We start from the raw sequence: 60,948 nt of genomic DNA on the forward strand, positions 1-60,948 counted from the left end.
CTCCTAAACGGCTGGACTGATTTTGATGACTTTTTTGTTTGTTTCAGTGAATTTGAGATTGGTTTAGATTCTCAATTCCACCCATATAATATAATTCTCCTGCTCATGTGTATGTTAGTGAACTGCTCCTAACGGCTGGACCGATTTTTCAAATTTAAAACATGTGTACAGGACAACGTCTGTTGGGTCCACTAGTATTATTATAAAATCATTCAGAAATACGATTTTTTCTCATTTTTAACTTCGATTACATATTTCCGATGGCGTCTACAGCCATCGGAAATATGTAATGTATGATGTAGTCTACTACATCATTCAGAAATACTTACATTATATTTTTTTCCTATTGACAGAACAGTGTCTGTCGGGTCAGCTTAGTACAATTATAATAGCATAATTTTTATTTTTTACTAGCTGACCCGACAGACGTTGTTCTGTATATAATAAAAAAAATAATGTTTTTATATGAATTTGTCAATAATATATCATAACATCAAAAATTACTTCGTAAAATATGCACCCTGCTGTCGTAATGAAATTGCTTCACAGCAGAACTGTCAAACCGTGCGTCAATAAATTCTCTCGTAGAAATTATGTATGGACACATCAAAGGAAAAACAAATTTGTTGTTTTTATTTAATTTAGCAGCATTTTCCTATTTATTCACCTTTTAAACCTTCCCTGGCCTTCCACAAATAATTCAAGACCTAAATTGGCCAAATCGGTCCAGCCGTTCTCGAGTTTTAGCGAGGCTAACGAACAGCAATTCATTTTTATATATATAGATGAAAATAAGGGACGAGACGAGCAGGACGTTCAGCTGATGGTAATTGATACCAATAACAATGCAGTGCCGCTCAGGATAATTGAAGAACACAAAAATTCTGAGCGGCACTACAATTAGCGCTCGTCACCTTGAGACATAACATAATAATTACACACAATCTTATAAAATTAACATGAAATAGATATAATGTAATTGAAGTACACAATTTGATTCTATATGCAAATTTGTAACAATCCATTAATAAATGAAGACACGTTTATACATAAACCATTCACTTTGATAGCAAAGATAACATGACTACTGTCTCAGCTTCAGCAATAAAACGCGACACAAGCTAAAATAATCTCTATGTCTTCTCGATACGACAGAGTATCGTTAAGCCAACCAATATTCGAAAATCGCAACCAGTATAAGAATTGGGTTGTAACTGCCAACTGGCATTGGCTTGAGGCAAACCGACCCTAAATTAAGTATCCAGTTTGGTATTCAGTAGTTATATAACTGCTTGTTTTATTCCGATAAGGTGAAAACTGGGAACTTTGGCTCACTCACTTGGTTTGTTTTCGAATTGGAAAATCGTATTGCATAAGATGCTTTGGGTATTTTTAAACAGCGTTTTTTATGGAGGTTTTTTTATGTTAATAAGGGACGAGACGAGCAGGACGTTCAGCTGATGGTAATTGATACGCCCTGCCGATTTAATACAAAATATGTCCAATGAAGATACAGAAAAATTACTAATAGTGCTAAAATAAACATTATCTATATTTTAAACCGACTTAAAAAAGGATGATGGAAAACTGGATGAAACGATTGTGATAATTATTATTTATATATATTTATATAAGTATATATTTATATATTTTAATACTTTTTTATTTGAATGCTGGTGCTTCCCGTGTGGTCCCATTGTAATTTGGTCCAGATCTGACAAAGGCTTCCATGAGAAAACCATAAAATTCTTCAATTTGATATAGGTACGTATGTGGATGATAAATTTACATTTATTTTTAGATTTTTCATTGCTGGATTGAAAAATTTAGTATATCTACACATATTCAGACAAATTGTTAGTTAGTGTACTTTAAAGTCATTAAAAATCAAAAAAATTTTAACAAAAAAAACAACCGACTTCAAAACCGCTATTCCAAAGCAATAGATATAATATGCACTAAAAAGTGTAAAAATAATTGCGTATTTTTATACAATGTAATTAATTAATCTAATTCTAGTTATGATTATTGTAATTTTTAGAGGCGGTGTCATCCAAGTGGGTTTGTAACTACATACATAGTTACAGGTGAGATGTGCTTGAGTCGTGAGGAGTCCAGAGGCGAGGCAGCGGAAGGACACCGATTCCAAAAATAACAATAATCGTAACTAGAATTAGATTAATTAATTAGATTTTACAAAAATACGCAATTATTTTTATACTTTTAGTGCATATTATATTTATTGTTTTGGAATAGTGGTTTTGAAGTCGATTGTTTTTTTTTTGTTATATTTATTATGCACAGAACAACTTGCGCCCGTTCTTCTTATGCCTGAGGCATGTTTTTTAGAATGAATGCAAAATCTATTTTGACATTCAATAAGTGATTTAAAATTATATTTTTGAGCAAAAATATATGAATGAATGAATGTTTGAATCAATATTTAATTTATCTATGGTAACACAGAAATAATATGGTAACACAGTAGTATATACCACAGTGTCGGAAGACAAAGGGTTGTTAACCAGTGTATATTGCCAGTGATGACGGACGGAACGCAGACGTGGTTGCTATGGGCCTTATGAGGAAGCTCAGAGGGCAATATGGAGAGGGCTATACTTTATATAGGAAAGTTCGACCGACGATCTGGTCGAGATAGCCAGAATACGTTGGATGAGGGCAGCGCAGGATGGATCGTCATGGCGATCTTGGGGGAGGCTCTTGCCCAGCAGTGGACGACTTCCGGCTGAATTGATGATGGCGTAGATTCGATAGTGTTCATCACACAGTAATAGCTCACCAGGTGGCGTTCGTTTATTAACTAGATCTCTTACAATACTAGATGACTCAAAATGTCATTGGTAAGGACATTGCTATTTCGTGTGTATAGGTACCTAATAGAACCAAGTATCCAACCATACTCTGTGATGCCCAACTCGGCTCGAGTACGCGTAACTCGCCGAGTCTCGAACAATGTATGACTTATAATTTTAAATTTTGGTTATAATTAACCTAATATCGGTTCGCATGATTGCTTACGTATACCTATATTCGTCCTTTTTTTGGAGTTTTTATCAGCCCTCCTTATTTGAACCATCATGAAAGATTTTCTCGTCCGAATTAAGTAAAAAGATATTTAGCACTCAGAAACCAAATACCATTACAAATACCCTGCAATTTTAAGTATTTTAATGTCACTAGCGGGGAAGAACCCGCAATCTGATTCTCAATACTTTAACCACTCGACCAGTGGGCTGGTCATAATAACATAACACTTGGTATTTCAAGCGAAGTAATCGAAGTAATAGGATCATTCTGGGTAACGTGACCCTAAAAATGTACCCAACATCTTAAGACGGCCAAAGTTGATGGTCAAATATTTACACAATGATATAACAAACGGAAAGCTGTTAGTTTGTTCTGTATTATATTACAAAATTGATTTCGGACGTTTTCTGAGAAGGAACACATAATATAAAGCCTGCTCGAGTTGATTAACGTTTTTGCTATTCACAAACAATTCTAAAGCGAATCACTACGCAGATACGGTAAGATACCTGTATCTGAGCATACATCTTTCAATATCGCTCTCTGTATAATTTGTATGGACCAAAACACACAGCACAGTTAATTAATATTTTATCGTAAAGTATCTATGCGCACCGACATAAATAGAAAGATGGTGAGATTATTATCTGCGTATGCAAATATAACTGCATATAACATCTGCCAAAACAAATTTTATTATTTATTCATTCGTGCATCAAATTCAAATTCACCTTCTGCCGAGATGACTAATAATTCCAGAGACAAGAAAACGCGTTTTATCAGCGTAGAGTGTGATTCGCTTAAGAAGGTCATTTCACAACCACACAGCAGAATCAATAAATAAAAAGTTTAAGGCAAGTTTGTTAAGGCAAATTCATTATATTTATTGCTTGATTTAAGCAGTAGAGATTTAAACAAATTAAAGCCTTGAACTTATTCATAGATCATTTAACACTAACGTGGTTTATCTAAGGATAAATACAATAATATTCGAATATTGTTATAGAGTTCTTCCATTTTTGTAATCAAATTGTGTTTCGCTGTACAAGCGATTAAATGTCCCATACTTACCTTGGTTACTTGTACTATTACATATTCTTTGCCTTGGTAAAAGTTTATATTTCGTTACATTCATAAGACAAATAACTCACGTCTACAATATATTAACTTCATTATTCTCCTATATCAAACTGAATCAACATGCATAAATATATTTTCGAAATAAATATTATATAAAACATGTGCGACTATCTTGGATTTCAAAAATGATTCCAAATTCGTTCACTGCACCATCGAGAACCTCGGATACGATATCCATATTGTTGAAATCATAATTTTACGCAGTGGCCATCTTGGATTTAAAAAATGATCCCAAATTCGTTCTCTGCACCCTCAAGAAACTCTGATACGATATCCATATTGTTGAAATCTAAACTTTCCTCGTCGGCCATCTTGGATTTCAAAAATGATCCCAAATTTGTTCTCTGCACTCTCGAGAACCTCGGATACGATATCCATATGTTGAAATCATAATTTTGCTCGGCGGTCATGTTGGATTTCAAAAGTAATCACAAATTTGTTCTCTGCACCGTCGAGAACCTCGGATACGAATTCATAATCCGCGCGGCGGCCAAAATGACCAAAATGCCAAAATAGCTGGCAACGGCTCCACTATCCTCTCGCTTTTTCGTTTCGTCGAGTTTCAAATCACAACGTTTCTAAATAAGTTTCACTTCAATATTACAGAAAAATTAAATCGTAATTTATTTATCAATAATAATATTAGTATATTATTTAGTGATGCTTGTTTTACATACCGTAACAAAGCGACAGTGTATAACATCTTCGAAGTTCCAGTGATAATGTAACCGGGTAATATATGTTTGCTCTTTATTAACTATCAAACAATATTTAGATTGGTCAAACAGTCACAAATAGGCCGCTTACATATGCCCTCATCGCAAAATGAAAAAGAGAAAGATACTTACATAAATATAAGTGAAGTTCATTTATTAAAAATGTTAATAGACATGTGGATATTCTTTTTTATTTGTATTTCGCACTCATTTTACATTACATTACTCATTTTACACTCAAAAAAATTGTCTTGAAAACATACCTTATAATAATAAACTAGCAAAACTATCTATTATTATTTATATCCTAACTAAAAAATATCCGTGGTAAACGTCTAAATTGCGAATGAATGACAAAAGGCATAAAAGGCAACAAAGGAATTATTTTTAATGTCATTTCTAATATACTACATACTACTGCCGCTTCGGCACTCTGAGAGAGAAGAAGCGGCGCACGAAACTCTCCCAGCATTCTTTTTTTGCGCTCTTTTTAATTAAATATACAATATGTACTGGCTTTTCTATTGCTATAAAATAATCATAATCTTGTCCCAGGCTGGCCGAACACTTAGACATTCAATGAAGACTATACTAACATATCAAGTCAAGATGTTGGATTGCCCGCAGCTATTGAGCAAGATGAATATTCACATGCCAACTAGAGCGCCTCAACTGGCAAAATATAAACCGTTTTTACCTGATCGAGCAAACTCTAATCTCGGATTTAACTCCCCACTGAATAGGCTATTGCGTCAATACAACACTAGTATTTCAAACAAGCGATCTATAGATGTTTTTGGAGATACACTAGCACAATTTAAGAGAAACCTGACACTCTGATTAATAAAATGTAATGACCTAATTTATAATAAAAAACGCATTGACAAAAATATATTGTACCTATAGTATTTTAGTTATTATATTGAAGTGACTGTATTGTGGCTTGTAATGATTAGTGGAATTAATTTATCTTTTTATATTGTTTTAACATGTTAGCGTTATAGGATTTCAATTTACTTTTATATAATTAACAACTAAATTGTTTGTATGTTAATGTGCATGATGTGTTCACCTGTAATTGCAGGAACACGATTTTTGAAATTTATGTTACAATCTTATGAATTGTCTTGTGTATTCTGTGTTGGTGGACCTTGAATAAATAAATAAATGAAAGTCAATCGGGTAAATTGCTTTAGAGGTGTGATCAGTAGATCTTTACATATTATGAAAGTATACACAGTAATCTATAAACTGTTTATCTTTCTGTTCGTTTCTTTGACTAAACAACAGATTGTTTAGTCAAAGAAACGGCTAGATCGATTTTCAATGGCGGAGCAACTGAAAGAGCAATAATTAATAATATTTATTGAATATTATTATATTTTAATTAATAAAATAACATGTTAATAACCATAAAATAGTAACCAATTTGTTATGTTTTTAAAAGTGATAACTCTCACTTCTTCTTAATACACAAATAAAATTATAAAACAAAACTTTTTTACGAACGATGCGCGTCTCGAATTTACGACCTCTCGCGTAACGTGTGAGTGCTCTTCTAACTGAGCTTACAGTTCAAGTGACGTATCGTCATTAAATCTTATATGCTTTGTTCATCTCTCAGGTTGTGGCTTCACCTACAAGATCTACTTTACATTTGATAACTGCTCAATCATAATATTTGCACAATAGAAAATTGAATTGAGTTACTACGAGTTACGTCACTCGAACGGGCAGTAATTAGGCTAGCGAAACTCTCTACCGGCCGTTCAATAAGCTATCTATCCTTAGTTTAACTTATTAGGCGTAGGCAAATCTATCCTTTTACGCTTACTTACATTTCAATAACGTATTGACAGATAGCATTGGACTATAACTATATTGGGCTTAACTATGGATAGATAAGATCTTGACATTAAACGGTGACAGCAATTTATCCGTATGTTTAATGCTAAGGGTAGATATTAATTGAAAACGCTCATAAGAAAAAAGCGACAAACTCGATTGTATGAAACGTCATTGACAGATTGACAGATAACGGGTATAATCATGTAAAAAAAAAGATAGCCGAAATCCACTACGTTATAAGTAACTGTTCGCTTTCAAACTTTGCCGAATTATGCGTCGTGGCCAATCGCGATACTGTAATTACTATTTAAACTTATATCAAATGACTACACGTTTCATACTAAACTAAATTTTTTTACTTAGTCAGTCCGGTATTTACATTAAGTAGAACATTTCTTCAGTTCAGATTTGAATCGGACAGTGATAGTTGACAGACGACTAAAGAGAAATGTGTGCTTACATTGTTTTTAAACACACTTTTGCCGTTCCAATATGTCTATAGAACGTCATTGTTACTACATTAAGAAATTTTTGCGGGCGGGTCCTTGTTCCTTAAGTTATTACCTAGTTTTGATTTGGCGCAAATCGGGGTGGACTATATATACTATGCATTTTCCCAGAGGAAGGCTCCTTTGCACTGGATGCCAGCTAAATTATGGGTATTACAATGTCGCCTCTTTCGGCCGAGAAGCAGTCATGTGTAAACGTTAGTGTTTCAAACTGAAGTGCGCCTTTACTGGGCAAATGAGACTTGACAACTTATGTCTCAAGTTGACGAGCGCAGTTGTAGTGCCGCTCAGAATGTTTTGGGTTTTTCAATATTCCTGAGCGGCAACCCAGTGGTAGGGGTAGGTAAAACGGTCAGGGCGTATCAATTACCATGTAAAATGTTATGCTCTTTAGGTACTGAAGCATACATATAATTATATAAGTTCCCTTTTTGTTATTTATAATAATGAAGTACCTATATAATATAATTTAATATTTATTAAATTTATTTATTATTTTTTGTTTCAGTTTATTTTCGCTGCAAATCAGCGCTTGCTGTTCCATCCCAGTCTCAGAAAGTGGTGCTGCACCGACACACCTTGTAGTGTTGGTGTGTCGGTGTGGCTACCCATCACAATGTTTTAGGATAGTATATTTCCTAAGTATTTTTGTCCTGTTAATATAGTTGCTAAGGTATTTATTGTTTTCAGATTTGTCTTCTGCACATAGCAACGCGCAGTTCGTGTCATGTTGCCATATTCAACTTTACATGCAAAAAAAGATGACCACCGTTCACTCACACAGAAAATAAAATCAAATTGTTCTGACCCAAATATCTTTGGCAATATTTTAAATAGTAACCAAAATTCCAAATTCAACATTTTTCGAAAAGTAGAACAGAAAGTTAATGACGGTGACGTGAAAGGTGCTGCATCTATACTTTTTTCAAATGATATCCTGGCACCCGACTCAAATGAAACACTTTTGGCTTTACAAAGTAAACACCCATCACCAGATGCTAATTGTGTTATTCCGGAACCATCTTTTTCCGATAATCATCTACGGGCTAATGATGGTGATGTACTAAAAGCAATAATGTCCTTTAAGACTGGTTCTGCCGGCGGCCCCGATGGTCTGACACCCCAGCATCTGAAAGATCTGGTATGTCCTTCCACAGGGGATGCGGGTAGAGCGTTGTTTGAGGACATTGTTCTCTTAGTAAATCTCATGCTTTCTGGAAAAGTTAATACCGAAATTACCGAAATTTTATATGGTGCGAATATATGTGCTCTTAAGAAAAAAGATGGTGGTATTCGTCCTATAGCCGTGGGCTGCACATTTCGACGCCTTGTTTCTAAAATTTGTTGTAAACATATTTCTCCTTTCCTATCAACTAAATTCATTCCAACTCAGTTGGGTTTCGGCTGCAAAAGTGGTTGCAAAGCTGCAGTCCACGCTGCGCGAACTTTTTTGGAGAGGAACTCTGGTGATGTCTTTTTAAAAATAGATGTGAAAAATGCTTTTAACTCTGTAGATAGGGGAGCTCTGCTGAGAGAAGTTAAAAATTCAATTCCTTCAATATATCATTATATTTGGCAATGTTATAGTAAACCATCCAAATTATTATTCAAAAATCATAATATTTGGTCTTCTGTTGGCTGTCAGCAAGGCGACCCTCTTGGTCCAGCAATATTTAGCCTTGCCATTCATTCCGCCATAACAAAACTAAAATCAAAATTTAATGTTTGGTACTTGGATGATGGTACTTTGGGTGGTGAAGTGGACTCTGTTTTAGATGATTTGAAAGTTGTAATAGAAAGTTTTAGCTCAATCGGCCTTGAGTTAAATTTTTCAAAATGCGAGCTTTTTATCGGCGAAAATTTCCAAATTTCAGACCGGGTTGATATTACCAATAAATTTAATGTTCTGGCCCCCAATATTAAAGTTTTGGATAAGAATTCACTTGACCTTCTTGGAGCTCCATTATTTCCTGTTTCAATTCCAACGATCTTAAACGATCACATTAAAAAATTTAATAATGTTTCGGACAGATTATTAAAAATTAATTCTCATATGGCCTTAACTATTATTCGGTCTTGTTTATTTGTTCCAAAATTTACGTACCTCTTAAGGTCTAGCCCGTTATGGAAATTTCCAAATTTGCTTGATGTGATTGATATTTCACTTAAAAATATTTTAGAAACCGTTTTGAATTGCGCGTTTACAGATCGTGCATGGTCTCAAGCCTCTTTACCGATACGGTCTGGTGGTTTGGGTACTCGCAAAGTTTCGGGCGTTGCCTTACCAGCATTTCTATCTTCAGTTCATAGTGCGCAGCCTTTGGTTACTAGAATTGTAAATCATGTACCAGGTAACTCAGAGATTGTGTATTTGAACGAAGCTAACAATGCTTGGCTAAATATTGCAAACATTCAAAATTTTCCAGACGATTTAAAGTGTCAAAAAGCATGGGACGCACTTCTTTGTAAGTCAGCCTTTGATGATCTATTGATCTCATCTACTGACATAGCAGAGCGTGCTCGTCTTTTGGCCGTGACACAAAATGAGTCGGGCTTTTGGTTACAAGCCTTGCCTTCTGCGCCGATTGGAACGCTACTTGACAATATGACATTGTCAATATGCGTATCACTCCGGCTAGGTATAAAACTGAATGAACCACATCAATGTAGATGTGGCGTTATCCTGCCTAAAATCGGCAGGCCGTATCAGTCGTCACGCCAGCATTAATGAAGTCATCCGCAGGGCATTTGCCACTCTTAATATACCAGCTATTTTAGAGCCAAATGGTATTACCCGCCGCGATGGCAAGCGTCCTGATGGAATGACGCTGGTGGCTTAGGCACGGGGAAGGGCGCTAGTGTGGGACGCTACTTGCGTCGACACTCTGGCTCCTTCTCATGTCCATGTTACGTCAGTTGGTGCTGGTGCTGCTGCTTCGACTGCCGAAGACAGCAAGCGTCGCAAATATGTTGGTCTCAGTGAGTCATACATCTTTGTGCCGTTTGGTGTCGAGACACTTGGCCCGTGGGGCCCAGAGGCGCGGAGAATGTTCAAAATACTATCTTCGCGCCTCAATAAGGCTACTGGAAACCCAAGCGCTGGCAGCTATTTCGGTCAACGGATCAGCCTTGCTATCCAACGGGGTAATGCTGCCAGTATTCTTGGTACGCTTCCACGTAATGATAGTTTTAATTTTATGTAGTCGTAGTATTGTAAATATAGTTATAAGATTTGTTTTGATTAAATATATATAATTTAATGTAATATTAAATTCCTGTTAAAAGTTTTTGTAATACAGACGATATCTGTTAAAAAACGTGCTACGACCATAAGAGCCTCGACCATCATCTCAAAAGGCTCTCTCTTAATAACTGGATAAAGGGTCAGTTAAAGAACGCAGCTTTTTTGGGAACGGCACGCATCGTGCGGAAGTTCCTCAGTCTGTCGCCCTAACCACCGGCGGAATTGTAGTGAACCAACGCCGGCGGGACTCTATTTTTTAAATTTATATTTGTAATATTGTTTTTTTTTGTAATTAATATGTTATATATATATAAATGTATAAAATAAGATGAAATTATAATAAAGAGAATGATAATAAAGAAATTTCAAATCAAAATTATCATCAGCTGAACGTCCTGCTCGTCTCGTCCCTTATTTTCATAAAAAAATATATAAATGGAACTCCATCAATAAACACAGAAGTCCTAATACAGCTCCATAATTGTCATTTTCTTACAGTCTCTAAAAGTACGATTAAACATGATGCTATAAGAATGAATATTATAATAATATTCATTCTTATCAAAGCATAACAATGTACTCAACAACAAGGAGTGTTTCATCCATGAATCAGACCTTTGACAAGAGAGGTGAAGTCTCTAATAATTGCGTTATATAAAGCTGGAACTTTTATTGTATTTAGTTATCCCTCATTTAGTTGTTAACCGCCTCGGAAGATCAAAATGGCGTCCGCTTGTTATTTAATTATTATTCTTGTGTTATCTGTGGCTAGCGGCTATGTCACGACTGAAAATAGCGGTAATTTATTTTCATTAATCCTCACATTTTTATTGTTTCGGCTTTATGTATCTATTTTCGTAAATATCATTTTTATTAATATCAAAACCAGAGTTATATAATATTTTTTATTCACCTCAATAGAATATTTATCCATACACACTCAAACACACAATACACACACATGTACCCATATTTTGTTAAGTTTATATTTTAAGTTCCTTAGTATAGTTTTTATAAATTTGTTACCTTATTCTGGATTGTAAAATCATAAATGTTACTTCTTTTGTTTAAAACCTACATACTGTAATCAGTTTTGGTCTTATTCTTCTACTTTATAATATGACAGTGATGTACAAAAACAACACACCAGGGAGGCTTCTTTGCACAGGAAGCCGACTAGATTATGGGTAACACAACGGCGCCTATTTCTGCCGTGAAGCAGTAATGAGTAAACATTACTGTGTTTCGTTCTGAAGGGCGCCGTAGCTAGTGAAATTAGTGGGCAAATGAGACTTAACATCTTATGTCTTAAGGTGACGAGCGCAATTGTAGTGTCACTCAGAATTTTTGGGTTTTCCTCAGCGGCACTGCATTGTAATGGGTAAGACGTATCAATTACCATCAGCTGAACGTCCTGCTCGTCTCGTCCCTTATTTTTATTAAAAAAAATAATGACGCTGTAGATTACATGAAAGTAAATAAATACTATATAATAAAACTTGAAGAAACTTGATATCATTTACAATATTATTATACATATGAATTGCATAATTACTATTTAGAACAGCATTGACTATTAAAAATTAAAGTTCGATTTGAAATTTAATTACAAATAAATATAGTTCAAACCGTGCAAGCAGTTCTCGTGTTATACATCTAGATCATTTAGACGACATTATGACTCAGCGGTTAGTGACCGCACCTAATATGTTAGTGGTCCCAGGTTCGAATCTCAGTAGGTGCAAACATTCATATAAATATCAAATCAAATCAAATTAAAATCACTTTATTCATGTAGGTCACGGAAATGATACTTATGAATTTCAAAAAAATAATTTTCTTATTGTATCTACCGCTACTTCGTAAAGGGTTGAGCTAATGAGAAGAAGTAGCGAGAAACTCATTGCCACTGTTTTATATCAAGATTTGCATTTCCATCGATTTACAAATCATTTCAATAACAATATGTTATATGTAAAATGATGCAACAAACATACTCATACGTCAAATAGTCAATTTCTTACATGAGTAAGTTAAAAAAGTAAATGTAAATTAATACAAAAGTTATTGAGTACAGTAGCTGCATCATCCACACACCAAAAATAAATAAAGGTATTCTGTGAGCATTTTTTAATCGATTGTAAATAAAAATATATATACAAAAATATGGATGATTATATTTGTATAAATAATATTGTAATAAATCGTTGTATTAATTTCGGGCAAGATAATTCGTATAAAAGTGTATCAATTAGATAATTCGACGTAATTCCAGAAAAACGTTCCAAGCCCCAATCAGGTCGAAATTGAGTTAAGAACACAAAACTGGTCACGTGATTCATATTAACGGACTCACAAAAAATTGCAGCCCTACTGTCACTCTTTATATGACATCACGTGTTAGTAGCCCAATCCACATGTATGAAATACACTAATATTTATTAAACTTTAAACACGAATTCAATGACGTTGTACACGAATTACTTAAAATGTGATGTTTGTGGCTTGGAACGTTTTTCAGGAACTACGTCCAAATTAAACGTCTAGATAGAGTCTCATGCCGTTGGACAACCAATAAAAACTGGCCAGGAATATTAATTTAGTGTGCGTGACAAGCTACGTTTTACACTTATGATTCGTATTACACTTTGTGTTAGTGTGCGTGAATTGCTCAAAATAGAGGTTCGTTCTAAAGTCTCTTTTTTTCGACTTTTTTGCAGCTGCCATAGTCTATCTAGATATATAAATGATCTAGGATATATCAATATTAAATTGTGGTGGTGTCATGTATACCTTTTAATTATCATAAGATTCCCCAAGAAAATGTAGTTACAGACAGAAGCTACTGATCTTTTTTTTAATGATAATAAGGGACGAGACGAGCAGGACGTTCAGCTGATGGTAATTGATACGCCCTTAACAATCCAGTGCCCCCCATAACAATGCTCATGCCCGCTCAGGATTCTTGAAAAACTCAAAAATTCTGAACGGCAACACAATGGCGTCGTCACCTTGAGACATAAGATGTTAAGTCTCATTTGCCCAGTTATTTCACTAGCTACGGTGCCCTTCCTTATAATTTAGCCGGCATCCTGTTGCAAAGGAGCCTCCCATTGGTAGATCTAATAGTAGTATAGACTATTTTGTGTTTAATTGAGCCAAAATAAATGTTGAACATAAAATCTTAATTTGAGGTTCGAGTCCTTAGGAGACGCCCCTGTGAGCAATAAATTTATCCTCCACATTTTCCGCCCAGATTTGTTGGTAAAGCTTTTGAGCTACCAGCGTAGGGGAGGTTTTTAGCCGGTAGTGGATCTCGATCTGATTCCGGCGGCATACATCGCCTTAATACGTAAATTTACTTTTTACTATGGAAAAAGAATAATTTTGTTCACCATAACTTCGTTAAAGTGTTAGAATCTCATTGTTCGTTAAATCAATATTTACAACTACATCATTTTACAAATTATTTTTAATAACATGTATGTAAAGTAATGAAACAAGAATAATATATCATCATCAGCCCGAAGATGTCCACTGCTGGACAAAGGCCTCTTTTCAAAAGATTTGACGATCGGTCCTGCGCTGCCCTCATCCAACGTATTCCGGCAATCTTGACCAGATCGTCGGTCCATCTTGTGGGGGCCTGCCAACACTGCGTCTTCCGGTACGTGGTCGCTATTCGAGGTCTTTACTGCCCCAACGGCCATCTGTCCGTCGAACTATGTGCCCTACCCATTACCACTTCAGTTTTACAATCATTTGGACTATGTCTGTGACTTAGAATACTAACTACTACTATTACTAAATTATTATTATTAATAAACGCAGTGTAAAGTCTAAAATTACATCTCCCTGTCATGTAATTCTGTAGTGACAAAGGTAAGATAAAGACAAGCAATAACTTTACTTCGCGTTTTCTAATAACACAACTAGAGTTTTTAAGTACAGTTCCTACCTTTTTCATCAATATACATACTGCTCAAGCTATAACAATGACATCATTAATTTATCCTCATGTGTAATGAAGTTTTAGACATTTATGTATAACTCAAAATGTAACATCAATTTACTGTTTTATTATTTCAACAAATGAAATATTTAATGAACAATTCATGGAATTAAGGTTACCTTATTCTTAAAACAAGTTTATTTGATAATAGCAAAAGAAATCGAAACTATACTAATTCCAAGCAAGGGATTAGATGTTGACGAAAATATGAACAACTGCGATCCAGCCACATGCTATCAACTATGCCAAAGAATGGGATATTACGGTGGTACCTGCATTGGACAACGATGTATTTGCGATGGTCTCATCAATGGTAATATAGCCTTCTTTTATTTAAAATCATCAATATTCGAGCGGCTGCATTCCACCACCGACTTTACGTCAAAATGCAAAATACCACCCGCATTACGTTGACGTCTGGTATTTCTACAAATTTCTTGCCTCGCACAGCCTCTTTGTGGAATTAATTACCGGCTGCTGTTTTCCCGAACCGAAACGAGTTAGGGACCTTCAAGAAAAGAGCATACTCCCACCTTAAATTCCATGGGCGGTTGTCTCACCACTTCCATCCCGTGAGCCTTTTGCCCGTTTGCACCCTCTTATATAAAAATTATTATTATTCTTATTATATGAAACGATCATTTTAAATAAATGAAAAATCGATCAAATACAAGTTGGAATTTTTCGAGATGGGTGGGATTTTGTTAATTTTGGGTATGTTCCGATATGCACTGCGATCACTGTACAGTGTGACGTCAATTTAGTATACTGTGAAGCCGTTCCTTTATAGCCAGTTATATTGGTTACTATTTAAAACGGAACGCAATCCCGGATACTGTCAGCCGCATTTTTGACGCAGCATTCAAATGAGTGTAATAAAATTTTCTAGTTCATTCGATTTATGACGTCATATATTTCCCTAGGGTACTGCGGCAGTATACTGGCAGTCCATAGCGAAACGAATTTTTCTACAGTGATAGCACTGTGAAGTGCTCGCAGTGCATATCGGAACATACCCTTTGTCTTCACCATTGTAGTGTCTTGACATCTAGTCTGAATTAAATATGTACAATAATTACATAGACAGTGACATTATTCGTAAGACATTAACAGCTCTATAAAGAATGCATAGCACAACGCCAGTTCAAATTGGCAATTGGTAGTGCTACGTACTGAGAAACAGTTGTGTCACCCATGACCAAAGGCGAGACGTTACAACCATCAAGGATGTGAATGTTTTAAACAGAAAAAAGCAAAACAGTACTTAATTCCGATATTTTATGACTTACAGTAGAAGAAGAGACTGTCAGTCCATTACGGGATTGTAATTACAATGAGTGTGACCAAAGATGTCGTCGACTGGGCTTCCCTGGCGGAGCTTGTGTAGGAGACAAATGTAAATGTGACAACTTCCTCGATATGGAATCAAACAATGGTATCTATAATCATAAGAGTAAATGAACAGTATAAATAAAAAAAGTTGCCAAAAAACTTAATTTTAATTTTTTTGGCTTACAGTACAAGAAGATACTGTCCATTACGGGGTTGTAACGAAATCAGTTAGCGCGATATTGAGTTATTCGTAAATTTTTTGCGCACATACTTATAGCATATTTAAGACTTTTATGGTTTTCTCATGGTTCCCATTGTCAGATCTGGACCAAATTGCAACGGAACCACACGGGAAGCACCAGCTTTCAAATAAAAAGAATTATCAAAATCAGTTCATCCAGTCGAAAGTTCTGAGGTAATAAACATAAAAAAAACATACCGACGAATTGAGAGCCTCCTTCTTTTTTGAAGTCGGTAAAAAGAGCGACTCTGTTGTTTTAATTTCTGACTGTGTCTTTTCATCTGTCCCATTCTGACAAGCAGGTCTTGTCTGGGGACTTGTCAATAATTGTACCATATTTAATGAAAAAATATTCGTTAAATAAAATTACTAACGCTTTCTGCATATCAAACTTATATAAATAAAATAACCTAACCGATGATAAGTCACAACGTCTTTTTTTGAGTCGTTAATGTATTATTTAAGCACTTTTTATAGCACATTTAGGCTTGTTGATTGACACACGACTAAGGAGAAAAGTGTGCTTACATTGTCTTTAAGCACACTTTTGCCGTTCCGCTATCAGACTGCGAATGATATGTCCATTTGTATAGAACGTCATTGGGTTTAGTACGTGAATATTTTAAACATAAAATGAAATGAAATGAAACGATTTATTTGTATGAATCGTGGTAACATAGTTGTTAACAATTATTTGGTGTACAGCACAATTCGCCAATATATCGGCAGTATTATTTTTGGCTAAAGTATTCTTTTGAACTATAAAAACATTTATCTATTAGCCATAATTTTAACTTTTTATGCATTAATGTTTTAGGCATCTCTCTAATATTCTTTGGAAAAAAAGCAACAATACTACTTTATTCCGATATTAATTTATCATTTACAGTACAAGAAGAGACTGTCAGTCCATTGCAGGACTGTAATTACAATGAGTGTGACCAAAGATGTCGCCGCCTGGGCTTTCCTGGCGGGGCTTGTGTAGGAGACAAATGTAAATGTGACAACTTTCTTGGCCTGAAATTAAATGACGGTATGTCACAGTTATTTCATGTGTTTTAGTACGTGAATATTTTAATCATAAAAAAGCAACAATACTACTTAATTCCGATATTAATTTATCATTTACAGTACAAGAAGAGACTGTCAGTTCATTGCAGGATTGTAATTACAATGAGTGTGACCAAAGATGTCGTCGACTGGGCTTTCCTGGCGGGGCTTGTGTAGGAGATAAATGTAAATGTGACAACTTTCTTGGCCTGAATAATGACGGTATGTCACAGTTATTTCATGTGTTTTAGTACGAGAATATTTTAAAACATAAAAAAGCAACAATACTACTTAATTCCGATATTAATTTATCATTTACAGTACAAGAAGAGACTGTCAGTTCATTACAGGATTGTAATTACAATGAGTGTGACCAAAGATGTCGTCGACTGGGCTTTCCTGGCGGGGCTTGTGTAGGAGATAAATGTAAATGTGACAACTTTCTTGGCCTGAAATTAAATGACGGTATGTCACATTTATTTCATGTGTTTTAGTACGAAAATATTTTAAACATAAAAAAGCAACAATACTACTTAATTCCGATATTAATTTATCATTTACAGTACAAGAAGAGACTGTCAGTTCATTACAGGATTGTAATTACAATGAGTGTGACCAAAGATGTCGCCGCCTGGGCTTTCCTGGTGGTGCTTGTGTAGGAGACAAATGTAAATGTGACAACTTTCTTGGCCTGAAATCAAGTAACGGTAAGCTATAATCAAATTAAATGTAACTGCATGTGGCGGGTCGTTCTTTCCCCTAAGATATAGTTGAGGGAGGGAATGACTGGTCCATACGTCATGCTCATGAACGGGTGCTACTTGGCAGTGGTGGCAGGATGATCTGGTTACGAGACTCTGCTTCATGTTTTTAAAATAAAATTTATTAAATTTTTCTAATCACTTATAAAATGCTAGCATGATACCTTTATTATTTACGGTGTGTGTGGATTGATGCAATCCCTTTTTCTTACTTACCTACACGTGTAAGACATTGAGTACTTATTTCACGTATGAGTATTTATGTTGCATCACTTTACATATATTGTAATTGAAAGACTTATAAAACCATGAGCTGTAAATGTACTGTTGATTTAAAAATGGTGGCATTTAGTTTCTTAGAACTTCTTCTCATTAATGTTCAACCTTTTCCAAAGTGGCGGTAAATGTAAAAAGGTAAGTTTTGACATTCATAAGTTGCATTTTCTTGACCAGTATATATGAATATGATTACGTATGATTTGATTTAATTAAATAAATTAAGCATATATAATACGTGAATATTTTAAACAAAAAAAACAACAATACTGTTTAATTACGATATTTATCATTTAAAGTACAACAAAAGACTGTCAGTTCATTAAGAGGTTGTAATTACAACGAGTGTGACCAAAGATGTCGTCGCCTGGGCTTTCCTGGCGGGGCTTGTGTAGGAGACAAATGTAAATGTGACAACATCCTTGGTCTGAAATCACATAACAGTATGTTATAATCATAATCAGCATATTTAAAACGTGAATAAACAGAAAAAAGCAACAATAGTACTTATTTCGATATTTTATGACTTACAGTAGAAGAAGAGACTATCAGTTCATTGCGGGATTGTAATTACAAGGAGTGTGACCAAAGATGTCGTCGACTGGGCTTTCCTGGAGGTGCTTGTGTAGGAGACAAATGCAAATGCGACAACTTTCTCGATATGGAATCAAACAATGGTATGCTATAATCATATGAGTAAATGAACAGTTTAAATAAAAAACGTTGCAAAAGAACTAAATTTATATTTCTAATACTTACAGTACAAGAAGAGACTGTCAGTTCATTACGGGATTGTAATTACAATGAGTGTGACCAAATATGTCGTCGACTGGGCTTCCCTGGCGGTGCTTGTGTAGGAGACAAATGTAAATGCGACAACTTCCTTAGCCTGAAATCAAATAACGGTATGTCATTAAATTAGTAAATATTTCGGAGAGTAGTAAGATTCGATAATGTTACTACTCAGATAAATTTTATATACAGTAATAAAACAGTAGTTTAACTTCAAAATAGACCACCCGAATCGACGCACGCACACATACACACGATTTACACGGCCGCTTAGCAATCTTAGGAAGACAAAACTCAAGTCAAGTAAAATCTATGTTTACAATCCTTTACTTATTACGCATTTTCTGTAGATGTGGGTTTATATTTTTTTCTTAGCATTATAGAGAACCTACTACTATAATATTACAAAAGTACAAATTATCTAACAGAGGATACATAAACAATAATATTTGCATTTCTTTTTTGTTAAATGTATGTGAGGTATTTTGGTTCTTACTTCAGGTATCTTTTATTGAGTAATGCAGCGGTGATCTGTTTACATCTACAGAAATGTGTAGTTGATGAAATTTCAATAATATTTCAAGTAAATAGTGTTATTATAAGCAAGAAATTATAAATAAAGAAATGTTTTGTTAAAACTACTAAGTGCCACGCCGTACACCGGTGTCCACTGAGCCCGATGAAACATTTTCGACGCAATTTTTTTTTAAATATTGGCTTTGTTACATAGGAGCCGTGAACTCATATCGCTCAAGGTCGCCGGCATTTAGTGTCGCCTTAAATTATCTGCGCCGCGCCGTCCGCATAGTCAATATTTTTTTATGTACCAACCCTAGCGATCCGCCCAGACAGGTATAAATTTCAAGAGACCGCTACTGTTCTATTTCTTGTATTGTGGTATTAATACTTTACGAAACTGTAATTATTATTATCGTCAACGTGACTAAAGATATCTTCGATTTTCTAGCGATGCCTGTGTAAAAGATAAGCTTCAATGTGAAATCGACTCAAAAATAGGTGAGATATTTAAATAACGGTCCTTGAGTGATTATTCAAGTGAAAACTTCTTTAGCAACGTTGTGATTTGAAAGTGGATGAAACGAAAAGCTAGATAGTAAAAAGAGACAGACACAGAAATTCATAAGATTTCGTTTGAGAAAATAAGATAGGAAGCATTATAATATTTCGGTACCAGGCGATCATAGATGAAGAAGAGATTGTCCTATGTATGACGCGAGTATACCTGATACCATATTCTGACGTTATGCCCATGACGTATTACTACATAAACACCAGGAGAACATAAATATGGTATTGGTGATAGTAATGTCTTTTATAGCGGTTGAAATCGTGTGTCAACCTAGCAACATGTACCAGGACTTCATATGAAATGAAATTCATTTTTGATTGAACTTCATTTGAAAATGTGCAGCAGTCACACTGTATCAACAACAAGGCCAAAAATAATAATTGACGCAGTATTTCAAAGATATATGCACCATATTAAGACCAAAGTATTTATTTTATACTTTAGTTACCATAAGCCTCTTGTGTCATATATCGAAAATGTAAGCTCTGAGTTTGAATAAATATGTGTAATATATACGAAAAAAAATGTAAAATAATTATCAAACTTTGTATCACTATCATTACTAAAACCTACAATTATCCCCTTCCAGAAATTTTACATTCGTCTCATTATCTTGCAGCCAATATTTATGAAGGTTACACTTCTATCACGTGTGAATGACACACATGGTTTTCTTATATTCGAAAATTATCACTTGGAGAATTTCTACATTAATTATTTCAATGCTGTCTTGCAATATATTTTAAATATTATATTAATAACATAAAAATGTTGATTATTACAGATGGATATACTGGAGAAATCAATCTTCGAGTATTGTAATAAGTAAAAGGCTTCTAATAATTTGCTATTTGAATACCTTTATTGTTTATATACTATTATATATATTATTGAAAGTGTAATCAAAGTGTATCATCTATAATCCAAATAAACAATTATGATAATAAAAGGGATATTAATGATTTCATTTAGCACTTATTTTATTATTTGTATGTGCTACCTATTGATAGGTTTCAAGTCGGTGCCAAGCCAAATGTAATAGCAGGTACCTACACTCGCCTCGCGTGACTTTGAACGGGATATCTTCGCCTTAGAACCAAACAACCCAAACGGGCAAGCACCGACTTAAACCCTATTTATAGGTAGCACATACAAATAATAGTATTTTATTAATATTAAAGGTAAATAAGATTTACATATGACGTGTATTAAATTAAATGTCTATTAAGTTATTATATACTTTTGAAATTTTGAAGTCGGTTTTTTTAAACGTAGTTTTATATAAACCACTATTGAAGTGTTCTGATTTTGTTCAAGCTTAATTAGATAGTGAAGCAAAATATGTAACGACTTTCTCTTTTTAGAGGAAAAGTGCTGCAACCCAACATTTGCTAGGATGTTTAACTGTTTTTACATCACTTACATAGGAAAATCAAATTTTATTAAAATTTAATATGGCCCATGTTGCTTGGTGATACTATACAGATACTAGCTGATGCCCGAGACGTGGTCCGCGTGGACACCAGCAAAAATACTATGCCCGCATCTAACCTATATGTTTCTCGACCTTTTGTGAATATTCATGGATAATTGGAATTAAATATTGTTGATAATTCTATTTTTATTATGTATATACAATATATGTACGTAGTATCCATCTGTTTGTTTCACATACAGCTGGTTTCGCAGTGAGAGATTATATAAAATTCTCGTGTCACGGTGTGCGGGACCGAATTCCTCCGAAACGGATTGACCGATTCTCATGAAATTTTGAGTGCATATTGGGTAGGTCTGAGAATCGGACAACATCTATTTTTCATCCCCCTAAATGTTAAGGGTGGTCCACACCCTTTTTTATTTTTTTGACATTTTTTTTTAAATTTGTTTGATTATGAGTCCGCAATAAAAAATACATACAATTTAAAATTTTCACCCATCTACGATAAACACTTACTTTTGTATCGCGATTTTAATAATATTCTAATTCATCCACAGACACGCAATAGAGTTGCAATATGGCAATCGAATATAATGATTATTGTAGTACCATAAATTTTATGTACGATATATTTGGTAGGTCTGAGAATCGGTCGTCATCTATTTTTATACCCTAAAAATATAAATTATTGAATTTGTTTATTACTTTATATGGCAATACAACGTTTGCTGGGTCAGCTAGTTTTTATATATTAATTACCTACGTGATTATGATTTTCTTCAACAAAAATGTATTTTTTTAAATAACTTTTAACGACATCGTTTAACGATAAAACGGTTGCATTCGCAATTTAATATTAAAACTGTAACTGACCTAGGCCCGAGCTGTAACTTTCTATTTACGACCCATAAAGCCTTTCATCTCAACACTCTCTATTGGAAAGCCGTTTTAAAGGCTTGTAATAAATCGCCGGGACTTTCTGTCGCAGATACATTTAAATTCTCGTTTATTATGATTTAAGTTATACAGTCAAGCCGACATTGAACAAAAACCTTTTTTATTTTATTAGGTTCGCTAAACTATACACTCTAGATATTGTATAAAACAGAAAAATACGCTAACTTATTGGGGCGAGTGCCTCCTTCTGGAAGTAAACACAGCATGCTAAAAATGCTAAAAACAATAACTTAAGCTATAGATGAACACAATTCAACCCCACAGTACCCAAGCCAATAATCCGCTTTTTCTAGCAAAAGTCTTCTGAACCTAGGGACTGACGGATTGAATATGTCTACCTTAAAACATAATAATGTCAAAATAAAATAAAATTATGTATCTTTATTAACTATTTAATATTTAAAATCCTTATAATAATGATATAAGAGAATTTTAAGAGCCCGCACAGACAGAAAGCGGTCTGGAGTTTGGTATTCTGGATTCAGAGTTCTGCGTTTTTTATAATGTACCGAGACCTAAGTCTTAACAACAACCCAAACAGAAGGTAGAACGCGGCGTTTTAAGCAGAACGTCGCGTTTCAGAATTCCGCCGGGACAGAAAACACCAGAACACCACAAAGCCTGGTTTCTTTTTTATTCTTGAAGGAAACAGTACAACTTAATAAAATTAAAAAACAAAACATAACATATGCATATGCTATGCATAATAGACCAATAGTTTCCACAAAAATAAAATCCAATAATTAACTTACTCAGACCTACCCGATATACACACAAATTTTCAAACAAATTTGTGTAGCCTTTTCGGAGAAGTTTGGTAACAAACACGAGATTTTTATATATTAGATTGTTCTTCTCTAAGTAATTTATGAATATAAAATGGTTAAAAAGCTCTACAGGCGCAATAGATCTTCATGGGAACAGCTTTCTAGCGACATGTTGCTCGTGCAAAGACACAAACGAAATTAGAATGCGAGCTCTTAAATGCCACAAGATGGCGGAACTCTTTTTTTTTATGGAATAGGAGGACAAACGAGCGTACGGGTCACCTGGTGTTAAGTGATCACCGCCGCCCACACTATCCTGCAACACCAGAGGAATCACAAGAGCGTTGCCGGCCTTTAAGGAAGGTGTACGCGCTTTTCTTGAAGGTACCCATGTCGTATCGTCCCGGAAACACCGCACAAGGAAGCTCATTCCACACCTTCGTGGTACGAGGAAGAAAGCTCCTTGAAAACCGCACTGTGGAGGACCGCCACACATCCAGATGGTGGGGATAATATCGTAACTTGTGGCGTGTCGTGCGAAGGTGAAATTCGGCGGCAGGAATCAGGTTGAACAGCTCTTCGGAACACTCCCCGTGATAAATGCGGTAGAAGACACACAATGAAGCGACGTCTCTACGCAACGCTAAGTGATCCAGCCGTTCACAGAGTACTGGGTCCCCGACAATTCGAGCTGCTCTGCGTTGCACGCGGTCAAATGGATCGAGCTGAAACTGGCGTGCGCCAGACCAGAGATGAAAGCAATACTCCATGTGTGGCCGGACCTGCGCTTTGTGGAGCGCTAGAATGTGGGCCGGCTTGAAGTATTGCCGTGCTCTATTTATGACGCCCAGTTTCTTTGTTCTGTGTTTTATCAGATATTAATTAAAAATATTATAGTGTCGTTTTGTGTGTTAGATTTTGTTGTTATCTAAAGTAACAATCCAAAGCTGTGGAATGAACTTCCTTGTGCGGTGTTTCCGGGACGATACGACATGGGTACCTTCAAAAAAAGCGCGTACACCTTCCTTAAAGGCCGGCAACGCTCCTGTGATTCCTCTGGTGTTACATGAGATTGTGGGCGGCGGTGATCACTTAACAACAGGTTACCCGTACGCTCATTTGTCCTCCTATTCCATAAAAAAAAAACAAACAAACATTTCACAGTTAAATACTGATTCTTCTATACTGCTTTCGTGGTGCTTATTTCCGTAGAACATATTCACTAATATATTTTGTATTCAATTTTATAAACACTTTTTTTTTAAATTGTTTAATTTAAAAAATATGTGTTAGAAAATAAAATATTGTTCTTTCTTTTTTCGCCCCGGGGCAGCACAGGGCAAACTCTGACCGCCCTCTGTCTGCAAGGGCTTTAAATCAATTTATATTTACTAAGTCTTACATGTAGGTCTTAGAGAACTTGTTCTTATAACCCTATCAATTATTATAAGCTCTAAAGCAGCAAAAATACTACAAACAACTAGTGTGATAAACATACTGTCATCCTCTATGTTGTCCCGACCTGATGTTAATAAGTAATACAAAATTGAAATTTAATCTCTTTAATAGATTTTGCGTTTTACCCGGGCATACCTAAGATTAAGGCCGCTTTTCCAAGAAATCGACGAAATAGCGCACATTTGAAACCATTTCTTGGCGGTTTATATAAAGCTGATATTTTAAAAAAAATATATTATGTCTACAGAATATGAGAAGAAAATTCAATTTTTCATTACATTACTATTTTTAAAGACAGTGCGAAAAACATCACCATAATACCCGTTACTTTTACAGTTGGAGCCATGCTAATCATTCAATCTAGATAAAAAAGCACTCATTTATTAATTGTAAGCCAATAATATTTAACAAGACAGAATTTTGTTAGTTTAGTATAGAAAATTGAATTATGTTTATAATAAATTAAAAATACTACTATTTCTGAATTAAAACTATGGCGATCTTGTGCGAGAGAGGTAACCTAATTCCGCTCGATTCCTTAAGGCCTTCTAAACAAACAAATATCTATAAAGCTGAAAAAACTTTTGAGATTTGATTACGGCCTTAACACGTAAATGCATTTCTCTCCTCAAAACTAACTAAATCATTCAATTATCATACATTTCTAAAACATTAATTGAATTCGAATACCGAATCATCAAATTGATTACTGTTAGTAATAATAGCGAAATCGGATTACATGCATTCAGTTATATACTGGTACAATAGATGTGCAGCTTTAATAGTATAACTCAGTTGAATTCTAAAAGAGCATTAATATTAATTGCACCAATATTGTTGTTTCAGATAAGTATGTAATATGTAGACTTACAGTGATGAAAGGTTTGATGTTTTATTAAAAAAGTCAATCAATTTAATGATCATTAATCATCTCTGATTGGCTTCATTTTTTGGCGTTGCGTAGAGATCGGGGTTCTCTCTGCAATTTGTATTATCATGGGAAGAGCTCAAAGGACTCGTTCGGGTTGGTACCAGTAGCCGTATTCCACCATCGGAGATTCCACTCACATCATGTTGATGACCGCGTGTTAAGCGAAAAATTTCTTGCCAGGCACAGCCACTTTGTGGAATCAACTACCGACTGTAGTTTTACCGATACGACTTAGTTCCCTTCAAGATTTCAGATTCATACTCCTAACATAAAGGCCGGCAATGCATGTCTTGACCCCAGGTCCATAGACGAGCATAGCCACTTTCCATCTCGTTACTCCCCCCCATTTGCCTCTTTTAAAAAAAAAATGTGTGTATACTTATGTATGCACGCAAGAAGTTATACTTCTTTGGCCTAACAAAGCAAAAATCCTTAAAATTATTTATTCCTCGTGCTATTCTACGTTTGTAGAAAGAACAATATTGTAAAAATCTTGCAACGGTGGCTGTGACAATTAATTATTAAATAACGAATATGGCTGTACGGGTTTGAACCCTTTGCTTATCCTAATAAGACGAAGAAACCAAAAAAAATAACGATTGTCGCGAACGTCAAAAAATTTTAGGAACCAACTTAACCCTGTTACTTTTGTGTTAAAGTGATGGGCGCGGTTCTAAAAATTTCACTCTCATCACTAAGTGTAACTTCAAATATGGCTCCTTGAAGTTCAGTCGTAACCACGATTCATTCAATAGAATTGAAATATCGGTTTCAAAAATTATCGTATAATGTCTAGAGCCACCGTTTTAATAATTTATATCAATTTCTAAGATCCGCGATGGTGAAAATTTAAAATCAAGTAAGTCTCCCTGTTCGACATAACTGACAAACCGTTCCCTGTTATCAGCAATTCTCCAACTTGTTATTTTAAGATCAAACAAAGACTGTTCGCTATAGGGCAGGATGCTGAATTTGTTAATAATGAGCCTGTCGGGACTGGTAATTAATAGGCTCGGCGCTATTTTGCAACGAAAATTCTCGGAGGAACTCCTGAAGATGTTTGTCTCATTTGTTTAAATTCTATACAGGTATTTTACTTAACCGACTTCGAAAAGGAGGATGTTCTCAATTCGATTGGTATTTTTTTATGTATGTACACCGACTCCGTTGATATTTATAATCCGATTTTCGTGATTCTTTAGTTTGTTGCGAAGTGTTTGCCATTTGGTCCCATATAAAATTTACATAGTTTGGCGAAGCAGATTTCATTTTATGAACATTTTTGTTTACGTGGATGATGCTATTATAGACTGCTTTTTTAGGAGTTTTTATTTAGATTGATTATACATTATTATTATTAACCACGGACTAGTAAAAAATAAGGTACTCCGTGTCAACTTACATAACAGTGTAGCACCAAAACAAGCCGATTAACGTGTAAATACATAGCCCCACGCACACACTTACACTACTACAGGCCGATAGGCGGCCATTGTGAGAAATGTCCATCGTCTGTGAGAGATCAGTTTGCGCCTCAATAAAATATTTTAAAAAATACCGTCGTGCGGTCTGAAAAAGTGTAAAAACGATACTATATAAGTATTTGTGGCCATATATGATTATTTAAGGGAGATAAAATTGTGTAAGTGTCCCCCGTAACCGCACACACACTAGCATAAAGGTGCTTCACTTGCTAATATCACGGCGCGGAGTGCTTCTTTTTTTACTCGTCCGTGTTATTAACCAGTTTCCCAAAAAGTGTGTCTTAGCCTGCCTGTCATTCATAGCTAACAAACTCTTTTTTTATTGGTATTAATTATAGCCAACGCAAAACTGCTTCAGTACGCAAGATGTATAAAACTCATACCCCCTTATTCATAATAGTCTGCTAACTTAAAGCATTGCTAATTCTCACTCTGTCTTCTTCTATTGACCTAAGTCCGAATGAGAAAATCACTCCTAAGCGGCTGTTTAAAGCTAGCGGACCATTATGAATAAGGGGGTTAATGACTCGATAATGGATCGTCAAGAACAGAACAAACATTAGAGTTTTTGAAGTGAAAACTTCTTTAGTGGCGTTGAGCTCTTTTCTTAGTATCGGTATAAATTGTTAAACTCGCGTCAGGACACGTGACCTGATCGAAAATTCGTAAGACAGTCATTGAAATTATGGATGAAAGTCAATTTTTCTGAGAGATAAACTTTTTAATGTAAAATAATTATAAAGTGTTAATTTTTTATGTAATATAACTTTTATACTGACAAATAAAGCAATTCTTGCGAAACTATTCCCCAACCATTCCAAATTATTCAAAAATGCACAACATTAATGTTTACACTTCTGAGGGCTCTCCCGAAGAGCAACCCGTATTTTTTTTTGTTTACAATCTCTTAGCATAGTGCTTGGAGCCTGCGGCCCTTGGTTAGTAAAACATCTTCCCTACTAGCGTTGATTCACGCATGAGATGGTTTTAGTAGTTTTATATACACCCATGCTTTAAAACCTCTATTAAAGATTGTGAAACAGTTAACTTATTGCCAACATTAAAACACCCAATGTACTAATTGTACACTGAATTTCATAACAACACTACTATGATCCCTTCATGTGCAAAGAGTTTCAACATACAGCCACATTCTTATTGCTCAATGCGTGGTATCTGTATGAATTTAAAAAAAAGAACATTTTCGTTTACGCGCGTTCCACACTACCGAACGTCGCGCGCCGTAAAAAAAAGTAGGTTATTCGAATCCCCGCCATTTTTCTTCGATATTTTTATTATTTTGTTTACAAAAAATGTGCGATTCATTTTAAACGCTGCAAAAGAACATTATATTCGAGTGAATTTTAATTATTGCACTATACTAAATGTAAATTACTACTAAAATAAAAAAATCAGTAATTAATGATATTAGGTTACTACCAGGACTGGTGTTTTAGTGTTAGCAGTAAGCTAACTGTTTCAGAATATTTTAGAGGATCCATATTCTGGGTGTAGATAAAGTCTTGTATGCAACTGTTGATAATTAAGTATTAAAACACTCATGTGATACTATTTTAATCCACATTCGTGTTTTAATACCCCTTATTACACAACAGTTGCATGAATAACTATTACAGATGTGTTAGTGAGTTAGTGAAGTGTGTAGTATTTTGCTTTTGGTCAGTCCCTATGACGAATATCGAAAAACGGCGTCATATTCTCGTACGAATATACAATATTTTATTTTTTAACACATATTTTGTTAATTAAAAAAAAAAGTGTTTATAAAATATAATACAAAATATATTAGTGAATATGTTCTACGGAAATAAGCACCACGAAAGCAGTATAGAAGAATCAGTGAATGTGAAATGTAACTGTGAAATGTTTGTTTGTTTTTTTTTTATGGAATAGGAGGACAAACGAGCGTACGGGTAACCTGTTGTTAAGTGATCACCGCCGCCCACAATCTCATGTAACACCAGAGGAATCACAGGAGCGTTGCCGGCCTTTAAGGAAGGTGTACGCGCTTTTTTTGAAGGTACCCATGTCGTATCGTCCCGGATACACCGCACAAGGAAGTTCATTCCACAGCTTTGGATTGTTACTTTAGATAACACAAAATCTAACACTCAAAACGACACTATAATATTTTTTAATTAATATCTGATAAAACACAGAACAATTACGATAAAAACACTGAAATTAAAATACGTTCCAATTTGACAGGAGATTACTGGACACTAAATTGTTTCAAAACGGATTCATGGTCTTCATCTATTCCGTCTCTTACCTAGGTTTTTATATAATGATAATTATCTCGCTCTCACACAGGGTTCGTCTATTACGAGTTAGTATACTAAGTTTATGATTGAGAATTACCTTCAACCTATACGATATATGCTGTATTTACAACATAATTAGATTCTTTCATAATTTGCGTCATAGAAATGTCAAATTTTTTTAAAGAAAGATTATCCAATTTGAAACGAATTGAACGATAACTGTTATATTAGTGACAGCTTTATTAGTGTTATCAATTTTCAATTAACTACTTTTGACATTTCGCTCGCTTCAATTATAATATTGAATCTGAAATGTTTGTTAAGTTTGGACAGTTTGGCATTTGGGAATTCGATTTTATAATTGAAGGTTTTGCGTAAATTGGCAAGGGTACTTATTAATATGTTACGCAATATAATTGATATGTCTACAGCTTTTCAATCAAATTATTGTTTTAATCCAAAATGGCCGATTTGCAACAGCGCTGCATGGAAACATGAATCCAAGGTATCATGGGACACCCTCTCCTTCTGCCTATTATTTTATCGCCTAGCCTATTATGCAATATATTGTTGTGATGTTTTATATAGCATTAAATTATTTATTTATTTATTATTTAATAATGAATAAGGCAATGTTTTAATTATTGACTTCTTTCGTAGTGTTAGAGCAGTCGTTATTCCAGTCTTCATTTCTCGTTCTCTTTATTATTTTATTAAAGTCAAATATTTTGTTTAGTAGCAATTACAACAGACTAACGGCCGTTCCCAATATTCAGTCTATCTCTTACTTGAGATTAAAATCGTAACTATTGTTTAATTTTCTGTCCCAATAAACTTATCGACGGTAACTCACCTTATCCGTACACGCTGTCTGTCAATGGGACGACGTATAGCTTACCAGCGATAGAATTTTGTATGGAAATTGCAATTCACGCGTCCCAATATAAGGCGATAAGAATGACTTCCGGGTATATTGGGACGGCTTCAGTTTATTGACAGCTAATTACTGACAGTAGAAGGTAGTAATTTATATCTCTCATTAGATAGTATATTGGGAAAGGCCGTAAGTATTCAAGTTGTGTGTCTAACGAACACCGACTGTTTCTCATTACATGAAATACTTGAGCAACCTCACCAACTTTGAGAACTGAATGCATTGATTTATTTGCGCAAAAGTGGAAACTGGAGTCTGTGCGAATCTTCGTAGTAAATCAATAAGTCCTGTGAACAGTGACAGAAAGCAATATATTTCTTAAAGAAAAAACAACTGGTGGTAAGTGATACGCCCTACCAACCGAATACAAAAATGAAATACCAAAAATGGATTGGCATGGCAATTGTGCTCGACCCTTTGAGACAAAAGATGTTAACTCTCATTAAACAAGTTCACTAGTAACGGCGCCGCCTAAAGCCTCTCATTGTCAATAACTAAATAAAAAAAGATAAGTTTAATTTTTTTTTTAATTTCTTATTTATACTCAAATTCAAATTCAAATATTTTTATTGATAATAGGATTCAAAATCACTTATTGAACGTCAAAACTACCTCCCATTCAAAAGAGACTGCCTCATACCTGAGAAGAATAGACGCAAGAAACTCAGCGGGATTTCTTTTTTATACAAAGATATAGATTACAATGTGATATCGTACAATAAAAATTTATAATTAAAGAGCCTCAGGGTGTGTAGTCATAGTATTGTAGAAATATAAATAAATCTATCTTGAAGTGTTGACAGTAAATAATTTTTAAGTTAAGTTTTAAATTTTCTCTTACTGGTTTCGAGTCGGATGTCCTTAGGGCAAGCTGTTTAATAAATACGGTAGGCGTTTTTTCAAAGTTCTATCACCGTAGTAGTTATTAATTCCAAGCACGTCAAACTACCAGCGGATTTCGACCGAGTATCGTGATTGTGCATAATTGGAGGTGGGCTATGTTCTTGATTGCATTGATTGTAATTAATGTTTGAATAAAACTAAGAACTCAAAAACTTCAACAATTTTCACTCCTTCCGCATGGAACTCCGCAATCTCAATTACGATGTTGATATATATGTTCCTTATATATATCAACAATAGCTTGTTTCCCTATGGAAACTATTCTCGCTAAATCTTCTACGTACTAATTCCACTCAAATTTGTCTTACTGGAACGCTTCGGACGCCCGTTGAAACAAATCGGTGAACAAATCCACGCTATCAATCGTCTTTAAACTAATTGAACTTAACACTCAACGGTTCGGGCTCCATTTCAACCGATTGCCGGCCCTAATTAATAACTTGTTGTTGATCTAAAATACTATTACTTGACTTCATTGTATCTTCGTTTACACAAATTCAAATTCAAACTATTATGCATCTCATTAGCTTCTTATTCTAATTATACCCTTTTTTTATGGAAAAGGAGGACAAACGAGCGTACGGGTCACCTGGTGTTAAGTGATAATTGCGGTAGAAGACACACTATGAAGCGACGTCTCTACGCAACGCCAAGTGATCCAGCTGTTCACAGAGCACAGATACCCTTGCTAAGATGGCTTTTCATTATGTCTTGTCTTCGCAGCGCCTACTTCGTTACTCTGGAAAAGCTATTTTGAGCTAGTCATAGTGAATTACAAAAAAGTTGCAATTGAGTAAAAATATTTAATTTAGTTGGCGAATCTACATTCGGGAGAGGTCATTTTAAGTATATATCAAATTTTTGTATAGATCTACTATCTATGACACAAGCGTTAATTATTTTGTCTCCCTTACGATTTCAAATACAGTTAAGGGTAAGTATACAGGAACGTCATCCACTTTCGATGGTTCGTAGTCCATGAGACAATCTGACTTTGCCTTATCACCATGGAAAAAAATGCGTGCGTACAAACTACATATTTCTAAAGCTGCATGGTACAACGCTAGTAAGGAAGATGTTCTACTAGTAAAAGGAGGTTTAAGCTACTACGCGGCCGCGCGCACAACCTGCATGATACAACACTAGTATCCCTACTGATGTTATACTTTCTAGCTGTGCTATGTGCATCACGCTACGTTCGCTCTTTCTCACTCTCTCTCTGTCTCTCTATCGGTCTCAATTGCTCTCTCCCTCTTATTGCGTTTCATCCGTAAAAAAATACATGTTTCCTTGTAGAGCATTACAGTCTGAGAAATATGACATTGGAGTTGGAAGCTATGCCGAATATTCTGGAACGATCTCGGGACGTCCGCAATATCGGCATACCGACGTCACAGCAATTCTTAATCAGAACTCTTAATTATTAAACGTTGCTTTTTGAAATACTTTCGTGGCCAGTATTATTCAATAACCGGAAAATTAATTTTGTTTGAATTAGTCTGAATCAGGTTATATTTATAATATATTTATAATACTTCACAATTAACAGATTAAAATTAAAATTCAAAAAAATCAAAAATGTATTTCGCCGGAACATCTGACAGATTTAGAATCTTTGTACAATAATTGACTTTGATCCTTATTAAGTAGATACTGTACATTGCATTACAATGCTAGCTAGAAAATTCTACACGAAACTTTAAAAATAATCTGCAACTATAGAACTCTCTCGCTAAAATGCCAATAGATATGATTCAGCTTATAGGCTCTGAGGAACTCTTGGGTATTCCGAGGTTCTCTGGTTAAACCCTGTATACTAACTGGTCTTGAATGTGTCTAAAGTCTCTAATAAAAACACATATAAATATAATACTAACTTACATTGAACATTAACTTCTTTACTAACATTTTTGACTTTTGTTTTTTTTTTTGTTATGAAGCCACAGTTCTTTTATTACCGATTTCTGGTTAAACCCTGTTTACGAAATCGGTTTAGAACACACTTTAATCTAAATATTTTTATGACTCCATGTCTAAATTGATTCGAATGAAAATTTCTACACTACCTACTGCTACAATATTGTTAATGAGGGAATTCAAATGAGTGACTATTAAAATAATCAAATTCTGAATGTGACTATATTAACTTCCTGCCACCGAATTCCACCTTCGCACCACATGCCACAAGTTAGAATATCATCCCCATCATCTGGATGTGTGGCGGTCCTCCACAGTGCGGTTTTCAAGGAGCTTTCTTCCAACTACTACAAAGCTGTGGAATGAACTTCCTTACGATACGACATGGGTACCTTCAAAAAAAGCGCGTACACCTTCCTTAAAGGCCGGCAATTCCTGTGATTCCTCTGGTGTTGCAGGAGATTGTGGGTGGCGGTGATCACTACACAACAGGAGACCCGTACGCTCGTTTGTCCTCCTATTCCATAAAAAAAAAATCTTATACGTCATTTGAAACACTTCGATGTAATTTACCACCTTGTAAAAGTGAGCTTAGGCAACAGTTTCAGTGGGCTAACTATAGTGATAGTCTTTGGAACAATGCAAGTACCAAGGTGTTCGATATTTTCAGTCCCGAAAATACAGGCTATGATTTTCATTGGTCCGATGGAGATCAATACCGTGTTTTGTCAGTCATTCTTTGAGAAAATAATCAGGCAGTTTAGTTTTTTCCGATTTTCAATGTTAGACTTGTCTATAAATAATAAAAATGTACCTTGATTACCAGATACCTGGAAGTTGGCTGTCTGGGCAAGATAGCAGGTACGCATGTGATCGTAGTACATACTAACACTACTCAATCGTCCATATTTCATTCGTCAGAAAATACGCGACGTCTTGTGGCCCTGGGATCTTGGGCTATATAGGGAATTTAATCTTCTAGACACTTATTCAGCATTATTTGAAAAAAACAAATCTAATAATTTTAAAACAAATAAAAACTACAAAATTCACCAAAAACTGCGCTCAATTGCTCAGTGTCGCGCGCTCATACGTTTTTTTTTTATGAAAATAAGGGACGAAACGAGCAGGACATTTAGCTGGTGGTAATTGATGCGTCCTACCCATTACAATGCAGTGCCGTTGCAATGCAGTTCTTGAAAAACCCAAATATTGTGAGCGGCACTACAATTGCGCTCGTCACCTTGAGACATAAGATGTTAAGTCTCATTTGCCTTACTTCAGTAATTAACTATTAACTAATTTCACTAGCTACGGCGCCCTGCAGACTGAAACACAGTAATGTTTACACATTACTGATTCACGGCAGACATAGGCGCCGAAACGAAATTGCATTTTTGTTCTCCCTTGTGAATCTTTACTACTACTACTGTATAAAATATAAAAAGTACAATTGCAAGTAAATTAAAACAATATGAGCCTGAAAAAGCAGTTGAACATTTAATTTTTATTCCGAAGTGAAAGTTTTGAAACATTTAAACATTAAACACATTTTTAACCACACAAAGATGGTTTTGAATCCTCGAATTTATTTGTTAATTGAGTTGAATATAAAACACTCTGAATTGAGACAATACTCTGGGGCAACATTTAACGAACGTGAATGGCGTCAAAAGAATTCCGCCGTAAACGATGCTTCGGTAATTTTGTTTCTCTTAAATTATTTATTAATACGGCTTACTCACGTTTTTGTCGGTGTGCGTCATAACGTCCCACCTCTTACTGCGGACTTGGGCTCGTAGTACCCATAGTGCTGATGATCACGTAGTGGACATTGTGTGTTCTGTGCACCCGTGGACACCAACAGTGATACAGTGTCATTGATACCGTGCTTGTCATCACCACCGGCGCATCCCGCGCCCCCCGCCCTGTCCAGCCGCGTACTACGAGCCTGAGTCCGCAGTAAGAGGTGGGACATTATCGCGAACCCACCACACTCACCCTGATGAAGGACCTCCGCATGGTCCGAAACTAGTCGGTACCGACACCGACAAAAACGTGAGTAAAGCCGTATTAATAAATAATTTAATAATGACTCACAAAAGTTTTAATAATTTATTTGTTCCTCTTTATGAGAATATTGTATATTTTTACGTTGCGCGTGCACAATAATCTAAAGATAAACAGGATAAAGTAGCTTTCTAACTGTATCTCTATTTTGGTATCTAATATGGAGACAAGCAATTTATATCATGTGGTAAATGTAAAAGGAAAAAGAAAACTTTTGATATTCATAAGTGTCATTTCATGATTTGATTTGATTCAAACCTCTTATCACTCACATCTTTTTTACATGTCAATGATGCATGATCAATGCCAACATATAGAAAAAACCACACGTTAATTTTCTGCCACTGAGTTGGTATGTGTTCTACGCATCAAGCGAAACCAGTACTTTTGAGAGTGCTCGATTGTGCGAAGCGTTGCTGTAGTTGGAACACCCAACGTTGAGCACTATAACGCGCTTTAGTGCTGTAATTGGAAAACAGTCTAAACCATTATCAAATTCACTGGAACACACAAAAAAAATCGTCACAATCGGTCCTGCCTTTAGGAGAAGTTCACAGTAAACACACGTACAGAAGAATTATATATACATACACATACACACACTCACGCCTTGTTCCCGTCGGGGTAGGCAGAGACAATAGAATGCCACTTGCTCCTATCCTTACAAACATCACGCGCTTCCTCTACATTCATTACTCTTTTCATACATGCTCGCCAGTGTCGGGTGCTTCGGACCTCTCCTTTTCTCAAAACGTCCCCAATTTGGTCGACGAATGTTCTACGTGACCACATGTGTGTGGGCAAGTGGCAACTTGCCCACACACATGTGGTCACACTTGCCTTATATATTTGATGCGTCATTCTTTCTTCACTCATTCGCTCCACGTGTCCAAACCATTTTCAGTCCTTGTCACAACATCCTCTTTCAAACCACAGCGCGCTCGTATTACCGCATTCGGAATTCTATCAGTCAGTCTTACCCCACACATACTACGCAGTGATCGCATCTCAACAGCGTTAATTCTGCTTTTATGCTTCTTCTGCCATACCCAGCTCTCACTTCCATACATTAACGTGGCGACAAGCACTCTATTATGTACAGCCATTCGCGCTTCTATTGGCACAGTCTGACCGTTTATAAAGGCATGCAGCGCTCCATTCACACAAAAATTATATATACAAAAATTGTAATCGTATAGCATTTATCAAGCTGTTTCAACTTTACACTTACGATTTATAAGGTTATAGACAGACTTCGCAGCCTGATAATGTGAGATAAATCCATCAATGTTGTTATGCCAATGTGTGCTTTAGCTAGTTAAATATTCATAATAAAAAGAAGCTAAACAATTCGTTATATTTTTAAAGTGATAACCCTCACTTCTAGGATTAATACACAAATAAAATTTGAAAAACAAAATTTTATGAACGATGCGGGATTCGAACCCACGACCTCCGGCGTTCCGTGCCGGTGCTCCAACCAACTGAGCTAACCGTTCGAGTACCGAGTTCGAGCCTCGATATAAAATTCTGTTTGCTTTGTTCAACTCTTAGGTTGTGGCTTCATCTACAGGATCTACTTTACAGTTGATAACCTGCTCAACCCCGATATTTGCATATTAGGAAATTGACTTGAGATGTCGCTCTTGTAAATCTAAACAATATGTTATGTTATAAAGTGATAACCCTCACTTCTAGGATTAATACAAAAATAAAATGAACGATGCGAAGTTTAGATTTGTTAGAGCGACACCTCAAGTCTATTTTATAATTGGGGTTGTGCACGGAACAGAAAAAACTAGTTTTTCTATTCTGTGGGGTTGAGCACGTTATCAGCTGTAGATCCTGTAGATGAAACCACAACCTGAGACTTGGAAAAAGCATACCAGATTTTATGACTGATGATTATGGCTCAGTTGGAAGAGCACTCGCACGGAACGCGAGAGGTCGTGGGTTCGCGTCCCGCATCGTTCACAAAATTTTGTTTTTAAATTTTCTTTGTGTAATAAGAAGCTAATTCTAAGCGTGGCAGACTGTGTCCAACTTGCAATCAAAATTGATTACAAAATTTATGAACGATGCGGGACTCCACCAACCTCTCGGGTTCCGTCCGAGCGCTCTTTCCAACTGAGCCTGCCGTTCGAGTACGCATGGATCTTAAGTTTTGGTAGGTAAATTGTCTTGTTCAACTCTCAGGTAATGTGGTAAGTGGCATCATCGCATCGTTGACAAACTTCGGTCACAATTTATTTTATTTGTATAGTTAATCCGAGAAGTGAGGTATATCACTTTTAAATAACAAAATGTTTAAAATCGATTACATTAACAATAGATTCGCTGTCCTTTTCTATCTACATGGTCTTCTCTCTTGCACACTTGATTCGTCTATCGCAAGTTTATTGTAAATAACAAAGAGGATTATAAAAGTAACGTGCAGTGACTTGACATAAGTTTGAAATAATTATAATTACAGTATGGCGATTGGCGACGAAGTATAATCCGGCTAAGTTTGATAGCGAACAGTTGCTTAAAATGTAATGGATTTTGGGCTATGTCTATTTTTTTTAAGATTATAGCCGTCATGTGTCAATCTATCAATGACGTTTCATACAATCGAGTGAATCGCATTTTTCTTAGAGAGTTTCGCTAGGCTGGTAGGTAAGTCTAAGCTAACACACGTTGACAAACCAAATTTGATTACGCATTATTCATTCTAAGTTTATGATAAGAACGTACGAAATTTATTTATTTTCTTTCGCAGTATTCTTTTGTTTTGTCAATAATACAATTGTGATTCAACCAGAGAAATTTCTGGACTACCTCGCTCACTACACTGAGGGTTCTGTAGAAAATGTGTATAAAGTAATTCTAAAAGTCTGGTTAAAATTTATCTATAAGTAGGTCTTTGGATTAAAATTATAACTTAAAATCAATTTATTACTTTATCATCGTATGATCTTAGATATTATTAGGGAATTTAGGCAGTGTTTATCACTATTATGTTATTATTATAAATAACGAAAACAATATGGCAATCCAAAATGGCTGCCATGCAATTTAAAAAAAAATGTGTGGTACAAGTTGCACTTGACTGGTTTTCATATAACAGTTACTTACGATATAATAATAATAATATTTACACACTCTTACACAAATTATCTTGCCCCAAACTAGGCATAGCCTGTGCTATGGGTGCATGACTCATTGAGACCGACATATTCGCGACGCTTGCCATCTTCGGCAGTCGAAGCAACAGCCCCAGCACCAACTGACATAACTTCGACGTGAGAAGGAGCCAGATTGTCGAAGCAAGCCGCGTCCCAGGCCAGCGCCCTTCCCCATTTGGTTCTAAAACAGCATTTTTTTATATAAGAGGGGGCAAACGGGCAAGAGGCTCACGCGATGGGGAGAGGTGAGGCAACCGTCCATGGACATCCGCAACAACAGGTGTGTCAAGAAATGCGTTGCCGTCCTTTAAGGTGGGAGTATGCTTCATTCTGGTATATTAAGAGCGGCAAATGCCCTGCGGATGACAAATAATAATTCTAATTGAAGAAATTACGATTGTCAATTATTAAAATTATTTTTAAAATATGGGGCGCTGTTGTCTATAACGTTGTACAAATCGTCCATAACTAAAACATATAAATTATCGTATAAAATATGATCTAAGTAGTCAATGCAAACAGGGTAACAATGAAATGAACGCACAATATAGATTTATTTTCGTTTAGAAGTACGGAATGCTAAAACAGTTTTAATATAGCATTGATAACAAAACGTCGTCATGTCTATCTTCATTTTGAGGCCGAATTCTCAGAATATGAAAATTGATATTATATTCCAATTTCGTCGTTAAGAAATATCAATTGTAGTTTTATTTATTCTACAATCTATGGGCCCCAATTCTTACATCGAGGATATATTATGTTCGGAAACTCATTGCATTGATTGAGAGAAGATGGAATAAAACATATTGACTGCAGAAATTAATGGAACTGATAAAGATCGAAACGTTCAACAAAAAATTGAAAAGAGAAAACAACCAACTTCAAAAATACTATTCCAAAACAATAGATCTAATTAATTAATCTAATTCTAGTAACGATTATTCTTATTTTTAAAATCGGTGCAATGGGTACCACATGGGAAGCACCAGCTTTCAAATAAAAAAAGAATTATCAAAATCGGTTCTCCCAGCCGAAAGTTCTGAGGTAAAAACTTAAAAAAAAACATACCGACGAATTAAGAACCTCCTCCTTGTTTGAAGTCCATTGAAAAGGTAAAACGCGTTTATTTTATCAAAAAATTGGAACTTGTGGACACTACGGTCTTCTTGGGTATCACGTTAGATAAAAAGCTTCAGTAGGGTCCACATATTGCCCATCTAGCAGATAGACTCAGCTCTGCGGCATATGCAGTTAGAAAGATTAGAGAGTACACGAATGTTGCGACCGCTAGATTAGTGTACTTCAGTTATTTTCACAGCATCATGACGTACGGTATATTACTATGGGGTCATGCTGCTGACATTGATATAGTGTTTGCTCTGCAAAAGACAGCTGTTCTTGCTATATATCAGCTTGGTTATAGACAGTCTCTCAAAGAAAAATTTAAAGAAATAAATATTATGACTGTTCATTGTCTGTACATTTATGAAAAATTAATATATGCTCACAAAAATCGTCACCTTTTTGCTCTTAATAGTGATTTTCATTATTATAACACTAGAAATAAGGGATTGCTTGGGACTAATTCTAGTAGGCTTCATAAGATACATAATAGCTTTAAGGATATATGTATACACTTCTATAATAAAGTCCCAGCCACTGTTCAGGCATTATCTATAAATAAATTTTAATGTTTTATAAAAAAAGCTCCGTCGTAAATCCTATTACTCCACTGCTAAATATCTAAATGATCGGACAGCCTGGGACTAGATTGTGATTATTTTATAGCGATAGAAATGACTGTACAATATTGTATATTTTTATTGTAAAGAGCGCAAAAAAAAGGATGCTGGGAGAATTTCTTGCGCCGCTTCTTCTCTCTCAGAGCGCAATTTGTTTCCGAAGTGGTAGTAGTATCTAGTAGTTATAAGAAATGACATCAAAAAGAATTCTAAAGGAATCAATTTTGAGAAATTAAATGCCTTTTATGCCTTTAAAATGGATTCCTTTCTTTTAGATGTCACTTAAAGCATTACCACTGCTTCGAAAACAAATAGCGTGCTGAGACTATATTACTCTGTCACTGTCAGCGAGGTGTGACAAACCAAATAATTAAGCAGCTGAACCTTTGAAAAAAATACTTCTGAGGGAAACAAATCATTTACTTATCTTAAGAGAGACCACGAGGTCGTGATGTATTCGTGTGTCGAACTTGATTCGAAAACCAATACGGATTCCTCGTCTATCTCCGTAGCCTATGGAAAAGCTGCGAGGGATTCACGCCGAGAATCTAGAATCTATTTTTATTTTATGAAAATAAGCGACGAGACGAACAGGACGTTCAGCTGATGGTAATTGATATACCCTGCCCATTACAATGCAGTGCCGCTCAGGAGTCTTGTAAAACCCCAAATATTCTGAGCGGCACTACAATTGCGCTCGTCTCCTTGAGACATAAGATGTTAAGTCTCATTTCACTAACTACGGCGCCTAAAAATAACATAAGAAATAACCGAAATAACAAAAAAAAAACTATTCCAAAACAGTATAATATGCACTAATAAGTAAAAAAAACATTACGTATTCTTCAACAACTTAACAATCAACTAATTTTCCTCCAACTCCTAAATAAAATGAAATGAAAAATATTCGACTATCTATAAGTCAATTAAATTATACGACGATATATTGTAGTTACAATTATTGTTATTTTTGGAATCGGTGTTCTCCCGCCGCGGCTCCGCTCGCCTAACACCTCATCAGGTCTCGCGTGCGACACAAGCACATCTCACCTATAATGTATGTATGTATGTAGTTACAAATCTTCCTTGGCCAATACCGAATGCCAATGCTATTGTCAGATCTGGACCAAATTGAAATGGTACGACACGGGAAGCACCAGCTCTCAAATAAAAAAAAATCGGTTCACCAGTCGAAGGTTCTGAGGTAACAAACATAAAAAAATCCTGATGGATTGAGTACCTCCTCCTTTTTTGAAGTTAGCTAAAAAAGTATTTACGTCAAAAATTTTAATCATAATTATGCTAGGAAGAAAGATACTATGAGATAGCAGAAAGTGCCAGAAACAAGATTTTTTGACGTTTTCGTGCAATTTAAAAAAATTACACATTGTGTTTACATGTTGTTAGAAAAAGAAACATTCTACTCGAGTTGTTCTTTAATAATATAAGCCTAATCCTGCCGTGAAGCAGTAATGTGTAAGCATTACTGTGTTTCGGTCTGAAAGCCGCCGTAGTTAGTGATATTACTGGCCAAATGAGACTTAACATCTTATGTCTGTACTTGACGAGCGCAATTGCGGTGCCGCTCAGAATATTTGAGTTTTTCAAGAATCCTGAGCGGCATTGCATTGTAATGGGCAGGGCGTATCAATTACCATCAGTTGAACGTCCTACTCGTCTCGTCCTTTATTGTCATAAAAAAAGCCTCTATAATATGTCAAGTTCTTTACTTAAAGTTAACACAAATCTGTAATGTGGTTAAAACAATGCAGACACAATATGCGAGGATTACTTGTAGAACACGTAATTTCCGATGCCTCTCACACCCATTTCCTCAGCTCAAAAGCCCGCTGTCGGCCATGATGTATTATATCGGTAATTTGTTTTGTTTTTAACCTGATTTATAACTTGTATGACGCACCAGGGTCACATGATGTAATTTAACAACATTTTTAATATTAATCTTAGAGTAATGAGAGAAACTTGCCTTTTTCTTCTTAAATTATTTTATTATGTCTAGATAGAAAGTGAGAGCTGTGATAACGTCGAAAAGAAATTTCCAGTCCTAAGTAATCTTTTAAAATACGCGACATAGTTGCAGGTGCTATGTTCATCTCCCGAGATAAAATCTTTTGCTTTCGGACATGATTTCTTCGAATTCTTTCCCTTGCTGCTTTGACCACCTTTACATACCAAGACTACGTGGACATGCCAGATCTTTTTCTGCCACAAACAGAGGAGGTCTCATTGTATCTATTAATAGCCCGGTACACAAACATTTTACTAAAACCAATCGTAAGGAGAGTTTTAAAAATTGCATTTGGCTCCATACCTACTTTATGTAATGCAATCACAGCGATTCGGTTCTCTTTATCACCCCACTCCATTTTAATATCGCAAAGAATTGTACAATGTATTGACGCCAAAATGAGAAATCTCAATGAACAATCATATTAAAATGACAGATTCCAAATTCCAATGTAATATTTTGTTTATTTTTTATTGTAACAGTATTTATAGCCAGACTAAGTATTTACCATTTTTGAAGCAAAGAAAGGAATATCAAAAACCCAAAATTGTCAAGGTTTACGTACATGCACATATTTTATGGCAGGAATATCCCTTTGTAACAAACCATGCTCCGAATTTTCGAATCATTGCCTGACAAACACAGTCTCTACTGTGATTGACAGTAAAAGACCAAAGGGTTAACGAGCCTTTCACAGTCGATTAAAATACTGCTACGGCGCGACTGTCAATCACGTAACCAACTGTTCCAATGTTACGTAAAGCCTGCAATAACACTCTTAATTGCCTTAATAAATAAAATTTTTCTTCTCATGTAGTTCAATTGTAAAATAGGATATGATTATTATAACTGCTGCATTATTGATCAAATAATAATAAAATTTAACCACCTTTCAAAGAATATTAGAGAGATGCCTGAAACAATAATGCATAAAAAATAAAAATTATGGCTAATAGATAAATGCTTTTATAGTTTAAAAGAAATCTTTAGCCAAAATTATTTTTGGCTAAAAGTTTCTTAGTATTATTATTAATACTATTATTAGTATTTAAATGTTAGTTTGAGAGGCACCTACAAACTAGTGTTTATTTTATATTATACTAGTTGAACCGACAGACGTTGTTCTGCATATAGTAAGTAAAATAATGTTTTTTTTTATGAATTTGTGAATAATATATCATATCATCAAGAATTACTTCGTAAAATATCACCCTGCTGTCGTAATGAAATTGTTCCACAGCAGAACTGTCAAACCATGCTTCAATAAATTCTCTCATAGAAATTATGTATGGACACATCAAAGGAAAAACAAATTTGTTCTTTTTATTTAATTCCAAGCATTTTCATGTTTATTCAAACCATTTAAACCTTCTCTGGACTTTCACGAATAATTCAAGACCAAAATTAGCCAAATCGGTCCAGCCGTTCTCGAGTTTCAGCGAGACTTACGAACAGCAATTAATTTTTATATATATAGATTATTGAATTAAAGCTATGTAATGTGTATTAATGACGTATAAATATAAAAATTCCAATATTGACAATCAAATATTTGTATGCCGATATATTGGCGAATTGTGCTGTACACCAAATAATTGTTAACAACTATGTTACCACGATTCACACAAATAAATCATTTCATTTCATTTCAAAAATCTTGAAGGCTTCACATTATTAACATTAAAATGATTCTCAATCACTTTCTCTGTTGTTTTAGCACCCAAAGGGTAAAAACGGAGCGTCCGTGTCCGTTCATCTGTCTATCCTTCTGTATATTATAAAAAGTGATACACAGTTGAAATTTTCACAGATGATGTATTTCTGTTGCGGCTTTCACAAAAAATATTAAAACACAGAACAAATACTGTAACTACAAAGCTGTGGAATGAGCTTCCTTGTGCGGTGTTTCCGGGACGATACGACATGGGTTACCTTCAAAGAAAGCGCGTACACCTTCCTTAAAAGCCGGCAACGCTCCTGTGATTCCTCCGGTGTTGCAAGAGATTGTGGGCGGCGGTGATCAATTAACACCAGGCAACCCGTACGCTCGTTTTGCCTCCTATTCCACAAAAAAAAAATTTGAGGGAACTCTCATATAACAAACATGATTTTTGCCGTTTTTATAGATAATACGGAACCTTTCCGGTTTAATACAAGCTTACTACTGACCCGTGACTTCATCCGCGTTGCCACGTACAACGAAAATTCGTATCACAATTCCTAGGGACCTCATTAAAATTATGCCACGTTGTGTGTGAAAAGTGAAAAATATAACGAGAATGTGGCCGCAAAATAAGAAGTTAAAACTATTAAGTACATACTCTTTTGTATATATATGTGGACCAGCAGTTAATTTTTTCTAAAAACCCATTTGCAATAAAACCGGACACCCGAAACATTTTCGTCCAACTATGGAAATTTTAGACGAAAGAGGTTTTATATGCATTCAATTAAATACAAACAATTATCTTCACTCTACGTATTAAAAAGTATTATTGTTTGTAACTTTTAGTAAATAAAGGAGAAACTCAATTGAAGTTACCATATTTGTATTGTCGAAATGAGTAATTTCCTAAAAATCAAAATAAAACAAATTAGGATCGTCTTAATAAGTAATCAAAAGTGGTATTTTGCCGAAGTTATTATAAGTTAGTGACTATTAGGTACTATCTGTACTGCTCTTAGTTATGTTTACCTGGTACCAATAAGTTCTTATTTTTAAGAAAATAAGGGACGAGACGAGCAAGGATTTCAGCTGATGGTGATTGATACGCCCTGCTCATTGTAATCCAGTGCCGCTCAGGATTCCTGAAAAACCCAAAAATCCTGAGCGGCACTACAATCGCGCTCTTCACCTTGAGACATAAGAAGTTAAGTCTCATTTGTCCAGTAATTTCTAGTTAAATAACGCTACGGCTACCCTTCAGACCGAAACACAGTAATACTTACACATTACTGCTTCACGGCAGAAATAGCCCCATAGTACCCATAATCTAGCCGGAATCCTATGCAAAGAAGCCCACTGGTACAGTAGTATTGTTTGTAATTATGCGCCGATTAAAGACGTATTACTTTATTTATCTCCCTCTCTCATGTGTAGACAGAGACAGACAGCGACTATAGTCCGACAACTTAGTGCGCGACCGTCCCACGGGGTGACAGGCTGAGGCGGGGACGGGGTAACTTAGAAGTCAGTGGGAAGCGGGTGGGGTTGCGGGGAAGGGCAAAGCGTGAGACGGACTATAACAGCCAGAGGAACATAGTACCAATAATGTTGGAGAAAATATTGTCGCTCCACGACGGTTACTAAGACAAAAGCCAATTTTCTTTTATATCAAGAGTCATCATAAAGATAATTATAATTCGTGTACGCTCAGTTAACGCCAAATGTTAGTTCTTCGGAGTTAATTAAGTTAGTTGTAAGAACTTTTGAATTTGGGCCTCTCATTAAAACTTTGCCAAATTAATATGAGTCACGTACGCGGAGTGAAATTGGGATAATGTGTTTGCGTTTGAGTGGGATTTGATCTAAATAATAACAAATAAATGGAATTGATTCTTCAAATAATAACAGAATTTGTTTGAAACAATTACAATTAGTTTAACTTTAGCACAATGCGTGTGATGGTTTTACTAAATTTTTATTAATTAAAACTATCTGACCCGACAAACGTATTGCCGTTTAAATCGATAAAAAAATGGATTTTATATTTTTTTTTTGGGGTTTAAAAAATTGATAACGAATCCTTAGCTTCAAGAAGGACATTGTGGAAGTTGATTCAGAGAAGAGATCGTATTTGGTCTGACCATCTCGTGGGACTGCGTCGTCTGGGACGCTTGCCATCTACCTTGCCTGTCACCATCAGCTGTTCAAGATTGTGACCCTCTTTACTAGCAATACGAAGGCATATAGTGGAAAGTCTAGTTTTGATATTAAGGACGAGATGACGACGACGAGCAGGACGTTCAGCTGATGGTAATTGATACGCCCTACCCATAACAATGCAGTACCGCTCAGGATTCTTGAAAAACCCAAAAATTTTGGGCGGCACTACAATTACGCTCGTCACCTTGAGACATAGGATCTTAAGTCTCATTTGCCCAGTAATTTCACTAGCAACAACAGTCCTGACCTGGCGCCCTACGACTTTTATTTGTTCCCAAGAACTAAAGATAAAATTCGAGATATTCGCTTTACGAGCCCTGGAGATGCGATGAAAGCGTACATTAATGCCATAGAAGAGATCCCTAAGAAAGAATGGGCCCACTGCTTTTCTCAGTGGTTCCATCGCATGTGACGACGTGTAGAGAGGAACGGAGATAACTTCGAAAAAAAATAAAAGTATTGGCAACTTTCTACATTAAGCCGCTTTTAATTCCACAGGATTCTTAAAAAACCCAAAAATTCAGAGCGGCACTACAACTGCGGTAGTCACCTTGAGACATAACATGTTAAGTCTCATTTTCCCAGTAATTTCAATAGCTACTGCGCCCTTCAGATATACTGCTTCACGGTAGAAATAGGCGCCGTTGTGGTACCCATAATCTAGCCGGCTTCCTGTGCAAAGGAGCTTCCCACTGGTAACTGGTTGTAGAATAAAATAATAGAAACGTTGTTGCGAAAGGCGGTCCATGGATTCTGTAGCATTTTTCTCCAGCACCACATTTCAAAGGCGTCTATTCGGTCGGTTGGTACCTACCAATATTTGGTAGGTCTCAGTTACGTTTAATAGAACTTTTTATTGAAGCGTATGAAAATACGTTATTAGCTTAACGCTAATAATGTATTTTCATACGCGAACCATTCGTTCAGAAAATATATGTGAAAATATATTTCTAACGCGTTCTACATATGTGTATTATGACGGACAACGGTACTAGTTAATTACAGTTCACATTTTCTGAAGAAAAACTTCTTTAGGCGCGACTTGGGGATAACTCAGATTTTTTTTTATTGAAGCAGGGTTTACTTTGCGGAAATCCATAATTATCCAAATGTTTTAAGTTTTCCTAAGTGTTAATTCCGCCAATATTTGTCTTTAAACAATTTGACACGTGTTTCGCCTCTACACGAGGCATCCTCAGGAGTCAGGACATGTTGACTCGCCATACTCTGGCACGAGACTGAGTGATTGAGTCTAAAGAAAACTTAAACTTTGGACAGTTTACATTTACAAAAAATGTGACAGGCAGTGACAGTCTCTATCTTTTTTTGAAAACTCTATAATTTATAGCGTCATGTTGTGTTGATTTGAATTAATAACTGAAAATTTTATTTTCCTCACAGGTGTGATTGTATCTCTATAGAATCTAGATGGTTATTAGGAGTACACATCGTACTCGATACTCGTAGTATAATATACCACTACACGGGTGTATTGAGGCTGTCGACTTATTATTATAACACTAGAAATAAGGGATTGCTTGTAACTAATTCTAGTAGGCTTCATAAGATACATAATAGCTTTAAGGGTAAATGTATACACTTCTATAATAAAGTCCCAGCCACTGTTCAGGCATTATCTATAAATAAATTTCAATGTTTTATAAAAAAATGGCCTGGGACTAGATTGTGATTATTTTATAGCGATAGAAATGACTGTACAATATTGAATATTTTTATTGAAAAGAGCGCAAAAAAAGAATGCTGGGAGAGTTTCTTGCGCCGCTTCTTCTCTCTCAGAGCGTCATTTGTTTCCGAAGCGGTAGTAGTATCTAGTAGTTATTAGAAATAACATCAAAAAGAATTCTAAAGGAATCAAATTTGAGAAAATAAATGCCTTTTATGCCTTCGTCTCGTTCCTACAAAATACTCTCTCGTCAGGTTTTCCCTCTTGGTGAACTCCTATGCCTGTTAGAAAAGCAACACCATTTTGTTTCAGTAATTAATGTCGCAATATTTAAAAAACTTATTGCATAACACCATCACGGATATGTCATAAATCGGTTGCATTGCTTATGGATGCTAAACTCAAGTTTGTACTTTTTAAAATATACGTGGTGTCCTAGCTTGATAAAGTAACAATACTATCATAAAGATTGCCTTAAAAAGTAAATAAATAGCCAATATTATGTTTATTGATAACTAGTTGTGACAAATCAATTTATAGGTAAATATAGCAGAGTTGAAGTTTGTTCATTTGATAGCTATATCTCGGCTGTTTAGCAATAGCAATCATTTTGCTTAGATATAGCAACGTCGCTAGTAATTAAAGGGCGATAATAAAGGCTCCGGTGAACGAATGCCGCGACGTGGGAATGCCAATATTGCGGACGGTCGCAATCATTCCAGAATATTCGGCATAACTTCCCCCTCGCATGTCATATTTCTAAGATTGTAATGGTCTATTAGTGGATAATGCTATCCCTGAATATCTGGTCATTCTCTTCAGCTCTCGGGCTTTAAATAAACTAAATACAGGATACTCAATGTTGTAATACAGATGTTAACGAAAAGATTTCGTTTTTGAGATACTAAGAAACATTTGCCAGTGGTAGGCTCCTTTGCACCGGATGCCGGCTAGATTACGGATACCACAACAGCGCCTATTTCTGTATTTCAATCTGAAGGGTGCCGGAGCTAGTTAAATTACTGGGCAATTGAGCCTTAACATCTTTTGTCTCAAGGTGACGAGTGCAGTTGTAGTTTTGCTCAGAATTTTTGGGTTTTTCAATAATCTGAGCGGTTTGAATTGTTTTATTTCAGACCTATTGATTATCTAAAGCTGAAACATAAGCTGCCCATTATAATGCAGTGCCACGCAGGATTCTTGAAGAATCCAAAAAATCTGAGCGGCACTTGCACTCGTCTCCTTGAGACATAAGATGTTAAGTCTCATTTGCGAAGTAAATCACAACGGCACCCTTCAGACCGAAACACAGTAATAATAATAATAATAATACTTTATTTCAGACTCTTGATCCATAGTACAGACACATTATAAAATATATAATTAAAATAAAGTCAACAATATAAATTACAAATAGAAACTATGTTGCAATATCAACCCAGTGTCAATACATAATGCTTACACATTACTGCTTCACGGCAGAAATATGCGCCGTTGTGGTACTCATAATCTAGCCGGCATCCTGTGTAAAGGACCACCCTTAGGTAAAATTGTAATACAATTTACCTTCGAACCAATACCTACCTCCTGTTTGCTCACGTTGCCATATGGCAACGGCAGTAGACCACTGTGTAGTACGCTGTTATGAAGTTAGCACACAAGACATTAATATTACTTCGAACAGGCTAGTAGAGAATTAAATCCTGCTGAGATGTTATGTATTGTACACTGTAGGTACTTCGTGAGATGTTCGACCACCCTTGGGATTACTGCTTAGACCCTTTGTTTGTGTATCAACTGATTTATAGCTTTGTAATACAAAGTCTATGTATATCAAGAACTGGGAATTCTCGCAGTATTAAAGTAACTTCTAGCGAAAAAAATACAATATATTTTTTATGGAATCATGCTCTCGTCTAATCTAAAGAGACTTGACGAGCTTAAAAATCGTTGAATAAACGTACATATGAATTCGTAAATCGAAAATACATTGGTACGGGACAGGCGAGGATCGAACTTGGGGTACTGTGGTGCAAATCAACGGTTTCACTTATTGAGCTACCGACGCTTTGTAAAATCGTTTATTTTTTGGTTTTTGGTATCCGCTCACGTACCCCACGTTATCTGGTAAAAATTGCTGTTAATTCACTTATACATGCGAATTTCGTTTCGTTTTTTTGTTGTATTTCTATTGAAACAGTGCTCATGTGAAACGGTTAGATGGAGCTGATGAACACATTTTTTTTTATTACTGACATTAATATTACTTGTGAAACAGATTTTTGTTACTGAAAAAATAATAAGATTTGATCTAGAAAATGATTTTAGGTACTCAATGTGCAGTAGTAATCGCGATAACAGTTATCTTCTTCTTTTAATGCCCCTTTCCCATTATATTTGGGGTCGGCCCTCCGTATCATGTGTCTCCAGGGGGGCTTCTTTCAGGTTCTTATTTACTATAGACATCCATGTGATTCGGGGTCTTTCTCGTCCTCGGGGTTTAGTTACTATACGAGTATCTAGCGCTTTTCTGCTCATGTGGTTGTATGGTCACCTCTTAACATGTCCGTACCACGGCAGATGGCTCTCCTGCAGTTTATCTGGGATAGATCTTACTTTGAAGGTGCCTCTTATGTGTGTGTTTCTGACCTGTTCCAGCCTAGTTACACCACCTTCCCATTTTTTGAGTGGCCAGCACTCGTTACAGCAACAGTTATAATAATTATAACTATTGTAAAGTTGTGCTATTTCTATGGTTCACGAATTTAAGGTTTGAGTATTATTATTTAACTCCGTAGTTTGCAAATAGCCCTTTAAGCGAATTACTAACGGCCGTTCCCAATATTCAGTCTATCTCTTACTTGAGATAAAAATCGTAACTAAGTAACGTAAGTCAACAAAATACTTATCGACGGTAACTCACCTTATCCGTACAGGCTGTCTGTCAATGGGACGACGTATAGCTTACCAGCGATATAAAGTTTGTATGGAAATTGCAATTCACGCGTCCCAGTATAAGGCGGTAAGAATGACTTATCGGGTATATTGGGACAGCTTCAGATTATTGACAGCTAATTACTGACAGTAGAAGGTAGTAATTTATCTCTATCTGTAGATAGCATATTGAGAACGGCCGTTAGATATTTCATACGTCTAAATAGAGCCTCTTGCTACTAGACAACAGATAAAAACAGGCCAGGGATCGATGGATGTTATTTTGCCATTCCTTGAAATAATAGTAAAACCATTCACGTGAGTGGTTTTATTTTATACTAGCTGACCCGGCAAACGTTGTTTTGCCATATAAATTATTTTTAGAGTTAGACCGTTTCTTGGACATTTCAACTTTACTTTATTTTCTTAAATAAATATGCCTAAGTTACTCCTTATTACATCAGCTACCTGCCAATAAAAGTCCCGTCAAAATCGGTCAGACAAAAATTGTAAAAAATGTTACTTTGGTGTATGTACCGTATACATATTCATATACATGTAGTAAAAAACGGTTATTTCAATATTAACAACAGACACTCCAATTTTATTTTTATGTATTAATAGATAGTAAATATATAAATATATTTCCCGCCCATTCAAGCGGCAATTCGAAAACTTGTAGTTTTTTTTAATTTAATTTTATACACGTTTTTGATCCTTCTTTTACAACTGCTGGATAAAATATTATTATTTCATAATCATCATCATCAGCCTATATCATATATATCTTTGGGAGAGGCCTTCTGGTCAAGATCGCCGGAATACTATTATTTAATTGTCCCAAATTCCTCAGAACAATATTGTAAGTCATTCCTTTATCAACAAGACTCCAAGACACGTAGGTTGTTTAATAGAAACTCAGCAATTGTAGCAAGAAGCTCATCAAGATACGAAATCAAATTGATCGCTTAGAGTACTAGACGAAGATTCAACGAAGCCACATAATAGGGATTTAGATCAACAACAAGTTATCAATTAAGGCTAGCATTCGGTTGAAATGTACCCCTTACATTTGTTGAGCGTTAAGTTTAATTAGTGCAAAGACGATTGATAGCGTGGATTTGTTCACCGTTTTGTTCAACGAGCATCGGACGTCGCTAGATAAAATAAATTAGAGTGACCTTTGGTCTAAGGTTTAACATTTTTGTGGTTCTATTTGTAAGAAATGAGCTTGTCGTACAAAATCAAATGTATAAGTACTTATATTGTAATTTATTTTATTTATTGTATTAGTACACGACAGGTGATGTCATTCTCAAATAAAAATATTATATAGATATATTATTTTAAATAAAAAGATTTAAGACATGCAATTGTAACAAATTTTTTAATGTTATTAGTTTGCCCTCTTTACTATGTATCCCACCTTACACCTTAGGGAGATGGGAATGGCTGAAATCCAGCGCTGCATGAAAATATTATTTCAAGCAGCATAAGCTGAGCCTACTCCCTTTTGTCTTAATGTATGTTTGTAATAAGCTGATATTGTATACTTAAATTAAGTTCAAGGCAATAAATTTTATTATTATTACTATTATTATTACTCAGGATATAGTTACTACTTCTCTTTATTTTGTAGCATAGCGATACTTCTTTCCTGTCTTGATCTAGATCCAATACATTTTGCAATTCAGGCAACTAGCTCCCGAAATAGCTACTCTCTGGTAAGCTGTTCGAATTCGTGTCCTTCAAATTTAATTTATTATTGAATATTCCTTCACAAATTTCACACATTTGAATTCTCTGTAACCATATTCTAAAGAGGTTTTTACGGTCTTTCTGAGGAACGTCTGGTATGGCATCCCAGACGTTCACAGTTCAGTTCAGCATTCACTGCCTCTTCAGAGGTTGCAAATGTAATAATACCTCTTAACAAATTTTTTATTTTTGGAAAAAAACAATCACAAAATGCAAGATCCATATTTTTGGACTGGAGAAAATAATTTGTTACCTTAACAGAATATGAGAAAGCGTTGTCGTGATGAAGAAGAGTTTGCAGCAAGGATGTTCTTCGCCAAGTATTTTTTCGAAATCTTTGAGCAAGCAAGTAATTATATACCAATCTGGAGTAATATTTATTTTGTTTTCAGTAAAAAAATAAGTAAGAATTTAAAATGTAATAATTACAACACAAAATTATTTTGTTTCGACTTGTTTGAAATTTAATTTTTTATCAGTTTTCGTTTGGTATCAATATAGTTTCGATCATAGCAGCTGCAGGGCGACTTTCACTAAAATCTTCACACAGATGAATCATAGAAAGGAAATCATTTCGAATTGAACCATTTTTTTATTTATTACTCAAAAAAATAATATAAATTATTGGATTTCGAAAAGGTAAAACTTACTAAACGAAAAGGACCATTACTTTTAACATTTTAAAACTACCCAGTAAAAAAAGTCCAATAAAATAGCACATGGGCAAAGATAGAGAGATATGGAAACATGTTTTATTTCTACACTTGTTTTATATAAAAAAATGGCTCTATGGTAAATCCTACTACTCCACAGCTGAATTACTAAGTGATCGGACAGCCTGGGATTAGATTATGATTATTTTATAGCAATAACGGTGACAGTAGAATATTATATATTTTATTAAAAATAGCGCAAAAAAATTATGAGAAAATAAATAAATGCCTTTTTATGCCTTTCATATACCCAAGCCTTGTTTGGACTTTCGTTTGTTGCTGGCTGACTCGTGCCTATAATTTTGGATAAGACAGGCAATAATGAGATAGGTCTATAGTTACCAACAGCACCTCTATACACAGGGAGAGTAACTGATTGCTTTAGTGCGTTAGGGAACACACCTTTTTCAAAGCATAAGTTAATTAGATGTATAATGATGGGTACGATGTCAGGTTTAGCTGTTTTCAAAAATAAGTTTGGTATATTATCCCATCCAGGAGCACTATTAGATATTAGATTCATCAGCGTGCTGGCAACCTCATCTGTATCTGTCGGGAGAAGAATAAATGAGTTAGGATAGTGTGTTAGAGTTTCAGAAGAGGGGGTAACATGTTTAGTTTTAGATTTGATTTGCAATGCAATTTCATTACCTATGTTAATAAATTTTTTATTGATATATATAGTCCGCCGATTTTATAACAGTTTCTTTTAAATTGTTTAACTCAATATTCTGACTTTTTTCGTTACTATGTGATTTGCTTGATAGTTTTCCATAGTAATTTAGGATTTTTAAGTGTTTTTGTTAAAAGTTCCTTTTCATATTTTCTTTTTATTGTTTTTATTAATTTGTTACAGTAATTTCTGTATATTATTAGTAATTATTCTGTATAATGTATTTTATTTTATTTACTTCATTGTCTGGATCTTTGCGTAAGTTTAGTTGTAATCGATTTCTATTTCATCGATACCTTTACATTGATACTTTAGAATTAATAATCAAACTAAAGCATTTAGTCCTCAGTTATATTGACTTTCTTCTAAGTATTAATGTGAGTGAACGAAACCATAGTGAGTAACTCCGAGCAATGCTAGTGAGTTGGGTTACTTGACTTTTGGAGCCCATTTTGATACACATCTGAACTTCACCTTCATTACGTTTTGTTCTTCTTACGTAGTCAAATTTAGTAAGAACCTGCTTGTGTTACTTCAAAAGTTCGTTCTGGGAAATAACTAGCAAGGAATAGCTTGTAAAGAGAATTTCCTGTTCGTACACCAGCTTTCTTGCAGCCGCTTCTACGGTATATAAGGTAATTATGTGGCCACTTCTTTATAAGTAATTCTGCAAGTGATTGCACTATTGCTGTATGGTGTTTGGTATAGTTGTATGAATCTTTATTTTTGTATTGTGTATTCTTATTATTGCGGAAATGAGCAGTAAAATTTGTAGATCTGTTGTGCCCTATGTGCTCGGAAGCATACCCTAGTGAAGACTATGGTTGTTGTAATGAGGTACCTAGTTGGGCATCGTTTAGAGAAATTATTCCCTTGCATAATCGAAGTTTTTCATGATCATCATCATTTCAGTCGGAAGAATCGAAGTTCTTAATTGTATCTAAATCACATCCTCCAAGACTGTGAAGTTTAAGAGGCGCAGTATCCTCGGGGTCACAAGTAGGATAGGTCCTCTGCCTGGATATAGAGGCAAATTCAATTGAAGTTTGGTTATAAAATAATGGAACTTAACTAAATTAACTTTAAACTGTATTTATTTAGGTTCATAACGAAGTAGGCACTGCCTAATTGCCTATATGATATGCACGCCCCTGATGGCCTGGCCTTACACTCCAGAAGAATGTGTTTAGGGTATTCATGATGAAACACTCAGATACCATGGTGTCATGCAATCAAAATGGCCCAATCAGTTGCAGTAGGTACTTACTTTTATAATTTAAAGGTTATCTAGAAAGTTAATCTTTGTTCTGGGTACTGCAAGACTTGTTGCATCACGAATTATTTTAAGTCAAAATTGCGAATATTATTTAGGTCATAATTATGAATTTTATTTAAGTATGAATGGTATTCAAATCTAACAATTTATTTCTTATTCAGTTGAGGTATTTAATTAGTATTCAACGTAATGATCAAGTAAATTTATAACTTATAATTGTGTATGAAAATGAAATTTCGTTTAACGAACTTTGAATGCCCAATCAAATATTTATTCTCAAAACATTTCTGCGTGGAGTTTGAATTAGACATTCATTCCTTGTATTCTTACGATTATATTGTTAGGGAAGTTTAATAGGATATGAAAATTTCTAGACAGGATAACAACAATTCGATGTTTACTTCCATTCGGTAGATATGTATAGTAAGTTATTTTTCCCTTTTTTAAGATGTTCAAGTCGTATTGACCAGGGAGATCGCGGAATTAACTTCATTCAAGAGTATACTTGTAGGTATGTAGAAGAAATATTCTTGACAAGTGCAAGGTGGATGAATTTGTGGCGTATAATGCGAGTCTGGATTTCCTTTGCACAGGATGTCGGCTAGATTATGGGTACCACAACGGCGCCTATTTCTGCCGTGAAGCAGTAATTTGTAAGCATTATTGTGTTTCGGTCTGAAGGGCGCCGTAGCTAAAATTACTGAGAAAATGAGACTTAACATGTTATGTCTCAAGGTGACGACCGCAGTTGTAGTGGCCTCTCAGAATTTTTGGGTTTTTTAAGAATCCTGAGCGGCACTTCATTTTAATGGGCAGCTCGTACCTAGGTAGCACTGAAAATGTTTAGAAAATGAAAAGCAGCTTAATATAGAAAGTTGCCAATACTTTTATTGTTTTTCGAAGTTATCTCCGTTCCTCTCTACACGTCGTCGCATGCGATGGAACCACTGAGAAAAGCAGTGAGCCCATTCTTTCTTAGGGATCTCTTCTATGGCATTTTTGTACGCTTTCATCGCATCTTCAGGGCTCGTAAAGCGAATACCTCGAATTTTATCTTTAGTTCTTGGGAATAAATAAAAGTCGCAGGGCGCCAGGTCAGGACACTATGGCGGATGAGTCATTATCTCGACACATGCCATAGTCAAATATTCAACAGTTCGTTTTGCAGAGTGCGCTGAAGCATTGTCGTGGTGAAGGAGGATCCTGCTTCGAGGGCGCTGCTGTCGATTTTTTTCCAAGACAACAGGCAAACAGCGATTGACATACCAGTCTGCAGTAACTGTCCTTCCACCTTCTAGCACAACTGTCGCGAAATGACCTTTCCGACCAAAGAATGAGGCAATCATCTTTTTTCCTTGACTTCTTCCTTTCTTTACCTTAGTTGGCCGATTCTCGAAAGGAAACACTCACTGAGCTGATTGTCTTTTTGAGCCGATTGTTTCGGGTTCGTAGCAATATATCCAGCTTTCATAACCTTTGAAGATATCAAATCCAGCATTTGAGTCACCGCCGTTGAACTTATCTAACATTTGACTGGTAGTCCATGCGAAGGTGTTTATGGTAGTCGTTTAAAATATGGGGAATCCATCTGGTACAAAGCTTCCTGACGCCTAAATGTTCGTGTTATATTATTGAACTTGACTCATATCCATGCCTAGGCTTGCCTGTATCTGCTGATAGGTCACTCTCTTATCTTCCTCTATCATGCGTCGCACAGCACTGATGTTATCTTCAGTAGTCGCTATTAAAGGACGTCCCTCACGCGGATCATTATTGAGATTGCTACGTCCACGCTTAAACTCATTAAGCCAAATGTAAAAAGTGGCACGAGATGGGGCTTCATTAAGAAATTCTAATCGCAGCCTATCATAAGCTTTGTTGATGAGTAAGCTCACAACGAAAGTCATAATAAATCATTGACCGACCATTTTCTCGCGTTAGTTTCATTTTCACGTGTAACAAGAGTTTTAGATTTGTCGCCAATTCATAAAAACAAATGACAAATGAATGCAATATACTACATAAGGTTCCCAAAGAGTTCTTATATTGAAATTCAAAGAAAGTTTTCATTAGTAATGTTTCTAAATGGCCAGTTCTTAACATTTTCAGTGTTACCCTCGTATCAATTATGATCAGCTGAATGTCCTGCTCGTCTCGTCACATATTGTCATTAAAAAAGTGAACTCAATATAAACTAAAAAATAAGTCCACCACTCATTCTCTTATAGAGTATCTGATCTCGTATCTGAGAGTCGCTCTTTACTATTGTGCGGAAATCTTTGAGTGCGATTCCGGTTCACGCTTGATCTATGTTTTAAGATTACATGTGATGTAGATCTGAGATGACGTGGATGCATTGTGTCCTGCGGTGACTGCAAGACCGCCGCAAAATTGATGCGTTAGAGATGTGGTGTTGGAGGCAACTCCTGAAGATCCCTTAGACGGCTTTCCGAACCAACAATTCCAATTTAAAAGAACTGAAGATAAATGAAAGGCTATCGTTGACTGTGCAACTACGAATTCTGAAGTTCTTTGGTCACATCCCCAGAAATGAAGGATCTATTGAGCCTAAGCCACTGATCGTATCGACATGAAACTACCACCATTCGGTGCAAAATTTATCCTTGATGGTTTATGCTTCTTATTTATCGAATTCCAACGTTCCTTCCTTTTAAAATTCACCCAGCGAAGCGGGTGGGAACGGCTAGTAAATATATATAACACATTGTCCTGTTGTTCGCCCGTGGAGGAGTGCAAATAACGACGTTGTTTGACTAAAATATATTAATATGTATTTTACTTTATTGTACACTATTTTATTTATTTGTACTACCACAGAGTAGCGATGGATACTTACGTATTAAGTACTACTAAATATTGTAATGTGGGATTTTATGCATTAAATAAAGATTTTATTATCATATTATCAAAACCATTTAGAAACGGCGGCGGCGCAATAGAGTGACTCTCACAACGGAGACCCCTGTCCGAACCTAGGTACGTTTATTTGACATTTAAAAAGGTCGGAAATGCTCTTGAGATTCTCTGGTGATCAAAGAGAGTTTGGGCTGCGATGATCACTTACCAGTTACCACCATGTGACCGTATGCTCGTCTGTCCACCTCTTCTCTAAAAAAAACCATTTCTTCATTTCAGTCGATGAATAAAGATAGAGCAAGAATGTTTCTTGCGCGACGAGTAAACTAAAAAGAAAGACCTTTCGTATGCTGTTGTTCGCTGTAAGTAGACAAGGTCCAGACGCTAACATGAAAGATAATTAGGCGTCGGTTCTTATTGCCATTTGATATCTCTCACTTGGAAAATATATTGTATAATATGGAGAGGTTTTTCCTTAGTTACCAATAATATTACGTTAAATCCAAATGAAATTCACCCGGCCAATTACAGATGTAACAAATAACGGTAAGCTAAAAATAATTACTGCTCAACAGATGGCGCTATTATAAAAGGCATTTTAATTATTTTATCATCGTGTTCATAATACACCGTACACGTAACTATAGTACATTGTACATCCAGTGAGCATTAAAACAGTAATAATTTTACAGTTATCACTATCAAGTAATAAAAATTGTATGTTCATATAAATAAATCACATTTCTCATTACTAATTTAGTTGTGACTTGCATGGGTCAAATGAACATTCTCCGTTGATAAGAAATTACACAGTGGAAAATGTTTATATATCGCAGAATCATAGTTATCCTTCTAATTCTGTTGTGGTGTGATTTAAAACAAGGTAAATTAGTCATTTATATCTTTATATTATAAAAACAATAAAGACCGTAGTAACATATCGATTTTTATTAGAATAGTATAGAAACGCATTTAAAATACAATTTATATTTAATTGTATTTTAAATGCGTTAGTAGATTAGCTGTTTCAAGATTCTAATTCTTAAGTAAGTAATAAGTATATACTATATATGTATTTATTTATTATGGTACCCACTTTATTAACATTGTCATGTTTATTGTTTTTTATTTATGGTTTTAACGCCTCGGGATCCAAAACTGACTTAGTATTTAATATGTATTGGTAGGTATTATGTTTAATTAATGCCTCATACAACGATAAACACTTGTTATATAAAATTCACCATATCACCTGGTGATGTTAATTAAGTGTAACTTGTAGATAAGGTCACGTTAATGTATATATATGCCTAAATAAAATAGAAGTGTGTGTATGTAACGTGACAATAACAAATTATACCTATATAATATGAACGTTTACGTGGGGCTTCTTAAACAATGATTTTATAGTATACTTTTAAATATCATGGTTTTGAAAACAATTTTTAATAAAAAATATGAACAATACTAAAGATTTCACGGTACAAACAGACAGATGTCTGTCATCATCATCATCATCAACCAGAAGATGTCCACTGCTGGACAAAGACGACCCCCAAAGATCTCCACTACAATCAGTCCTGGGCTGCCCTTATCTAACGTATTACGGCGATCTTGAACAGATCGTCGGTCCATCTTGTGGGGGGGCTACCGACACTGCGACTCCAGAACGTGGTAGCCATTTGAGGACTTTTTTGCCCCATCTGTCCGTCAAACTATGTGCCCTGCCCACTGCTACTTCAGTTTGGCAACCATTTGGGCTATGTCGGTGACTTTTGTTCTCTTACGGATCGCCTCATTTCTGATTGGATTTCGTAGAGAAACTCCGAGAATAGCCCTCTCCATTGCCCTCTGAGCGAACACTGGCAACACACACTGGCTGAAAACCTTCGTCTTCGTATACTGTGGTATTTGGGACGGGAATATACGAAATTATGCGTATATTATCGGAAATCTACGCGGATGTAGACGCGGGAGGCTGCTAGTTTAAGCAAGCAGCGTCGTCTTGTCGATCACTCATAATTCATTTGCGTTTTGTCCGGGGCACAATATTTATAGCAGCAGTTATGACAACAGCAGTAAACTTTGATTTAACAGATAGATTTCCTCGGACTAACGCGACTAACTTACACAGTTAGTCGCCACATATCATGATTCTAGGCCACAAAGAGGATGTAAGTACTACGTAATAAGAGGCGGAAAAGGCCCAAGTAAAAATTGAAATTTATGAAACGTGCAGTGATTTGACATAAGCGCGCGTTCCTGAGACAATCTCACTAGCCCAGAGCTGATTTTTATTTAAATTTGTTTCAGATGGTGATGCAAAGATGCTAAGTCGACGGTGTAAATTGGATTGTACACTGTATTGCCACACTAAAGGGTACAGTAGTGGCACTTGTACAGATAATGGAAGGTGTAGATGTAATAATTTTGCAAGCGGCATATAGTATAGTTAATAATTAGTTTATTGAATATAAAAAATCTTATAATTATATTTAGAATACTACCTATGATTTCATTAAATTAAAACTATCATTACGGGGAAGTGTACCAAGAATACTGGCAGCATTTCCGCGTTGCATAGCTAGGCTGACCCGTTAGCCGAAATAGCTACTAGCGCTTGGGTTGCCAGTAGCCTTTTTGAGGCGAGAAGATAGTACTTTGTACATTCTCCGCTCCTCTAGGACCCACGGGCCAAGTGTTTCGACACCAAACGGCACAAAGATGTAAGACTCACTGTATAGTTAATTGTATGTAATAAAATCATTTCTTACAAATTTCAATCGGTTTTCATTACTTGAATGGCAAAACCACCTTACTGCAGGAAGATTAGGAATCTAGCCCCGGGAAAGAAACATCATCCGGAGAAACCAACCAATCAATTTTATTATCCCTTCTAAACATCAAGGGATTCACAATATGTGATCAATGATACCTTCGTTATATTCATTTTTATTTCTAAAATTGATTCCTGTGAATTCTTTTTGATATTACGTCTAACAC

The 60,948-nt window shown here is 35.4% G+C and overlaps 1 protein-coding gene across 13 annotated transcripts; it reads left to right on the forward strand.

Annotated features, from left to right (window-relative positions):
* The first annotated feature begins 11,192 nt into the window (after nucleotides 1-11,192).
* LOC126976963 (sortilin-related receptor-like) lies at nucleotides 11,193-60,728 on the forward strand. Of its 13 annotated transcripts, none has more exons than XM_050825578.1 (10): nucleotides 11,193-11,303; nucleotides 14,669-14,830; nucleotides 15,809-15,952; nucleotides 16,980-17,123; nucleotides 17,222-17,362; nucleotides 17,462-17,605; nucleotides 17,704-17,847; nucleotides 18,711-18,854; nucleotides 18,939-19,082; nucleotides 60,259-60,728. In XM_050825578.1, exons 1-10 carry the CDS (start codon nucleotides 11,228-11,230, stop codon nucleotides 60,390-60,392), a joined length of 1,377 nt encoding a protein of 458 aa, XP_050681535.1. In that variant the 5' UTR covers nucleotides 11,193-11,227; the 3' UTR covers nucleotides 60,393-60,728. The 13 variants fall into 13 exon arrangements, with proteins under 13 accessions (XP_050681535.1, XP_050681538.1, XP_050681539.1 ...); XM_050825581.1 differs by having other exon boundaries at nucleotides 15,812-15,952; XM_050825582.1 differs by lacking the exon at nucleotides 60,259-60,728 and adding an exon at nucleotides 20,844-21,143.
* Nucleotides 60,729-60,948: the final 220 nt, after the last annotated feature.

The sequence above is a fragment of the Leptidea sinapis genome, chromosome 43, assembly GCF_905404315.1.
Source record: "Leptidea sinapis chromosome 43, ilLepSina1.1, whole genome shotgun sequence".
In the NCBI taxonomy this organism is placed as follows: Eukaryota; Metazoa; Arthropoda; class Insecta; order Lepidoptera; family Pieridae; genus Leptidea; species Leptidea sinapis.

What these genes read in the sequence shown, in the direction of transcription:
- LOC126976963 (XM_050825578.1), top strand. Translation starts at nt 11,228, where the DNA reads ATGGCGTCCGCTTGTTATTTAATTATTATTCTTGTGTTATCTGTGGCT. An exon ending in TGGCCTGAAATTAAATGACG is followed by an intron (nt 17,124 to 17,221) that starts GTATGTCACAGT and finishes TATCATTTACAG; the next exon opens with TACAAGAAGAGACTGTCAGT. An exon ending in CGATATGGAATCAAACAATG is followed by an intron (nt 18,855 to 18,938) that starts GTATGCTATAAT and finishes TAATACTTACAG; the next exon opens with TACAAGAAGAGACTGTCAGT.